We start from the raw sequence: 72,089 nt of genomic DNA, 5'->3' as shown, positions 1-72,089 counted from the left end.
GGGATTGTTAAAAATATACTGCCATTCCAGCAGCATAAAAAATGCAGACAATAAGTTCACACAATGCATACCGATAATGACTCAACAAAATAAATGGTGAAATGAAACCAGCATTGCTCACACTGTGTTTAAAATAACCTTCAGGCATTTGGGGATTTTTATTGGTAACAATTTGGTGGCAAACTACTCAGTGTAAAAGAACAGTTTAAAAGCTAATAGGAAAAATCTGGCATTAATAATGTGGTAGATTACAGTGAGAACAATAGTGAGGTTACTGCAGAGAGCAATGTATCTAGATAATTAAACTTAAACCATTTTGGTTCGACAGCAGTGCAAGATATGCCTGCTGGGAACACGAGAGGCCCCATATGCAAAGCTGACTCTGAGAGTAAGAAGTTGGCTTTCCAGTTACACAAGCAGATTGAAAGGAAGACCTGAGCAACATAGAGAAAGGAAGGCAAATCACTGGGATTCACTCACTAATGATCCTCTCCCAGCTTTATTTTTCTTTAACTCCAAAGGTTATTATTATCATTCTAATCCTGAATTATTATGGTAAACACCACATCTCCCTCTTAACTTTATTCGTTTTAGGATTATGAGCAAACAAATGTGTAAAAGACCTTAGAGAGTCATACCAAGATGAGCTATAGACAGAATTATCCCTTGTATGAAATTAAAGTCCTGGTGTAGTTACTTCTTCCAGATATCCATGAAAAGTCCAATATCATTTCTGTGTCTCAGTTTCTCAGGATGCATGATAATGAAGCAAATGCTAATCATAATCTGGTCGTGCAGAGTGATTAATTAATAAGTGATTAGATCTTATCATATCTAAATGATTTTGTTGGCAGTCCTAGATATGTATTTCTTAGAAGTCCACTGCTATCTGAGATTGATTCTGACAAGTAGTATAAAGGGAAAAAAAAGAATTACAGGGTTTTATAACATAACAGAAATGGATCTGAGCTGAGCCCATGAACAGAATATGATCATGGATGTTTAGATATCACTGTAGAAAACAGCTGAAATCCACTGCATTGCTAAGGTGCAAAAATAATGACTGTGGGATCATCCTACTTATTTTTAGTTCTTTTTTTTTTTTTAAGATTTTATTTATTTGAGAGAGAGAGTGAGCAAGGGCACAAGCAGAGATGGGGCAGAGGGAGAGGGAGAATCAGACTCACATGCTGAGCAGGAAGCCCGATGTGGATCTCCATCCTGGGACCCTGGAATCAGGACCTGAGCGAAGGCAGATGTTTAACCAACTGAGCCACCCAGTCACCCCTTATTTATTCTTTTGCAGTGATTTGTATTCCTAGCCTTTTTTGTTTTTCTTTTCTTTTCTTCTTTTTGCTTTCCATCATATTAACCTTGTCAAAATCCTAGATGAGACAAACTGTTGGGACACATTTTAAACTGTCGGACCCTAGAACTCCTTAAACAGAGAGGAATAAGTATATTTCGATTTAAGTTAGTCTAAACATGCCTTCAAAATCCTGAATCAAAATTTGTCAAAGACTCAATAATTCCTCATACCTGAAGATCAAGTGAAACCTTTCCTTACATATTATTTACATAAGTATTTCACTTAGTAATCACAATAGCTTTATAATGCTGTAGGATAAAGATGCTGAGCCCCTATGAGCTGACAAATTTCAGCCCAGGCTGCTCAGGAAACTGGTTCACATGGAAAGTCACAGTCTTGGACAATGAGATGCTGCATGGTTGAATTAAATACACAGTCAACTGTCATGATACAACGGAAATTTTGAATTTGGGTAATTAGTCTGTGTTATAGTTTCAAAAAGTAGCTACCACAATATTTCAAATAGAGAAATCTGAAAGTACCAGTAAAAAATTTGAACCCCAGATCCACTACCCCTCAACACATACACACAACAGCAAACCTGGACCATTACAGGGAGGAGGCAGAAGCTTTGATTCTACTTCACTTTGACAAATGACCCTGAATTCAGGTTGGTGGTGTTAACTTTCAATAACTGTATACATAGAGTTACCAGCAAGAGAAAAGTGTGTTTATCTCCTGGGTGCTGTTCTCAAATAAATGTATTTATATCCTAGAAGTCACCTCCAGAGGAACCAATAAATGGCAAAACAATGAAGAAGAGGAAGAGGAAGAGACAGAAGGGGGAAAAGGAGGAGGGGGGAGGAGGGGAAGGAAGATGAAGAGAGGGAGAAGGAGGGAGCAGGGAAAGGGGAGGAGGAGGGAGAATTCTTCTGAGTCCCCTCTGTGTTCCTGACCTTTTCAACCACAGACTTAGCACCAGGATGCTCTTTACATTTAATTCGATGAGATTTGGTTGTTAACAAAAAGGACCCAGAAACTGCTATACTGCCCAAAATGGCAACTACATGTAAGGATCATTTCTTGATACTCTCTTCTTTTATTCTTGTCCTTCGCCCTTCCTTTCTTAAAGCAAAAGATATCTGAAGGAGTGGGGGAGGAGGCACCTGCTAGATGGGAAGAGGAGAAGAAGAAGAAGAAAAAAAAAGTAGCCTGACTGCAGCTTAGCTTTGTGAATTCAAAGAAGTGTGTGTTTGAAAAATGAAGGTGCATAAGTTAGCGTAGCTCCAGGGCACCAGCTTCCCTAGTGTTAGCATAGCTGACACACTGACAGTTTATATGGAATTTATGTGCCTATTTCCTCTGCTTTTTATGGGAAAACATGTTGTTACCTTACAGCTGCCCACATCACATGCTGCCAATCCGCCTCTGAGCCATAGAGCACCTTTCTCAAGGAAACGTACATACATCAAGGGCTTATGTATTTTTTACAATGTTGTAAGGGGAAAATAATAAAATATGGGTTATTGTGTACACCATTCCACGGTTTAATTTTTTTTTATTTCACTGGTTTAATTGACTCTGACCATTTTTATTGCCCTTTTCCCCACCTCATCTTGCCATTTTAATTGTTTATGTGTTTCTGTACAACTGGATCGCATCTGGAAAAGGACAGGAGCTGTAACCACAACTTAAAAGCCAATTGTAGAGCTTTAAAAAGTAAATAAAGCATTTAAGCTGCCACATCAGTGGAAAGATATATACAGATGTAAACAGAAGGAAATGTACGTTTTAAAGTAAAATGCTTAAAAATCAGCTCTTCTTTTCAATCACCTGCAGGAGCCCTGGATCCTTTGTGCTCTCTGGCTGGTGGAAGGCAGTACACAAGAAAGTATGGCAAGGGTCTCATTCTGCCTCTTGCCTTGGATAATGGGGGGCTCTGCATGGGCCAGAGCAGGGCCTTCACCTGAGCAGAGTTGAGATGACCTCTTGCCCACATTCCTGGTGCCTGCCATCAGCTACCCTGATACCAGCACTGTGGCATTGTAGCATTTCTTCCAGAAAGTATCCCACTTTCACCTTCTATTCTTATCCTTTCAATGGGATGCTAGGCGAAAAATCAACAATTTATATCAACTTACATCTCCCAGAATTACGTATACCTGCAAATATAACCTTATGAATCAACCTTTAATTGGGAAGTGAAGAATGTAATGCAATCCCTGAGCGAGAAAAAATGGGGACAGATTCACAATAAAGTATAAGAGGCACCTTCTTCCTTGCAATACACAGGACTGGCTCTGGACCCTTCAAAAAGAAATAAATGGAAATATGATTCAGCATTCATCTTGTTGGGTTCCCATCAAACATGTCTGCTCAAGGTTACTGGGCTACCCCTGCTTATGGACATATAACTAGGCAAGAAAATTTTAAAAATAAGGAGACTGTGGGGCGCCTGGGTGGCACAGCGGTTAAAGCGTCTGCCTTCGGCTCAGGGCGTGATCCCGGCGTTCCGGGTTCGAGCCCCACGTCAGGCTCCTCCTCTATGAGCCTGCTTCTTCCTCTCCCACTCCCCCTGCTTGTGTTCCCTCTCTCACTGGCTGTCTCTATCTCTGTCAAATAAATAAATAAAAAATCTTTAAAAAAAAAAATAAGGAGACTGTCACTTAAAGGGGAAAGAAAATGTTTGTGAACTTAGCCTTCTAAGGGGTAGGTTGTACCCTGAATGATGTAAAGAAAACATTCCCTCCTGTCTTCACTACGGACGCCCACGTACGTGTGCGTGAGTGTGTGGGTGTGTGTGCTTATGTAGGTACATCTTGAACACCTATGCTTGATAATCTTGCCGTAGTTGGTGCCCAGAGGCTTTTAAGTTAGCTAAATCGTTAGGCAGATGGAGATTTTAGCTCCGAATATTACACTCCACCCCCAGACTACCTTTTGAAAAAAAATACTAAGTGTACAGAAAAAATTGTCACAAGCTAAAATGCTGGCACAGGAAGAAGCACCATGTAGTGACGAGAGGCACATGATCTGCACCTCCTGCAATCCGCCCACTGAAACTCCCTCTGCTCGCAGGGTGCCTAGTGAATTACAGCAAAATCATGTTGTCTTCCGTGTTAGTTCTTTTCTCTGTAATGTTCTAGCCCCAAAAATGACACCTCACCTTTTCTTTTTTTTTTTTTCAGTTCTCTGTACCAAAACTGAGACAAGGCTAAACTATTAAAGTAACACATGTATAAAGAATCTGCAATAACAAAAAGCAAATAAACACAGATATTCTCATGAATTAAGCTGTCTGTTTTATACAATATGGCTTATTCATCTTTGTATCCAGCCCACTCTGGAGCTGGTCCCCTTTGTAACTCCTAACCTGCTTCCACATGGCAGAGGTTTCTTTCACTCTGCCTGCTGGGAATCCTTAAAGTTAAGGCCGAGAAAAGTCAAGAACTCCAGATAAGTCTGCTTCAAATATACGAGTCCTATCATATGGAAGAGAAATTTGACTTGGTCTGGTGGAATTCTGGTGGGTGCAATTAAGATCAATGTAAGTGATACGGAGATACAGTTCAGCCAAAGATGAAGACGCACCCTCTGAAGAATAGCTTTGGATTTTATGGAATGAGATGCTTTAGGATACTGGGAGTCAGAAATAGAGTCTGCAAGACCAGCACGGAAGGACATAGGACACTCACATGTAAGGACTGAAGTCGTTCATAAAGTTGCCTAGGGTAATCACTCCCTCTTCATCTGCAGATCAATGACTCTATCATGTTTTCAGTCTAGTGTTAAGATTCTTAAAATAAATAAATAAATAAATAAATAAATAAATAAATAAATAAATAAATAACTCCAAAGGAAGAGGCCCCCCCACTGATGTAATTTATCCTACTGTTAGGTAGAGATGGCATCTGCCAAATTCTGGGTCTGAAAGAATGTCTTAGGTGGGTATAAATGCTAGGAGGTTTTAATTATTTGCAGGACATAAGTCTTTGTGATCTCAGAGACATAAGAGGTGGTACTTGTTCCCTCCTACAGTTATTTAGATAGTTTTGGGGATAAGTTCTCAGTTTGGTTTTATCTAGTACTGGTTTTAGGTTTCATGTATGGTTATCCTATTTATAAAGGGGTTATGCATGTCCTAACTCATGGATCTGTTAGCATTGTTTCTGAGGGACAGAAATATATTCTACATTTTTCTTGCCCTACAGATGTTCCTCCAGACCAGGAATATATATAAGAAGAAATATGACAAATGTAATCTGCTCTCACGTCAACCTGCATTTATTTAAAGTGAAAAGCCAAAGAGATCAGAAAGTCTATGTACCAAAATTTGTACAATCAGTGCCACCTGACACAGTAAGAACAGGAAACAACTTCAACTTCCTGCCTCACAAATGTGATAAACAAAGAGAACATGGTCTGTGGCATCCTTGTGTATGTGTATGTATTTATATTTTCAATGAATGAAGGTATTTGACAAGCAACTCATTTTGCTAAATTTTTCTCCTATATCCCCTACACTTAGTCTAAAGACTAAAACAATAAAAACACAGAGAGGCTAAACTGAAAGGAAACTTAGAGAGTCTTCCACAGAGCTCCTTCACTTTACTGCTGGGAAGCCTGAAGTCCATGGGGGTGAGATGTCTGGTCCCCAGTTGCACAGTTTGTTAATGACAGAACCAGAACTTGGCAGCAGTCCCCTAATCCTTCTCCCATAACAGCCCTTAGGCAAACCACTGATGGGTTTCCCAGTGGCTGGAGTATATTGGTGGTTTAATCAAAGATCCAGATTGAAGTCAATTTTATATATCTACCAATGAATTATGAGTTTCAGGATACTGAAGGCCACACCTAGAAAGTTGCTTTTCATAGGTATCCTAGTTTGCTACTGTTAGGAAGGCTAGGTTTTGATTATGGATGAGATTCAATCAAAGGATTTCTCATAAAACAAAATTGCTAATATTTGTTGAATGCTTGCTCTGCCAGTCTCAGTTCTGAGTGTTTTCCTATATTAACTTCATTTAATTCTTAATACAGAAAAATGATGTAATTAACATAATTATTCTACTTTACAGAATGAGAAAACTGAGACTCAGGGTATGTACCCAATATCACAGTTATTAAAAAAATAGGTAGAATTACAGTCTAAGCAATGTGGTTCCAGGGGCTGCTTTCTTTCTTTCTTTTTTTTTTCTAAGATTTTATTTATTTATTTCACAGAGAGAGACAGCCAGCGAGAGAGGGAACACAAGCAGGGGGAGTGGGAGAGGAAGAAGCAGGCTCCCAGCAGAGGAGCCTGATATGCGGCTTGATCCCAGGACTCTGGGATCACACCCTGAGCCGAAGGCAGACGCTTAACAACTGAGCCACCCAGGCGCCCCTCCAGGGGATGCTTTCTTAACCAAGCCATCAAGTTTCCCTGCAGAATTACTGTATCATGGATGGCTACCTATGTTGAGTGATTTGAAAAGAGTGAAAAGTCCCAGAATATCTTACATCTTTTCCTTATCTTTACTAGTTCCTGAAACTTCTAGTGAATCTAGGCAGTGTTATCAGCAGGATACTCTCTCTCTCTAAACATATATATATATGTTTAGAGAGAGAGAGATCTATACACACATACAATTTTATATATATATATATATATATATATGTATATATATTATATATGTATAGATTATATATATATAAAATAGAGAGATATACACACACATATAATTTTAAAAAATATATATATATAATTGTATGTGTGTATAGACACACACATACAATTATAAAATATATATATAATTGTATGTGTGTATAGATTATATATAGATATATAAAATATATATATAGAGAGAGATACACACACACATACAATTATAAAATAAATACAATTATTACAAATAATTGTCACTTTGGAAAACAGAGCTCTAAAAGAAAGGCACTCAGGACAGGTAAATTTTGAAATGTGTTTGGTGGTAGCACTAGAAAAATGCAGACTCTACAAGGACTTACCTGGATGATCAGAATAAGATTAAGCTATGCTAGTAAGAAGTTTCAGAATCTAGGCACAAAAGAAGACACCCAGATTCAAAAAGAGAAGGAAGCAAGCAAAATGAATGAAAAAGCAGGGAATTGGCAAATATATAATATACAAACTCATACACACACACACACACACACACACACATATATGTATATTGCATATGTAAATATATATATGCTTATATCATCTGCATGATAATGTGTGCTCCCAGATGCAGCTGTTTAACTCTTAGAACTGGAGTTATAGTACATGTCCACCTCTTCTATTCTTCATCAGCTGAAGTCCCAGTTGAAACTCAGTGTCTCTTCAGTCTGTTCTTTAAATTTCCTCTAGCTTATTTAGGTCCTTAGCCCCTCAGCTCTGGATTGATGTATTAGGCTGGGTATTGTTCTATGAATTCCTCTTTTGAACATTGCCTCTTTTTTCTCCAATCCCTCCTATTCCATTTTAACCAAGGCATTTCTAAGTCAAATATTTTTCTTAAGTTTCCCCTTTCTGAAGCATATACCTCTTTATCATAGCATTCAAGCCCATCCACAGTTGAACCTCAACCTGTCTTTTCAGTCCATGACTTTTTTTTGTTTTTAAAGATTTTATTTATTTATTCGACAGAGATAGAGACAGCCAGCAAGAGAGGGAACACAAGCAGGGGGAGTGGGAGAGGAAGAAGCAGGCTCATAGCGGAGGAGCCTGACGTGGGGCTCGATCCCAGAACCCCGGGATCACGCCCTAAGCCAAAGGCAGATGCTTAACGACTGAGCCACCCAGGCGCCCCTCAGTCCATGACTTCTTTGACAAGTCCTGTCAAGTGGATCCACTTGCCATTCTCAGAATATGCTCTGTCTTCCTGCTTTTAAGCCTTTACTGATGGCATTTCGTCCATTTACAGTCCCCTCTCTTACCTCTGACTTCAAAAATCCTACTTCTCAAGGTCTAACTCAACTGCTATCTCCTTCTAGAAGTTTTTTTATTGTCACAAGCAGAAAACTACTTTTTGGTGAATTCCCAAGGACTTTTAATGCTATGACACCAACTGCATGCTGCCTGTAGTTATTTGCATGGAAGTTAGAAATATGTAAGAGTGACTCAATCAATATCTGTTTTTGAACTGCCTTGATTGCTAAACATCTTCTTCCTAAGCCCTAATAACATGTTTTTCCACACCAACCCTTTCCCTCAAACTGTGTATGGAATTAGGAGCCAGACATGTAGAAGCTCTAAATGAAGCTTTGTTGAATGAATAGATGATAAACATTTCATATCTGTCCACTTACTAGCTTTCTGATCTCATCCTTCCTAGTCACTCCCATTTTCATGGCATTACCAGGCACACCCATGGGGTTACCACAGCCCCCTTTGCTATTCCTCAAACCTTCGAGAACAGTTTCCCGCAGGGCTTTGTTCTTGTTAGAATGTTCTTCCCACAAATATTAGTCTGGCTCACACACAGGTCTCTACTCAAATGTCACCTAATCAGAAAAAAAAATTTATATGAAATTATAGTTCCCTCCCAACATCCTCTCAATCTTCCTGACCCTGCTTTGTTTTTGTTTTTTATCTGCTTATTATCACCCAACATTTTAATCACTCATTTATTTGTTTATGGTCTGTCTCTCCCCAATTGAAAATAAAATCCATGAGAAGGAGTTTGTGTTACCTTTGGGGGGTACAAATGGCATCTAATAGGAGCTTAATAAATGTCTGTGAAATGAATAAAGGAGCAATTTATTTAGTGTTTTTTAAAATTGTTTTTAGCAGGACATGAGTTGAAGAGAACACAGAAAACATCACTATCTTCAAATCAAAGTAATTTTAAATAAAAATGTAAAATAAAGCCGTATGTTCCAGTTTAGATGTGTTTACCTTATTTGTTAGTAGATGCATATAAAGGAACTTGGCTAAAGGGACTCAAACTCAAGTCTGATCCATTCTCTGGATCCAGCTGCCAATCTGTAGGGAATTCTAAGGACAGAAGAACATGTTCAACTGCACCATGAGTGTGCACTCAGCAGCACAAAGACTGTGGGAAACTATACAGATTAAACTTGCCAGATTTTCAACAGATAATTCATAAAGGCAAGAAAGGGACAGAGGGAGAACTTGTAGACCAAAAGAGACATATTGAGTTAAAAAAATAGACAAGACTAATTAAACTAAGCTAATCTGGAGATATACACTTGGGTAATAAAACTATAAAGGAATGCATAGAAATAATTACTAAGGAAGTATGAAAGTGAGGGAGGGAGGGGCTGAACTGGGACTCAGCCCACTGAAAGGCTGCTGGGGTAGACGGCAAAGTTCCATCTCTTGATTTGGGTGGTGAGTCAGGAGTATTGTATTACAGTAAGTTAACTAAGTCATGCATTTTGTGTGTATATGGGTTGCTGTATCTGCTTTATGTTACATTGTAATAAAATGAGGAAGCAAAAGCCTTGGCTCCCAAGTAGAGGGTCTATACTTTAAAATTTCAGTGCATGTTGCTGCATCATGTGTTCAGTGTGGTCTGCCTGGTGCTTTTATCTTGGCATCCCCCATGAATACACTGAATCATATATTTGGCAAATTCTGGAACTTAATCCCATTGCCTCATCGCCTCCAACATCCTCCTCTCTCCTTCACTTTCTACTTGTCCATTGAATTCAAGAATTAGTCTATGTGCTCTGTGCCCTGTTGGTTGCTGCCTAGGGAGACTTAAGAAAATTACCTTCTAATTTCCTCATTAGGAAGTGGGGGATGAGGGCAGGAAGGAGAGAGGGAAGGAGAGAAAAGGAAAGGGAAGACAAGAAGAGAGGGAAGAAGATGGAGAGAGAGAGGGAGGAGGAGGAGAAAAGAAGAGAGATAATTCCCTATGTATATTGTGCCTTTGTCCATAGTCCTACCTTGGGTGAAAGGGAGAGTGAGTGGAGTCTTAATGAAGACTCTGTTTATTTATTTATTTTCCCAAAGCAGGAAACTTTGGCCCTCAAACAGCTTTAAGGATAACTAAAGCAATGATGAAATGTATTGATCGAGTTCAAATTTCTTCACAGGAGTGATTAATTGCATTTTGGACTTTGAGAAAGTCCAAAGGAGACTGCAAGAGAAGAGAATCTTGATCTCGGGCTGTTTCTGGCTCTTTTTTTCTCCCTTTTTACTGTTATTAAAATTACAGCTCTAGATACACCAAGACAGGAAGAATATGTCCAGTGTTTAAGAAGATTTAAAGAATGACCCCACTGTGTCCCTGCACCTCCACAGACATTTTACAATGTGCTGGAGACACCTAGTCAATAATTTAGGAGAAAAAAGAAATCAATATGTGGACACTGCATAAGCCCACAGCCAGAGTACCTCATGGAAATGTTGACAGTTTCTCTAATGTCGTGAAGTGATGTGACTGGAGGAATTTTTTTTTTTTTTTTTTGGCTGCTTCTTGATACTACAATGGCATAATTTAATTTAACATGACCAAGGTCTCAATCTTCTGCTGATAGCCCCTCAGGTGGGTCATGGAATTAGTGTTCCAAAACAAGGGTGTTCATTTAAGGGAGAAATAGAAAACCAAGTAGAATCCAGAGGAAAAGAATGGATTTCCCCTCCTATGGAACTATAGCCCTTGTGGCTCCTTAAAGGCTCTTCTTGGCCAAAAGTGAGTGTTAGACTTGTGTAACTCATTCTTAGAAAAAAGAAGATATACCAATAATAAAACTTAAAACATTGTTCACCTTTAAAAAAAAAAAAAAGTGAGGGCTGGGTCGTATTTCCAAAGTAGGCAGACTCCATGTGGCTAGGCAGCTAGGACCCTTCCCTGTATCATAAGAATAATAACTAATATTGATCAAGTGCTCTAATAATGCTAGACACTGAGCTAAGGCCTCCGATTTAATCCTCCCCACAATACTGTGCCGGAGACCCTGCTACAATGACCACAGGCAGAAGTAGACACAGAGGCTGAGGGCTTAAGAGATTGGCCTCAGCCAGAAATGCAGAAGCTAGAGTTTTTAATCCAGTGGAGGACTCCAAAGCCCATGCTCTCAAAAGCAAGCTACCTCAAACTACCACTACCACTTCTGTGGTCCTGACAGAAGTGACAATTATACTTCAGGTCACCGCGCATCACACAGGTGAAAAGGTAATGTGTTTGCCTTTGAGATGCTACTGAAGGGGGCAAGATGAAGGAGAAATTTCAGAGCATCTGGCATCAGAAACCTGGAATTCAAGCCCAGGCATGTAGATTTTCAGGTTCTGTGACCTTGAGCAACTTTCTTATTCTCTTTAGGCCTCAGTTTCTTCATCTATAAAATGGATACTTCCCTCATACAGTTGGGGTGAGAAAATGGAATAGCACATGTGAAAGCTTATTCTATACTCTGATGGGTCACGGGAATATAAGTCGTTATCTATGAGGAGGAAACTGAGGGCCAGAAATACTATGTAGCGAGCCCACAGTCACACAGCTGGTTAAATCAGTCAAAGCTTGAGTTAAGAACCCAAGTCTTTTCAGGCATATTTTTATAAAACTTCTCTCAAAAAGCATGCCAAAATCAAATTTAATTAATACCCATTAGTCTTAGGGCTTTTATAGATAAAAAGTAAGTGTTAGGTTCTTAGCATTGTGCTTGGCACACTGTAGATATTCAACAAATATGAGGTGTTAGAAATACTATTTTCAGCTTTTTTGTGAAGAAGACAATAGATGAAAAATTTTAAAAAAGTTTTTAAAACAATATATGATAATCATAATGTCAGACAAAGTTAAGAGATTATGTTCAGTATTACGGTCAAATTTAATTGCTCATAACTCATCACCAACACTGTCGAGCAGTGCTTGATACTAATGCTATCACAGAAAATAACTGGTCCCTTCTACAAAGGGACTTACCTTCCGGTACAACCCAATTTTCAATCTGAGTATGTCTCATAACCCCAATCAATGCAAATACCCAATCTTTTTTCTTATCCTCACTAGCCAACGTGGGTTTGAAAGGCTTTGAAGGAAATTATTTTCATCTGTTGTTAATAACCGTGACTGTGTTTCTTTCTACATTCTCTATTTCAAATTCTAGGGGGAAGTGATTGTCCAGTAAGCCCTTGGTTTCCACCAAAACTAAATGCTCCTTCAATGGCTCCTGGAGCCAAAGGCCATTTCTGGGAGCAAAGTGCATGAATCATTCCCTAAGGACATCCACCCACATGTCACCTGCCTCAGATGGCATCATTTTTGTACGGATAAACTGGGCCAAATACACAACGTAAGTAAATACTGGTGGAAAGTGGGCAAGAAAATGGCAATTAGCAGTGTAATAGGGATGAAGTCCGTTTCTATTATTTTACTGCTATGCTCGAAGCAGGCAGGACAGAAAAACAATGTGTTATTAGTCCTCTTTTAAGTTTTTGCTGCCTGTTCGTAAAGTTCCCTGTGGTGACTTGAGAATCCTTAACTCTGGCTCCTTGTGTGGATCCCCAAACTGCAGACCACAGTTGAATTGAGGCCTGGTGACTACCCTCTCTGGGCTGCCCATGCCGCACCTGAGCTCCAAATAGCTGCTGAACTCGTAAATCAGATACATGTGAGTCTGAGTCAATTGGCCTGACTCTTCTGTCTATAGCAGGAAATGTGTTCTCTCTTTCAGCCTGCACAAAACAAAAGCCTATATCAGGCTCGTGGCTCCTCCGTAGTCAGGAGATGGCCATGCAGCTGGGTGAGGCCAACGACAGACTCTCCCTAGAGCTGGGGGCTTTTCCCACTTGTTTTCTTTTTTAACTTGTCGACCTAAGCTGTCTCTCTACCTTTTGAAAAGGACATAAGAAGTCTGAGCCCAGGGAGTTTCCCACAGTGGTGCCTGCCAGGAACTGAAAGGGCCAATTAGCGGGGTCCCCTATCTGGGATCTCTCCTCCTCTTGCTGACTTGCTGGGGACTCATAAATTACCCATGCTGAGGCAGACGCCGAGACCCTGGGCACCTGCTCACAGCTCTTCAGACACCACAAACTGAACGTGAGCTTCCCTCTGAGAGGGCCTGCGGGACTTTCACTAAACTTGCCTCAGTTGGAAATCAGTGGTTAACTAGGTCATAGGCAGCTGATAGAAACTCTAAAAAGAGTGAGTCTGTTAGGGACTGACTTTCTTCAGAGAAAAGAAGTTTATTCTTTAGATAAGGAGGAAGAGCTGGAGAAGCTAGAAAAGGGGCCAATGACTTAAAAAAGAGAAGAAAGGGAGTAAGTGAAGAATGGAAGGAAGGAAGGAAGGAAGGAAGGAAGGAAGGAAGGAAGGAAGGAAGGAAGGAAGGAAGGAAGGAAGGGAGGGAGGAAGGAAAGAACGGAGGGAGGGAGGAAGGGAGGAAGGAAGGAATTAAGGAAGGAGGGAGGAAGGAACTAAGGAAGGAGGGAGGAAGAGAGGGCAGATTTTACACATTAGCTGCCGCCTGATCTTCAAAATAAACAATGGGATTTTGGGGACTTGATGTATTAGGATCTGATTTTCCTACTAGGGCCCGATTGTGTGAGAATCTCAATATGGACTTTTAGATGAAGCCGTGCTATGTTGTATCTTCTCTGATTATGATGGACGTGAACTCAAACACAAGACCTTCTACTACGAATTCAATTCCTTCTCCAAGCCACCAAATTGATATTGGTCTGTTTCCTCATCTCAAGTAAGAGTCTGGACTAAATTTTTTTTTCAGTGTCCTTTGTGGCTTTACTAGATAAGACCTTAGGTTTCTTTGGATATATGCCATAAATTCAAGTTACATTTAAAAACAGAATTCTCAGCGGGGCACCTGGGTGGCACAGCGGTTAAGCGTCTGCCTTCGGCTCAGGGCGTGATCCCGGTGTTATGGGATCGAGCCCCACATCAGGCTCCTCCGCTATGAGCCTGCTTCTTCCTCTCCCACTCCCCCTGCTTGTGTTCCCTCTCTCGTTGGCTGTCTATCTCTGTCGAATAAATAAATAAAATCTTTAAAAAAACCCCAAAAAACAGAATTCTCAGCTTCTTGTTTACCCCCGTTCCTCTGCTTGTGTTTGCTGTCTTGGGAATAGACTGACCTTCTGTTCCATGGCTCAGTCCTTGACCTAGGAGCATCTGGGACTCTTCTTCCCATTCTACCCTGTCATGAAACACATTCTGCCAAGTCAACGTCTATGATGTCCCCACACCTGCTGCCTCCATTCTCACTCTGAATGCCTATTTGGGGCCCTCATTTCCATGAGCTGCCACTGCTGAGACTGTCACTCATTGGTTTTCTCGCTGATTTGTGTCATTTTCTGTCCATGCTATACACATCACACTCAAAGGGCTCATTTGAAACCCTCAAAAAACTAACGCTGCATGTGGATACAGCCACAAATCATCAGTTTGATGTTCAAGTTTTAGCCCAGCTTTTCCTCTTTCTCCCTTGACTCTACCAACTGCCCATTTCAGCCACAATGGACAGACTGCATTTCTAACTTGTTTCTACTTTGTCCATGTTCTGCCTTCTGTCTTTCCTACTATCTTACCCCATTCCTGCAGGCACTGCTGAAATACTGTGTCCCTCAAGAGAATTTTTCAGCATCCCAACTTCAAAATAACCCTCTCCACCCCTTTTATTTAACTGAGTTTTAGTTGTAACCATAATATAGACCTGTTCTAATATATTAGTCACACGTTGCTACTGAGCATTTGCATTATGGCTAGTCCAAATCAAGATGTGCTACAAATGTAAAATACACACCTACAATTCAGTGTTAATACTAAGATTTAGTATTAGAAATATAAAATAGGGGTGCCTGGCTGGCTCAGTTGGTAGAGCACGTGACTCTTGATCTTGGGAGTCATGAGTTCAAACTCCACATTGGGTGTAGAGCTTACAATAAAAAAAAAAGTGTAAGATGTCTTATTAATCATTTTTATATAAATTGCAATAAAAATTATAATATTTAGAACAATTTTTTGAAAATATTGGGTTAAAGAAAATATATTAGAATTAATCTTACTTGCTTCTTTTTTACTTTTTTTTTTTAAAGCTTGATTTTTTATTTTTTATTTATTTATTTTTTAAGATTTTTATTTATTTATTCAACAGAGATAGAGACAGCCAGCGAGAGAGGGAACACAAGCAGGGGGAGTGGGAGAGGAAGAAGCAGGCTCATAGCAGAGGAGCCTGATGTGGGGCTCGATCCCAGAACGCCGGGATCACGCCCTGAGCCGAAGGCAGACGCTTTGCTTCTTTTTTACTTTTTTAATGTGACTACCAGAAAATTTAAAATGGTAAGTGGGGCTTATATCATATTTCTACTGGACAGCACTGCCATAGAGCATTTGCTATTTCATATTGTATTGTCTTAATATTATCTTACTATTAATGTGCCAGCCTCCCTAGTAGATTGCAAACCCCAGTAGGAAAGGAAGCAAGTCACCTTGTGCTTTTTTGGTTTGGTTTTGTTTTTTTAGTATTGCAATACCATCTTTATAATATATCAAATTTAGTATTATGTTTCTAGTAGACAAGAATCGATTTTACCCACTCTGGAACTACCAAGAGAACAAGGTAGAACTGTTTAGGTAGCTCTTTCTGAAAAGTAAAGCTATCAGAGGCTCAGCTTCTGTTCTCTAAAGAAGAGGATATAACAACTCTAGGACTGACCAAATGAATTTAAATTTGTACAAAGCCATATGTGACTAGTAAGGCCTTTTAACGCCTCTACCTCTTCCATCCATATGGCTAGCAACCTAAAACCTTTCACACATAATTTTAAGAATCTGTAATGGTTCCTCATTGCCCATTACCATGGTCAACTGCACTCAGAGCCACTAGGAGCTTCTTGGAGATAACTCAGAAGCAGGGAGAGAGAATGACTTTTCTTACATGAGACAAGGCAAGAAGGTATGCTTTGTGGGTGGATGAGACAGCTAACTCTTGCATGTTTACCAGAAGTTTAGCAAAAACAAACCAAAAAAAAAAAAAGTTTTAAAATGTTTAAGAATGTATATTCTTTTTTAAATGTGAAAAACATAGATAAATATGGAACATAAAAATGCAAGTTATATGTATATAATAATTTTTCTAAAACTAAAATTATTCTCTATATTTTAATGTATATGTATATCACAGATATTTTCTTTCTTTTCTTTTCTTTTCTTTTCTTTTCTTTTCTTTTCTTTTCTTTTCTTTTTTTAGAGAGGGAAGGGGGAAGGAGCAGAGAGACAGGAAAAGAGAGAGAGAAACTCAAGCAAACTCCACACCCAGCACAAAGTCCAATGTGGGGCTCCATCTCACGACCCTGAGACCATGACCTGAGCAGAAATCAAGAATTGGGTGCTTAACCAACTGACCCATCCATGCGCCCGTCACAGATATTTTCTTATGCCATAAAACAGTCCTTGCAAATAAAGTATTAAAGATTGTTCTAGTCTATGCATAATTCAATTTTTTTTGGTTGGATTTTAGTTTTGTTACTTTTCCTCATTGTTTCTGATGTTATAAATAACATTACAAGTATATGCATGTTTTTAAAAGATCTATTTATTTATTTGAGAGAGAGAGAGAGAGAGTAGAAGAGGGGCAGAGGGAGAGAATCTCCAACAGACTCCCCACTGACCACAGAGCCCCAACGTAAGGCTCAGTCTCACAACCCTGAGATCATGACTTGAGCCAAAATCAAGAGTCAGACACTTAACTGATCGAGCCACCCAGGCACATACATGTTTTAAACAAATTTTGGTTATATTTATATTGTTTCCTTAGAACAACTTCTATAACCAGTATTACTGGATTAAAAAGAATGCCCATTTTGAAAGATTTTTTTTTTAAATTTTGTCAGTTAACATACAGCGCAATATTGGTTTCTGGAGTAGAATTCAGTGATTCATCACTTACATACAACACCCTGTGCTCATTACTACAAGTGCCCTCTTTACTACCCATCACCCATCTAGTGCGTTCCCCACCCACCTCCCTCCATCAACCCTCAGTTTGTTTTCTATCATTAAAAGTCACTTATGGTTTGTTTCTCTTTCTCTATTTTCTTTTTATTTTCTTTTATCTAAAATCAATTAATTTAACATATAGTGTATTATTAGTTTCAGAGGTAGTTTAGTGATTCACCATTTGCATACAACACCCAGTGCTCATTCCATCAAGTGCCCTTCTAAATGCCCATCACCGAGTTACCCCATCCCCCTATCCAACTCCCCTCCAGCAACCCTCAGTTTGTTTCTAGAGTTAAGAGTCTCTTATGGTTTATTTCCCTCTCCATTTTTTTTCTTTTCCCCCTTTCCATATGAAAGCTTTTGATACATGAAAGCTAGGGTAAATATACAGACATGTATTTTAGTAAAAACAGAACAAAAAAAATCCACTCTTTTTATTATCTTTTATCGCTATTCCAGAAAGAGGGATTTAACATATTTTCTTTCACACTGCAGGAACAGAAGGTAATGCCATCCTTCCTTTGCTGTATGAATCACTAATGATCTGGGATCTGGGTTCTAAAAACAGTGAAATCTATGGCGAAAGAATAAAAAGAGGAAAGAAAGGGTTTAAGGAGAAGGCCAATGGAAGCAACTGCCCTTGAGGGAGGGATAGGTAAGTGCCAAATAGAAAACAAGACTTGGTAAAGGAGAGACTTTCTTCGAAAGCGTTATCACAAGGCAGGAAAAGAGACTCTCACAGTATGGAGAGAGGGATTATTGCAGTAGAGAGAATTCCCTCACCATAAGATGTGCAAGCATCTCTAGGGTGAGAACAAAAGAGTTTTTCATTTATAGGGAGGAGTAAACAAGGCTAAAACGAAGGGAGTGTGGGGCAGTGGGATGAAAGATGTGGTGTGATGAGACCGGAGATCAGAGAACATTTTGCCCTGAGGATGGACCAAGGAGGAGGATGAAGCTAAGTCTGGGCTGTGCTCTGGCTCAGGGATCTAGGGGGAAGGACTTTTAACAGAAGTTTGGCTAACAAGCATTTTATTTCAATTGGTCAGTAGGGACAAAACAGTTCAGCTAATCATTTAAAAGGCAATGAATGGGAATTTGGAATGTCTATGTCTGTCCTTGTCATAAATAAGGAGGGGGGGCATCTGGGAGTCATTATCTATGTCATGGGGAAGAGTGTTTCTTTGCAGTAACCTGCCTCCAGAATCTGAAAGGATGGGGCAATTTCTTAACCTATGCTGCTTTCCAGGAGCAAAGGGCTCAAGTGAAATTCAATGTCAGAAGGAAGGATTTTCTTAAATCAAAAGGGTCAGAAAAGGGTGGAAAGAGGGAGCTGGGGAGCAAACAGTTTCCCAGAGAGAATGGTTGATGTGGGGAAGTGCCCACGGAGCTGTAGTGATGATCTCTGGAGCAAAGAGGATACTGGATAAACTCTGGCATACGGTCTATGTGGTGTGGATGTCCTCCCGTGGGTGTTCACCTACATCCAGAAGCTTCTCCAGCAGAAGTAATCAAGAGTAAAGCCTGACTTGCCATAAGACTTTACTGATTCCATCTAAATACCTAGACCTTATGGAGCTGAACTCCTAGGGAACAGATAGATATAGAAGTAAATAAAGAAAACATATACAGAATATGATAAAAAGTAAGACAGCATGAAGGAAAGTAACAAAGATGTCTACTTCAGGTAGAGCAAGGAGGGAAAACCATCATTATGTATATTTTGGCCTTGGCTTGAAACAAATATTCTGTATCATAGGAAATATTTTATTTTTATTTCACTAAACACTGTTTGCCTAATATTAAAGTTAGGTTATTTATAATTTGCGTCTATATATAGAAGTGAATTTTATTTATAGTTTTCTTTTTTATTTTTCATTTATCTGGTTTAAGGTCAAAATTATATTATCATTTTAAAATTAAGAGGGGCGCCTGAGTGGCTCAATCCTTAAGCGTCTGCCTTAGGCTCAGGGCATGATCCCAGGGTCCTGGGATCGAGCCCTGCATTGGGGCTCCCTGCTCTGCTGGGAGCCTGCTTCTTCCTCTCCTACTCCCCCTGCTTGTGTTCCTTCTCTCTCTGGATGTCTCTCTCTCTGTCAAATAAATAAATAAAATCTTTAAAAAAATAAATAAAATAAAATTAAGAGACTTTTCACCTTCTAATAACACAGGGAAGCTATTTTTTTCAATGAAAGAAAAGATTCACTTATTGAAACATTTAGTTAGGTCAAGTGACATTTTAAAAATTATTATTTAATGGTTTTTAAATTTTTAAAATGAATTTTAGCTACTGAGATTTTCTATTTCTTCCTGAGTTTATTGTAATCACATTTTCTGGAAATTATTAATGTTCTCCATATATTCAAATATAATTACATATGATTTTCTTACTATTATTTCCATCTCACCTATACGTACATCTACTCTATTTCTTTTACTAATTTGAATATGCATGTCCTTTTTTATTGTTTATGTTAGTGAGCATTTTATCTCTCTTTGTTTTTTCTAAGAAGCTGAACAAACATATTAATTCCACTCTCTTTCTGCCTTCTTAATTATTAATCTTTTTACTTTTAGCTTCATTATTTTATTTTTACTCAAAATCTTAAGATTGCATTATCTGAAGAACAGTTCAGAGAAATATTTTATAAATTTTCATGTAGCTGCATGTTTTCTGTTTTAACATTTGCTATTTATTTTGAGTTTTCTTTTTGGGAGATCTTAGAATAAGATTCAGACAATTTCTTGCTTTTTATATTCTACCCACAAATAGAGAGCTTGGCAAATACCTATTAAATATGTTTATAATTTTGTCTCCTTAGTCTGATATCCAAGTACTAACCAGGCCCGACCCTTAGTCTGGTAAAGCTTGAGGGAGTTACATAAAAATTGCCAACTTTTTACCTTATATACTTTATTTTATAGTAGAAAGATAATTCCATAATAAATTTCACCCTTTATCTTATAAAGGTGATATTTGTCACACAAGATGTTTCTCCCAGATTCCATGAATCTCAATTTTCATAAGGATCACTGCTTCTTTTTTCTCTGTCTTCCTCCCTCTTTCTTCCTTCCTCCCTCCCTGTCTTATTCTCTCTCCTTCTTCCCTTCCTTCCTTCCCTGCTTGCTTTTCTATCTATACATTCTGAATCTCCTTGTTTAGGTAAGTATCTTAACAAAGCTTTCTTTCTTTTTCTTATTTACTTTTTACCTAATCTTAAAGTAATAATCTAATAAATCAGATAACTGTCTTCTAAGTGTATTAGCCAAATGGTTTCGTTTACATCAGATTTCTTCTTTTATGCTTTGCACTTAATACAAATCCTTGGGATGTTCTTGATTTCCTATCCTTTGCAAAATGATTATATTTTACCTCCTGTATCCTGATTCCCTTCCGTAACTTGGGAAGTGCAGATTTAATTCTAAATTCTACCTATAGCTTTTTTTTACATTTTAGAAAACAGATGTGTACTCTAACCTGTGTTTTTCTCTAATATCAATTTGTCTTACTGAAATGTTATTAAAATGTAGTTTTAAACACGGATGCAGGAGGTTTGTATATTTATACAAAAATATTTTGTATAAGAAAACTTTCATGAGGGGGCGCCTGGGTGGCGCAGTCGTTAAGCGTCTGCCTTTGGCTCCGGGCGTGATCCTGGCGTTCTGGGACCGAGCCCCACATCAGGTTCTTCCGCTGGGAGCCTGCTTCTTCCTCTCCCACTCCCCCTGCTTATGTTCCCTCTCTCGCTGGCTGTCTCTCTCTGTCAAATAAATAAATAAAATCTTTAAAAAAAAGAAAGAAAACTTTTATGAAGGAAGACTTTCCAGTCAGATGTCAAAAGATATTAAAAAGTGCAATAAACTGAAAAATATGGTTCTGTTGCAGAATACCTATCTGACCAGTGGGAAAGAGAAGTAAATTAAGAAACAGCCTCAGGAATTCAGGAAAATTCAGTGGATGAAAAAGTTAGCATTTCAAATAGGAGGAGAAATGATTGATTATTCAATAAATGATATTGAGGAAGATAATTACATATTTGAAAAAAGTGAAGTGAAGTCTAGGCCCTATTCCAGAAGCATATATTCTAACAGGAAGGGACAAACTGACAAATAACATCATTTCAGGCATTTCTAAGAAAATAAAAGAATTTAAAAGGGTAGAGAGTACTCATCAGGGTAGGAGTGGTGAGGAATTTTAATAGGGAAACGCCAAAAACTTTTTTAGGAGAAATATCTACAAATCAGCCATAAAACTTGGGAAAGCACATTTTAAGCCAAGGGCTTGACTAGAAATGGGTACAGCAGGCTTGACTATGAAACAAAGGCCAGTACCACTACAACTTGAGAAAAAGTAAAAATAAAAAAGCTAAAATCAAATTAAAATAAGAGAAATTCTTTTTAAGCCAGATTAGCAAATTTTATTTAGTAGCTACCTGGTTTCACAAGAGTATGGGAAAACCATCAGTTTTACAATCCTAGTTAGACTGTAGATTCATAAAATCTATGTGGAGATCAGCTGGTAGTATCCATCAAAATATGTAAATGCATATCTCGTTATCCATGGTCCCTCTTCCTAACACTTATCTGATAGAAAAATTCACACAAATAAGCAAAAGAATATGTGTTACAGTGTTGGTAGTAGCAAAAGATGGAGATGAACATGTCATGGCACAAACCACACAGTGAAATGTAAGGCAGCTATTAAAAGAATAAGATCTACTGATTTATTGATCTGGAAATGTTCCCACAATACACCTATTGCTGTTGTTTTGCTTTATTTAAAATTGTTTTACTCTCAACAAAGTGGTTTTAGAGTGAATATACCTCATTTATATGTGACAAACCCACAGCTAACATCATACTCAATGGTGAAAAACTGAAAGCTTTTCCTCTAAGGTCAGGAACAAGATAAGAATGTCTACTCTAGCCACTTTAATTCCATACAGTATCAGAAGTCCTAGCCTAGTTCAATCAGACAAGAAAAAGAAAGAAAAAGCATCCAAATTGGTAAGGAAGAAGTAAAACTGTCACTATTTACGGATGACATGATACTGTACATAGAAAACTCTAAAAACCCACCAAAAAATTATTAAAAGTAATAGCATCTGATTGACTCAGTCAGTAGAACATGAGACTCTTGATCTCAAGGTCATGAGTTCAAGCCCCATGTTGAGCATGGAGCTTACTTTAAAAAAATAAAATAAATAAATGAACTCAGTAAAGTTGTAGGATACAAAATTAATACAGAAATCTGTTGCATTCCTATACACTAATAACAGAGTAGCAGAAAGAGAAATTAAGAAAATAATTCCATTTACAATGGCACCAAAAGAATAAAATACCTAGGAATAAACTTAACCAAGGAGGTGAAAGACCTGTCCTCTGAAAACCATAAAACACTGATGAAAGATACTGAGATGACACAACCAAATGAAAAGATAAACCATGCTCATGGACTGAAAGAATTAATGTTAAAATGTCTATACTACCGAAAGCAATCTACAGATCAATGCAATCCCTATCAAAATACCACTAGGGGTGCCTGGGTGGCTCGGTTGGGCATCCAACTCCTCATTTTGGCTTAGGTCATGATCTCAGGGTTGTCAGATTAAGCCCCAGGTGGGGATCTGCTCTCAGTGGGGAGTTCGCTTAAGATTCTCTCCCTCTGTTCCTCCCCTGCTCACGTGTGCACACACTCTCTCTCTCAAGTAACTTATTTATTATTTATCTATTTATTTATCTCAGAGAGAGAGAGAGAGAGAGGGAGAGAGCATGAGCGGGAGAGGGAGGGAGAAACTCCACACAAGCTCCATGCTAAGCCTCCCCATGTGGGGCTCGATCTCACTACACTGAGATCAGACCTGAGCCAAAACCTAGAGTCAGAGGCTCAATTGACTGAGTCACCCAGATGCCCCATAAATAAATAAATCTTAAAAATAGAAAAAATACCAGTAGTATTTTTCACAGGACTACAAAAAATAATCCTAAAATTTGTATGGCACCACAAAGACCCCAAATATCCACAGCAATCTTAAGAAAGAAGAACAAAGCTGGAGCTAGCACAATCCTAAATTTCAAAATATACTACAAATATATAATGATCAAAACAGCATGGGGCTAGCATAAAAATAGACACATAGGTCAAAGGAACAGAATACAAAACTCAGAAATAAATTCACTACTTATATGGTCAATTAATCTATGACAAAGGAGGCAAGAATCTACAATGGAGAAAAGACAGTCTCTTCAATAAATGGTTTTGGGAAAATTGGACAGCTACATGCAAAAGAATGTAACTGCACCACTTTTAAATACCAAACACAAAAATAAACTTAAAATAGATTAAAAACCTAAATATGAGACCTGAAACCATAAAAACTCACGGTAGAAAAATGGGCAGTAATCTCTTTAACCTCAGCCCTAGCAACATTTTTCTAGATAGGCCCCCTCAGGCAAAAGAAACAAAAGCAAAAGTAAAGTACTGGGACTATACCAAAATAAGAAACTTTTGCACAGCAAAAGAAACCATCAACAAAATAAAAAAGCAACCTACTAAATTGGAAGAGATACTTGTAAATGATATATCCAACAAAAGAATAAAATCCAAAATATGTAAAGGACTTTTATGACCTGACATAAAAAAAAGAAATAAGAAATTTAAAAATTAAATTTTAATTAAAAATGATTAAAAAATGGGCAGAGAACCTGAATGGACATTTTTACAAAGAAGACACATACAGATGGCCAAGAGACCAATGAAAAGATGCTCAACATCACTCATCATCAGGGAAATGCAATCAAAACCACAATGAGATACCAATTTACACCTGTCAAGATGGCTAAAATAAAAAAGAAATAACAAGTGTTGATAAGGATGTGAAGAAAAGGGAACTCTCATGTACTGTTGGTGGGAATGTAAATTGGTACAGCCACTGTAGAAAAAGTATGGCAATTCCTCAAAAAGCTAAAAACAGGAATACCATAAAATCCAGTAATTCTACCACTGGGTATTTACCCAAAGAAAATGAAAATACTAATTTGGAAAGATAACGCACTCTCCTATGTTTATGGCAGTATTATTTACAGTAGCCAAAATATAGAAACAACTTAAGTGTCTATTGATAGATTAATGGAAAAAGAAGATGTGGTATATATACACAATGGAATACTACTCAGCCACAAAAAGAATGAGATCTTGACATTTCCAACAGTATGGATGGATCTAGAGGATATTAGACTAAGTGAAAAAAATCAGATAAAGAGAAATACCGTATGGGGCGCCTGGGTGGCACAGCGGTTAAGCATCTGCCTTCAGCTCAGGGCGTGATCCCGGCATTACGGGATCGAGCCCCACATCAGGCTCCTCCGCTATGAGCCTGCTTCTTCCTCTCCCACTCCCCCTGCTTGTGTTCCCTCTCTCGCTGGCTGTCTCTATCTATATCAAATAAATAAAAATAAAAAATCTTAAAAAAAAAAAAAAAGAGAAATACCGTATGATTTCACTTACATGTGGAATCTAAAACACAAAACAAACAAACAAAACAGAAACAAACCCGTACATATAGAGAACAAACTGGTGCTTGCCAGAGGGGAGGTGGGTAGGAGGACAGACAAAATGTTTTTCATTAAATACAAAACAAACAAAAAAATTGTTTTACACAATGTATGTTTAAGTAGGAAAAATTTCAGGAACAACATAGTGTGATCAATTGTTATTATTATTTATTTTAAAGATTTTATTTATTTATTTATTTGACAGAGATAGAGACAGCCAGCAAGAGAGGGAACACAAGCAGCAGGAGTGGGAGAGGAAGAAGCAGGCTCCCAGCGGAGAAGCCTGATGTGGGGCTCGATCCCATAACGCCGGGATCACGCCCTGAGCCGAAGGCAGACGCTTAACGACTGCGCCACCCAGGCGCCCCGATCAATTGTTATTTAAAATATAATTTATTTTAATGTTATACATAGATACATATGCAATGCTATATATTTAGACATGAATTTTGGCGGGGGGAGGCTGGGGATCTAACATCAACCTGTGGTATAAGAAATAAATAAAACTTGAAAGTTTTCTCCAATATATCTTGAGTGTTATTTCTATGGCTCTTATGTCACAGAAATTCTTCATACGTTTGCCCATATTTGAAAAAAGTAGCATCTTATGTCTATGGCTGGGTACTGACTGCTATCAAAATTCTCTTTTCAGGTTCAAAGGTCAAGGGCTGATTGATGTGTACTCTCATTATCAGTTCCTCTCCCACCAACCTCAGGTGGATGGGAAGGACACATCCACGTATGAGGAAGTCTTCATTGGGCCTTTTCTTCTCCCAGGAACCAGTTTTTCTGTAACTGGGGTTCCTTAACAGCACTCCTCAAATTATATTATTATTGTCAAATAAAATGACTTTAGGGAGAAAGTGAGTCAGCCGTATCTTACAGTTTTATGATTAGCATTCCCTACCCCCCACTCCGGACTGGATTTCTCCTTTCCCTTCTTGAGTGAATAAAATATATTTCTGAAATTCTAGAAAAGTGGTGTTTCTCTAAATCTGTGTCTAACGTGGTTGTTCTTTCATGAAGAGAAAAGGCAGAGCATTATTACATACATTTTCGATTAGCTTTGGATCCTGGAATAAGATTTCATTTACTGCTTAGGGGCAGTATACATTCAAAACTTTTTTGGGGCACCTGGGTGACTCAGTCAGTTGACTCAGTCAGTTAAGCGTCTGCCTTTGGCTCAGGTCAAAATATCAGGGTCCTGGGATCGAGCCTTGGGCACAGAATCTACTTCTCCCTCTCCCCCTCCCTCCATCTCTCCCCCTGCTCATGCTCTCTCTCTCTCTCAAATAAATAAATAAAATCTTCTTAAAAAATTTTAAGTGACTCAGCAAGAGTGAAAGATTTATGTTCAGAACCTGAACTATCAGCCTCTCAGAATGGACAGCTCTCACCTCAAAAGCAAACAAACAAACCCCACAAAAAAATCAAGATGCCATAAGTACTACCTTCATTATTCTCATCAGATAATCTTCCCTTCCAATGGCAAATGTATTTTTTTGAAGATTTTATTTATTTATATGTCTGAGAGAGAGAAAGAGAAAAAAAAGTGAGAGAGTTGCAGAAGCAGGCTCCCCGCTGAGCAAGGAGTCCGACATGGGACTTGATCCCAGGACCCTGGGATCGTGACCTGAGCCAAAGGTAGACACTTAACTGACTGAGCCCAGCCATCCCAATTCCTCATCTTTGATAAGTGGGAATCAATAGAAATAGTGTTATTTTAGCTAAACTGGAGATGTAACATGCCCCTGTGTCCTACCAGTTAAAATGTCTTATTTGCTGCAATAGTATTTTAAATAAACTGACTTCCTATTATGTATTTCCCACAGCTTCCTAGTATATCAATTTCGGTTCCTTTAAATTCATCTTCTAAGTCCTATAAGCACCCCTTTCATATAGCACCATTTCTTTGTCTGTGTTCGTGGTTTTCATTACTACCAGGTTTGCATTACTACCAGAAGGCTTACCTTTCCCTCTTCCGCTTAAATAAATCTTTCCTATTTTTCAAGGTGCTACTCAATTCTTATCTGTTTTGAAGCATTCCTCACATCTTTATTCCTATTCCTTCATCATAATTTCTATGGTACTTATAGTTTGTACCATATTATTCCGACACCTAATTATATGTTGTCATATTGTGCTATTCAACTTTCTTTGCTTTCACGGACTGTGAGTTCTACCAATGCACAGATAATACACTTCCATTAAATTACCTACAAAAAAGAGACACACGATAGGCACTTATTAATAAACAGCACAGAGATTCCCTGATTATTTAACTGATTACAGGAAATGATGGCTATAGCAATGACGACTCAGATGTAGACAGATGCACCAGCATCACCTGGGTACTTCTGAAATCATGCATAACCTCTGTACCCTCTCATTCTTCCTCTACATCTCCACTGTGTCCATCTGGTGTTCCCACTCAAGGGGACATTCCTTTCTGTGAGAATCATCATCACAGGAAGCAAAGGGCATCAATGAAAACATGCCATAATCTTCTATGTGGCAGAGTGGAAAAAAACTTTTTCACGGCTGAACTAGGGCACAGAGCATATAAGGCAGAGTAAAGACATAAACACTTGAAAGATAGGTTGTATCCTCCTCCCTAATGAGAAATGTTTATCTGTGGGTAATTTGGGGATGGAGATAGGCCAAATTATGGATGGTCTTGGAGACCATGTGGGCATTCTGGCTATATATCTTTACACCTCTTTCCATATTACTGTGTAGGAATTACATCATTTTACCACTTCACCCCCATTAGGTGATATTATTTAAAAAATGGAAAAAGCAAGTTTTGGCCAGGGTATGGAGGAGAAGTTGGAACCCTTGTGCATTGTTGGTGAAAGTGTTCGTACCACTGTGGAAAACAGTTTGGCAATTCCTCTACAAGTTAAACACAGAATTACCATATGATCCAGTAATTCTACTTCTGGGAATATATCCAAAAGAACTGAAAGCAGGAACTCAAACAGATATTTGTACATCCATGTTCATAGCAGAAATATTCATAATAGCCAAAAGGGGAACCAATCCAAGTATCTATCAGTAGATAAATGAACCAAGTGCGATATATACATGCAATGGAATATTATTTAGTTTTAAAAATGAACGGAACTCTGATACATGCTACAAAAGATTAAATACTGAAAACATGATACGTAAAATAAGCCAGGCACAAGAACAAATATTGTATGATTTCACTTTTGAGGCACCTGGAATAGGCGAATTCATAGAGAAAGAAAGCAGAATAAAGATTGCTAGGGGCTGGAGGAATGAGAGAAGAGGGACCTATTATTTAATGGGCTTCGAGTTTCTGTTTGGGACGATGAAAATGCTCTGGAAATGAATAATGGAGATGATTGCACAACATATGAATAGACTAAATGCCACTGAATTGTACACTTAAAATGGTTAAAAAGTTATTTTTTTTTAAGAGAGAGAGAACTAGAGCACGAGTGGGGTGGGGAGGGGCAGAGAGAGAGAGGGAGAGAGAGAATCTTAAGTAGGCTTCACACGCAGTGCAGAGCCCAATGTGGAGCTCAATCTCATTACCCCGAGATCATGACCTGAGCTAAAATCAAGAGTCAGACACTTAACTGACTGAGTCACCCAGGTGCCACAAAACAGTTAATTTTATATTACGTATATTTTGCCACAATAAAAAAAAGGAAATGTTTCATTTTAAAAGGCAGGTTTTTGTTATATGGATAGTGGAAGCCCAATTTTTGTATACCTATTTATTTTTTGTTTCATTTGTTCAGAATTATTTTATAGGAGACACCAACTACATTTGTATGTTTCAGGTTCCCATGTATGAAAAACCAAGTCCTTCCATCTTCCCATCTCCCTCCATTTTGTTGCCCACTTAGGTATCTCAATCACACCCTTGCCCTACTCCTCTACACTGCAGCCCCCAAAATCTACTCCCTTTCTCCTGACCACATACTCCAAATATCCAGTTTTAACAGAGGGGTCATCCCATGTACATGCAAGTCCAACAGAATTCTATCATAACTAGGAATCTGAGTATGTTGCAAATGAAATGAGACACTTTCTATACTGTTGCTACCTCATAAAATATGTTTCTACTTAATTTGATTGAGGATTCATAGGTTTATACTTCCTCATTTTAATCTTATCACACTATCTATAGCCAGCTGTGAGTTTATTTTTTTTAAGTAATTATTTTCATCCCAACAAGCCTCCTTTTCCATAATTGTCTAATTAATCCAGATTTGGGTCTTCTATGACTCAACTCATACAAGTCTACTCAGATACCATTGCCTGGCAATCTGACCAACAGCTTTGTTACCTATTCCTTTGTTTCTCAGGTAAACATCCATCATTCATTCTCAGATAGCATTCATCATTCTAGGCAGTTCCAGTATTTTCTCATTATGACCAGAAGCTAAAGTAATTATGCCTTGGGCTTAGTTACCTCTGCAATGTCTCTTCAGTGGTTTATAGTTCTATATCCTTCAAAGAATTTTCCAGAATTCTTTCAACTTCGGGGAGGGGGAGAGGGTTGGAGTCAATGCTTTCTTATCATAATCAATCTACTTATTTCATTCTCTATTAAATAGTATTCTAACTCTTATAACAGAAGCAAAATGATTACAGAGCCAAACTTGTTATATAAACAGATTTGACTTGAGCTATACTGCTATTTATCCATAATGTTAATTTTGAAGTTCCATTAACTTAATATGACTCCAAAGAGTAACTATTAAGAAAATATATGTTGATAGTAAAAACATGTAAGAGCTCATTTCAATAAATAAAAAGTTTTGTTGTGACCGAAGACCACATTATCATCAGCCACAGATACATAATGTGAGAGGGGATGTGGAGAAAGAGGAAAAGAATTCAATTAAAACACAAAAATCAGCACCTAACAAATCAAACAACAGTACAGTGAAAAATCAGTGACTTGTGTTATAGGTATATGATTCTGAATCTACCCCACAGGCACTTGAAACATAGTTGGGGAGATAAAATCATGTGAGTCAGAGGTTTGCCCTTTATAATTGTTTATGGGGTTTACAAAAGAAACCTCTGAGGTGGTCAAGGCACACAGAAGGCTATGTTAAGGTATCAGGTATTCGGGCACCATCTTGAAAAGTAGAAAGGACTGAAAAAGTGTGGAGAAGGGCTTAACGTCCAAGAAGCAAGAAGATCCACAAAATAGTGGGGCCTGTGGTAGATGTGACTGAGGTGATCAGAAGACTGCTGGAGGTAACAGGAAGAACTGAACTGATACTGAACAAAGTAGCAGTAACTCAGATGTAGTCAATTTGGTGGGTGCAGGCAGCCTGCAGGTAGGTTTGAAGACCAGACTCTCCATGGGAGCCGTGGAGGTCCTATGGTGGAAGGGACATTTTAGGAAGACAAATCTGGTGGCAACATGCAAAATATTCTGGAAGGAGAGAGATTATAGAACAAAAAAAGGGAGAGGAAGAAGAACTAACAACGGATAGAGGTTGTATCCTTATGAACCACAACTTTTCTGTGAGGTGAAGTAGGTAGAGGAAGGTACATCAGGTTCCCACTGTGTGGATGGGGAGAAGCAATGCACTGTGTCTCACTGATTCGTTTTAAATCATACTATTTACTGTGAGATTTCATAAACATTAGCATTTATTAAAGTTTACAACGGGGGATATTAAAGGTTAGGATCTACTGCTAAGATAATGCTTTGAGTCTTCATTTTTGTCAGTTTGCTTTTTAATGCATAAGCATGAAGGAAATTACAAGAGGTACACATAATCCTTTAAAATTATACATATTGAGAATTAAGTCAAAGAAAAATTATCTGAAGTAATAATAACATAATAGCTAACCTTTATTGAACATTTACTATGTACCAGGTAATATTCTAAGCTTCTTAAAAATCAGCAAAAAAATCTCCATTAGGCAGGTACTATTATCTCCATTTTACAGACAGAAAAACCAAGTACTAGAGAAAATAAATTTGTACAGGATTGCAGAGCTGGGAAGTGGCAAAATCAGGATGAGAACGCAGGCAGCCTGCCTCTGAGCCGATGCTCTGAGCCCACCAGCCAACATGGCCAAAAAAGGAATAATAAAGGAATTCTAACACCAAACCTCAGAACATAGTCACTCTGCTGTACATTAGATCTCTAGAACTATAAGTAGCAGTACTGAGTACAGTAATACTCACAATTCTCCAAGAGTGCAGATTTTAAGTGTTCTCCCCAAAAGGGAAAGGAAAAAAAGGTAACTCTGTGAGGCAATGGACATGTTAATTAACTTGAGTGTGGTGATCATTTCACAACGTATACATATATCGCAACATCAGGTTGTACACCTTAATTATCCACAATTTTTATAAAAAAGAAAATAATAAACACAGTCCCTCTATTAATAATAGTAACAGTGATAATTAGGAGGCTACAGAGTCTTCTAAGGATTGCTTTCACCACCATATTACTGCATGAGGTTCTCATCACTTGTCAGGAGAAACTAAGGCACAGAAAGAGTATTTGATAGACTATTCTAGAAGCACTGGGTTAAGCTTGAACTTTTTTCAGGGCTTCAATACTCTTCCACTTTACATAGTACATACACAATTACCACTAAAATTTAGCAAGTAACAGAGGAAAAAAAAAAGTAAAATGTCCCCAAAGAGAGGAAAGTCACCAACAATCAAAACTGAGGGGAATGTCAGAAGTAACAAATAGCACCTGCAGAAAATGAATAAATTAGGTACTTATAATGCTTTATTATTTTAAATTATGGCACCTCTAGCTGAGCTGGGAAGGCTCTTTTTTTCCACCGGTTATTGTATCTTTAAAAATATGAATTCCATCTCGACTGCCTCTTTAAATAAGATTAATTCACAGCATTTCCCATTTAATTGCTTTATCTGTTTTGGTCCATTAGATTCTATTCGAGAATATAGCTTTTATGATAAATTAAATTCTAGGGTTTTATTTTGACATCTAAGTTAATTTTTAATTCTGGAAAAAGTTCTGCCCTAAGCAATTTAGTTCTTTCAGAAGTGCCGGAGGAAAAAAAAATGGTATTCGGAGCATTCTAAGTTATCCATGAAACAGGTATTTCACAGCCAACCAGACTGGGCTTTCTTTGGGTTTTCTTAGGCTGAGCCTCTAATGAAAGGTCTCTTTGAGGGATGTTTGTGTATTAGCGTTTCCTAAGATTTCTAAAGGGGGACTTCATCAGAAGAAATTGCTTAGTTGGTGCACACCTGACTATCAGGGTGGAAATGAACCTACATGCTGTCTTCACTTGGATAACTGAAAAGGTATTTGAGTCTTCCATATGGGTAATTCACTGTAAGTTACTCAGGGCTTGGCCACGGAATCAGAGCTTCTCCAAGAATTAGAGGCATACAAACAATTAATAAAGGAATTTGGGCTTACACATGTGTGAGAAGAGCAGGGAGAAAAGAAAGTCAGGACGGGATGGCTGTAGTCACAAGGTTGGCAAAATAGTCATTGATGGCTTCAGCCTGTGGTACTGGAGTGGGTGGCTGGCAGAGAAAATGCTTTGTTTCCAAGTTTACAGGAAGGTCCTACCACTGTCCCAGTCTACTTCATCAAAGTGGGAGCTCATACATGAGTCTGAGAACCCACTCCCTTTGGCTGCCATAACTTCCCAAGAAGTTCTCTTCCTCCTATATCTAGAGCCATACAGAAAAGGGAGTTCTGCGAACTGTAGTTCCTGGCTTTTCCTCAGCAGCACAGATTAAAAACGTTAGAATTGGGAGAGCCTGGGTGGCTCGGTCGGTTAAGAGTCTGCCTTCACATTAGGTCATGATCGTGGGGTCCTGAGATGGGCCCCATAGCAGCCTCCCTGATCGGCGGGGAGCCTGCTTCTCCCCACCCCTTGCTCATGTTCCCTCTGGGTATCTCTTTCTCTCTCTCTCCCAAATAAATAAAATCTAAAAAAAAAAAAAAAAAAAAAAAAGGTTAGAATTGGCAGTGGCGATGTCCAGATGACAACAATGCTGCCTTTCTTATGAGACACAGAATAAAATGGGCCATTACATCACACAACCATGACAGTCCAATACTTTTCCATCCCTACAATGAGACTTTTATCTTTTAAGTATCATGTTATGCTGAAAATCAAACCAGTCATTGTCAGTTTGGGCATCTATTAGGTAGCTGGCATTACAGTAGGTACTATAAATAAGATGACTTTTTTTTTTTTTAAAGATTTTATTTATTTACTTGACAGAGATAAAGACAGCTAGTGAGAGAGGAAACACAAGCAGGGGGAGTGGGAGAGGAAGAAGCAGGCTCATAGCGGAGGAGCCTGATGTGGGGCTCGATCCCAGAACGCCGGGATCACGCCCTGAGCCGAAGGCAGACGCTTAATCTCTGTGCCACCCAGGAGTCCCATAAGATGACTTTTTTATTTTTCTTTTAAGGCACAAAAGTGAATTATGATCTGAAAAAATACACATTTTAGTTCTGCATAAAAATTTGACACAATTTGAATGTTGAAATGTAGCAATAATTTCTGGGGTGCTTTAATAGTTTGTTGAAATAAGGAATCTGGTTGTTCAAAATACAGACTGACTCAGAAATTTTAAGACATTTGAAACATACTTTTTCCACACATTTAAGACATAAAACTTGGGGGAACAAGAAAAGGAAAATTCCATTAGTTACTATTGAACTTACTGGTGGCCTACCTGCACTTGAACAGCTCATGGGAAGTTGAGCCTTCCAGAGATATGGCATACAATTTTGTGCCTTAAAACTGTTTTTTTAAGTGTGGAATATGTATCATTTTCACAACAGCCATTTGTCTCCTCAATGTCTTTGCTGACAAGTAATCTAGTAGACTTCGAAGTCTTGGGAGGCAGATACCATGTCTAGGGCATCTTCTGTTTGCATGGACCAACAGTCTCTACGTGGTAGAGACTCAACACAAGTGTATGGAAATAATATTTATAATAATTTAAACAATATAATCCTAGGCAATGTTGAGAATGTGTACATGTGGCCTCTAGGCAAGTGTCTCTTCCGAGGTATCTTACAGGGTGGCATTTATTTTCTTGGTAAATCTTCTCACAATGGCTTAGATGGTGGTGGCCCTTGTCCTTAGTAACCTGCTCCTGTCAACACATTGTGACTGCACCCATCTTCCTAAAACATACTCACTCTAACCAAACTTTTGAGACTGAGGAATAAACTCAGGACGTCAGTTTATTCATATACTGTCAACAATACCTTTCTATTGGAAGGATAAATTCCATTCATAGGAAATGAAATATGTGAAGTCTATATGGCCAATTATTTTCTTCTTGGGAAAAGGTGTATGTGGGAAATGAGATAATAATAAGAATTAGTGAAGATCTGATTCAGAAAAAAAAAGTAGTTAATAGAATTAGTATTAGTTTGAGATTGGAATGGTCTCATCAAATAGGGCCAGAACACATGAAATCTTATAAATCTCCTTTGTCATCCATCTCCACAGGATGGCCTTGCCAAAGGGAGCAGAACACCCTAGGCCCATTATCTAAAATCCTTTCCCCTCTGAGCAGAGTCTTGAAGGGCATTGCCAACATATGCGGTTCTTGTTTTTCAACTTTCTTCCTCCATGGTTGATCCAACTCCTTATAATTTCTATATTCTTTCAGGTCATAGGCAATGGTTGCAAGCTTAGGAAATAATGTTTCTTTCAGAAAGACCTGGTCTCTCTCTAATCTAGTCCACAATGTATGGATTTTGCCATTTTGCTTTTGGTGGGCATTCTTATTTTCCTCATATTAATATCCATAATTTATCAAGAGGTACATTTTGCATCAGATTTCATTTATGCATTTTATATCTTCTTCCCAGCAACCTTGTAAGGTGGGCATCATCACACAGCATTTGTTGATGAAGACAATGACATTCAGAGTGCTGAATTCTGAACCAAATCATTCTGCATTGTGAGTGAGCACTCCAGATTAAGGAGTGGTCTGTTGACTCTAAGGCTTGTGCTCAATAAACCCCAGTAAGCTGCACTTGTTCAAACACTGCCTTTCTTTGGACATAAACTGTAGTTTCCTCACTCTTTTCTCTGGAGCAAAATTTTATTAAATCCAGAACAAATCAGATACTACCTTAGTTATTTTAACCCCTATTACCTTCCATTCATCTCTACAACAAAAGCTGCTAAAGTTGAAATTTTCTCAACTGGACATCTTTTCAGAAGGAAATGCAAAGTAGCTTTGTCCTGGATTATGTAATTGAAAACTGATTCCAAGATTTCTACATACATCTTGCTGAGTCTGGTCTTCCAAGGTCAAATAGTGCTGCCAATGAGTATTCTCATAGGCTCAAGGGATGGTTCAGAGCAGCTATTGGGAAAGAGAAGCTGGGTGTCCATATGTGGTGTAGGGGGCATGCAAAACTCTCCAACAGCTACTCATCTCACTTAGAAAAAACCTTTACTATTACTTACTCTTTGTACTATGATTTACAAGTTCCCATATGAACCGTTCTCCCTATGATCCTCTGCCTTCAACTCCTCTGCTCTCCCCTTTGCTCCATCACTAACCACACCGGCCTCCTCACCCTTCTTAAAACTTGCCAGGCACTCTCCCACTTTCCAGGCAGAGGCATCTGAAATTCCCTCTACCTGAAAAGTTCATCCTCAAGTACCTGCATGGCATTCTCTCACTCCCTCTCCCTTTCTCTTCACCTCGAACTAGCCAATCTAAATCTTTTGCTCCCTCCAACATATTTGATTCCTAAAAAGACTGCCTAACATATAACAGAAGCTCAATAAATATTTTTTGAATAAATGAAAATTGGATTTCGGTTATTTTTTTTTCAACCACAGTGAATGGTTAGGTGGAGAATGTAGCCACTGCCCCTGATCAAGAGTCGTCTACAGTAACTGCAGAGTGTTACCAAGGAAGGAGCTTCCTGCCTATGTTCTCAATATTGATGGAACTGGTGTATACTAGAAAAGCATGCATAATAGAATGCTTTACTAGGAAGTATATGGCTAGTTTTGAAGCTTTGGAAAACAGAATTATATTCCTATCTGGTGGAAACACATCTGAAGACAACAGGCTTCAAACCTTTTCATAGTCACCTACAGTTTTTCAGAAACCCATTTTTTTTAACTCATTACACATTAAATCCTACGCTAAATTGTGGATTCTTTTAAATTTTTGCCTAATCATTTCCTGTACAACTAATTCACTTTGCACACAGGTGATTTTTTTTCCCTAAAAGAGTTACTTAAGTAATTTAAAATTAGGGATAAATATAATCATATTTCTTAGATATTAAGGTACGTCCACCCCAATTCAATATAAAAAGAGTAGTTAAGAAATACCTTTGAGTCAATTTTTGCTGTATTAATTCAATTCATTCAAACAAAAATTGATTTAATGGTGTGTATTCAGCATTGTACTCTGAGCTATGGGGTCGAGAATCTATGGATGTTCAGCATATTTGGACAAGGATAGTGATGTTGCAGGGTTACTCACTCTGGGGTCTATATCAAACACAAAGAGGAATTTGGAAATGTGTACAGTGCTTTTGATTTCACAGTGCTGGGTCACATTGGTACCATTAAACACTAGGCATCCAGGGATGTTCAATAACCTACAATAGTCCCAAAGAAACAAGAATCATGTTGTCCAAAATGCTAGTGCTACTAGCATTCTCTCCTTGTTGATAAGGACTGGTCGGGGCATTGTGGGAATTAGGTTACAGGAAATGATAACTTATACTGAAGAGATTGGACATTATCCTCTCAGCAATGGGGATCATCAAATGAATTAAGTATGGAGAGAGTTGATTTCTTTAGGCTTTAGGAAGGAAACTCTGAACTAGCACAGGAACAAAGAGGAAACAGGGAGATCACATAGTGGGAAATTCCAGCAGTACAGTTCAGGAGTTGTATCTTTTTTCTCATCTTTAGTGTAGGTCTGTCCAGGGCACTGCTAGCAATACAATCACCAAAAGTAAGAAAAATTCAGGAGAGTCTGTGACCCAGAAATTCTAGGAAAAGTAACAAGCCCACCTCTAAGCAGATTACCATGCGTAGGTAATGGGACATGTTGACTGGCTTCTTCTAATCATATCCACTTCTAGAGCTGAGAGTGGAGCCAATCTTAAACAACCACCTAGCTGAGAATAGAATGATTGTCTAAGGAAATTCAGTGTTCTTTAGAAAGTCATAAAAAGGAATAAGAGCACAGGATGGAAAAATAACACATAAAGCAACTGCAGAATAGTATACAAAAGTATATATGGAGGGGCGCCTGGGTGGTCAGTAGGTGAAGTGTCCCACTGGTGATTTCGGTTCAGGTCATGATCTCATGGGTCGTGGCATCGAGCCCTGTGTTGGGCTCCATGCTCAGCAGGGAGTCTGCTTGAGATTCTTTCTATCCCTCCCTTCTGCCCCTCCCCCACTCATGCTCCTCTCTCGCGTGCACACTCTCTTTCAAATAAATAAATCTTTTTTTAAAAAGCATATATGGAAATTTGGAAATGCATTCTTCCAAAAGCTCTTGTAGTTCTTGCAACATTTCACACAGAACCAATCATTTAGTGAAAATCAAAAAAAAAAAATAAAATGCTCGACCATATTGTGGTGTCATACATTTTAAATTTGCTTGCAAAAAAAGATCTAAAATTAATCATTTGATTGCCTTAAGTATATGGAGATATCTATGTAACCAACGGTATACTAAATAGTGTATTATCCTGTAGAACTATTATAATAGCAAAGATATTTGTATACTAGATGGAAAGATAAAAATAAAACACATGAAAAAAGAAGAAAAGTAGTGCTAAGCTGGAGATATCTGATAACAAGGGCAAAAGCAATTCCTAGAGAAGAGATTGAAGGAGACTGGTGCAATCAAGGAAGTCTTCAAGGAGGAGAGGGGGCCTAGAAGAACAGATAGAACTCAAATAAAGGGGTATAAATAATTGGCACAAACCAACATGACTAAAATAAACAAATGGGGTCAAAAAAGATGAACCATACCTAGTTCCGACTTTGGCTTTTACTAGTCTGCAACTGATTCCTCTTGGTCTCAGATTCCTGATTGGAAAATGCAACTAATAATGCTTATCTTCCAGGACTACCCAGAATATTTACTTGGTATGCAACACACCACCCAGAACTGTGCCCAGAATGGTATTCTCAACCACCCATTTGTTCATTCTTGGAAGATGTAGGTCTCTCCTATATATGAGAAATGGAGTTAGGTTATGAAAACTGAGAAAATCAAGGTACATTTATAGATTTCACTGTGACAAAAGTCAAGAGTGTGATATGTGAATTTCAAGTAGTCTTAGGATCAGTCCTGATCATCTCACCCTTCTCCACTGAGACCTCACACTGTGCTTCACCAGGAAATACATTTCATTCAGTTATGTCTATTCTTTTCATGGAAATTTGAGGGAAGGAAATTTCTCACTACTCCACAGATAATGCACTATCCTGACTCCTTGCCCAGAAATCCCTAGTTAGAAATAGATTCCCATACAGGACACCCAACCTCCCTTCACCATCAACTCTCCTTAACTAAGTTTGCTATGGGCTGAATGTTTGCATCACACCAAAATTCAAATGTTGAAGCCCTAACCTCCAAAAGTGATAGTTTTAGGAGGTGGAGCCTTTGGTAGGTGATTAAGTTTAAATGAGATTAAGAGGGCCTCAGGATGTGATAAATGTAAATGTAAAAAGAAACCAAAGAGCTCTTGGCGGTGCTCTCATAGTCTCTCCCTTCCTCCATATCCCCGTTCATTGTCCTTCCTGCTGCCAAGATACGGGATACGCAAGAAGGCCCCCAATCTTCTGCAAACCAGAAACAGGGCCTTCACCGGGAACCAAATCGACTAGCACTTAATCTTGGACTTCCAGCCTCCAGAACTGTGAAAAATAAATGTCTATTGTGAAAGCTGCGGTCTCTGGTATTTTGCTACAGCAGCCCAAGCAAAGACAAAGTTCTTGAGAAAACCACAGGAATCAATGCCAGGGGACTACAGATGATTGAAACAGAACCCAGCACTGAAACTTCTGTGTATACTGGTTATTTAACTTGATAAAATCACTGAAATGTGTGATAGTAAGGCTTGCTTTCTTCTTCCAATTAAATAATTTTTCTTCTCTACTTTGTGTCCTTTCACAAACTTTTCTTAAGAACGATTGTATTATTTTTCTAAGCATCAATTGTATGAGTTCCAGAATTAAGAGAAATGGCCTTAATTCTCTACTCTCTGCCACGTACTACTTCACATTCACTTACTTCACAGGTTTTTTTGTTTTTTTTTTTTGTTTTTTTTTCCAAAATTTCCGACCCTCCAAACCTCACCCCATAGAACCTGTTTCTTTCCATTTCTTTGCTTAATTTTTTGTGCGGATTTGAGCCTTCTCTGGTCAACTCCAGTCATCATAAGAGCGATGGCGGCAGAGTTGGGAATAGACCAAACTCTAGTGACAGGTGCTGTTCTTCAGTCAGAGCAGGTGCACATAAAGCCAGAGGGATGCTTCGTGCAGGCAAAGCCATCAGCTCACTGCACATCGAGGTAGCTGCCACTGCCTTGCTCAGAGTGCATTGCTTTAAATGGAAGTCGGCTTTTAACATTCATTCAGATCGATTTATCCAAAAGTGTTTAAGGTTGAGCTGAGTTTATTACTACAGATGTGGTTGGGCCCTTACCATTTAGCATAATGTTTCATCAGCTGCAAAGCCAAATACACCCAAATGACATGTGGTGTCTGTTTACAGGGATGTGGGGTCTTTTACGGCAAAGCAGAGACTGGGGTAGAAGGTTTGCTGGAGAACTTGTTTTCATAATACTCTGAGGGGGTTAAAGTTTATGAAGATTTTAAATCTTTTCTCTTGGCTTGAATTATCTTTTTTTTTTTTTTTCTTTTTGCCCATCCCTGTCTCCAAAGAAAGCAATAAGCCTGTCAAAGGAGGAATTAATTAAGCAAATCAATCAGTCAGTTTTATTAAGGAATTACAAAGCCCAAGTGGAGCATTAATTATTCAGATAATGGGACATCTCTGAGCCTTTCTTTTCAATTATTGATAAGTTGCTATCTATCATCCAGACTGCTTTAGTACTGATTTAGTTGTGAATGAAGCCAGGTCATTCAGCCAGAGCATATGCTAGTTATGAGCACTGCTGGGAGGCCGGGGTGAAGGAAAGGGCTGGGGCTCTGTGTTTCCCCCAGCGTGAGTGCAAACTGTCACCACCGTGAGACAAGGACCAGGGCTAGGTAGGAGGCAGGCATCTCAGTGAAAGGCCTGTCATGCTGGTGTCATCCAACTGATTAATGATGGGCACTGAGGCAATAGCACTGGGGTTTCTTTTCCTTTGCCACACCTAAACAAAGTAGCCTTTATAATAAAGCCATGTCATTGTTTAACAGCTAAGAGAAAAGAAAAAAATTGCCCTTCATTTTACATCTAGAGAAACTTTAGATCTTTTCATCTCTAGCATCAGAAAGAAAAACGTTACTTTCAACCTCAGATTATCTGTAATATCTTTGGTTTTAGTGTTCACCTGCGTACTGATATGAACAAACATATAAAGGTGCAGGAATAAAAGTTCTGTTCAACTCCTTTCTGATTCGTGTGAAGAGATCAATCACATTCTTTCTTTTGTCAAAGATTTACTGAATATCTACTACGCGCTGAATCCTAACAATGAAACACTGAGACCTCAAAATACGGTGCCATGATAAGGCATTTACTGATAAAATATATATTTTTTAATCAGACAAGCCCATCAGTCCCTCAAAAGTGAGTTCAAAATAAACAGAATGAAAGATTGCAGTGTACAGGATCACAGTAATAAGTACACTACACAGGGGTGCCTGGGTGGCTCAGTGGAGTAAGCAGCTGACTCTTGATTTCACTAAGGTCATGATCTCGGGTCAGGGTCATGAGATTGAGCCATGGGTCACACTCTGTGCTCAGTGGGGAGTCTGCTTGAGATTCTCTCTCCTTCTCCCTCTGCCCCTCCCCCTGCTTGCATGCATTCTAAAATGAATAAATAAATCTTTAAAAAAAATAAGTACACTAAATAGATAATTTGCTCCTCATACATCACTGAAGAAAATGTATAAAATCCAAAGGGCCCATCAAAACTTGAAAGAAACTCCTGTGGAATAAAAGGATACATGGCTAACAAAGAAAGGAGGTACTGGGGGAGTTTGAGAGCTTAGGAACATTCCTGGCCCTTTATATCACTAATGGTTTTGTTTAGGGCTCACTGACCACAGATAGATACATTTCTTGAACTTTATGTGCTCAAGCCAAATCCTGAAACATTAACAATATATCTCAATACTTAGAAAATTCAGGAGTCAGCAGCAGCTTATTGGAAAACTGTTAAGCAACACTGCAAAACTACCTACTTCTAAGTGATCTTTCCCTTCCCTCGACTCTTATAGAACTTTATATTACTCATATACCACTTAGCATATCCTGTGGATATTCAGGCAAAGGCTTTAAGCATGATGCCATATTAAAAGTTCCTTAAGGTAACACCAAAAGCATGAGCCATAAGACAAAACACTGATAAACCGAACTTCATTAAAATTAAAAATGTTTGCTCCTGTAAGCAAGGTCTTCTAGTTGAAGGCAATGGATTAATACTCATGCTCATCTCCTTTTGCTCCTCTCTTCTCAATATCTCTCAAAAATTAAAAAATTTTTAAGGCAGTAAAAAAAAATACGAAATGTAAAAACTAACAGCAAATATAATGGGAGCAGTATCACCCGTTTAAAAGAAACACTTGTAAATTTCAAGAAGCTAGAAAGCAAACAGAGGAGGTGTAACTCACATGGAAGGTCAGAGGATACCACTGGTTTGAATGCACACCTTAAAGAAAGGAACCTTAAAGAAAGGATTTAAGGCAAGAGAACTCTTCGTTTTGTCTCTGTAGAACAGACATAGGTTCCAGATTTAGAGAAAGTGTGAATACAAAACGGTTTGCCTCCTACTCTCTCACCTACTTTGCCCTGAACAATCTACCAGTATGATCGTCTAAGCCTCAGTGAGCAGCACGATAACCCTGGTAACAGTGTTAGACGCTCTTATCTTTCCAGCTCCAACACAAGGGGCTCCTTTTGTGACATCCTCCTGCCTCCTGCCTCTTGCCTCTGGTTTCTCCAAATGACACAATCTCTCTCCCTCCCCAACAGCATCGGCTTCAACTTAGATTGCAAAATGATCTGTTATGTTTAGGGAAGGGTAAGTAAAGAGGACAGAACATTTGGCCTTTGTTTTGAACTTGAGTTTCTTGGCAGAGTGGTGGGTCTTTTTGCATGTTCTGTTTGGTAGTTCTCTTAGGTCCCTCACTGGCTTTGGCATTTGAATACTTCTCAAAGCTCATTTTGTTTCAAAAGCTGGATCTTCAAATATTACAAACACCACCTCTTGATAAGACCAAGCTTAACTGATTGTTTACTGTTGGAAGATCACTTTGCAAAACTTTGGCAAAGTCTTGCGGGGAGAAGGTAAAATCAACATTTATGGACTTCAAGCAGGTCTTTCAAAGCTGGGGTTTGATTAGAATTGGGTAGGAATTATGAAACAATGTCTGGGATTGATGGAAACAGCAAGATGAGTATTCAGAGGCAAGGGACTCAAAGAATTTGGGGGCATACACTATTGATGTTTTCCATTGAAGAGTACAGTGTTTCAGGAAGCTCTTGTGAAGAATGATCAAAATATTCCCCTCGGAGGAGACTTCGGAAAGAATTCAGTCATGCTAATGAAGACTCAGAGACAGCAAGGACATGCTAACAAAGACAGAAGAATGGCACGGTCATGTTCGGGTAGAAGGTGGTTTCCATCTCAGTGCCCAGGCTATATGTGGAGGTTGACAGTTGCAGTTCTTATTTGTCACCTAGTATCTGTTAGTATGCAGATGATTATTAATTTTTTTTATTATTTTGCCCATTTGTTTTGGAACTTTATTAATTACCTCTAAGTCATGCTCATTCATTCGACTTAGTGACATTGAGGACACTGGCACTCGGCAGGCTCATTTCCTAGCAGTGTGACTTGGATCAAGTTACTCCATCTCTCTGAGCCCGTTTCCTCACCTATAAAACTTGGAATAAGGTTGTTTACCTTAAAGAACAGTAGTCCGAATGAAGACAGCAGGATTTCACAGTGTTAAGATCTCTTTGTGTCATTGTTATATGCGTACACTTTTACTGTTCTTTGTCCTCATTCCTTCGGTTTTTGTCTAAATCCTCATTTCAAAAGACATTCGTTTTCTTCAAAGTTTGCCTATATTCTCACTTTCTCCTCCCAAGTCTTCCCAAATTTCCAAGGCACCGGCAGTTTTTTTTATGAACATCTAATGTATTAATTGGTGCATTCTTCTGATATTTATGTAGCCTCAAGCGTAGTAGATTGGAAAGAGCACTGGGAGTTTAACTCAGAAGTTCCTGACTTAATCCTTAACTCAGCTACTAGCTCTCCCTATGACCTTGGGCTGTGATAGCCATGCTGATGTTTGGCTCAGTTAGACCTTTGGTTCTAATTCAAACCCTGCTGAGTGTCTAGGCTTTGAAGCACTTCTCCAAAGAGTCAAACGCTCATCCACACAATTTGGTCAAAAATTTCATAGAGTTTCCTGACATATCTCCATGGAATTTTTGGACTTTTCCAGGCATGATTTGAAAACCACTGCCATGAAACCATGGCACTGACTTAACCAAACTCATTTCTTCTTCTATTCATTCATTTATGCCACAAATATTTATTTTCAATGATTAAGTGCCAAGCTTGATAGGAAGTCAATACAAATGATTGTAGGGATAGAACATAATTGTTTCTTTGCCTTAGAAGTCTTAATGATTGTCAAGTCCTCAAAATAAAAAGAAAGCTTCTCCCCCTTTCCACACTAAACCCTCAACACACACACACACACACACACACACACACACACACACACAAACGTTCACACACTCACACACTCACGTCACCATCCACGGCTGCCAAGCTTCACAAGCTCTTCCATCTCTGTGCTGCATGTGTACGAAGAGCACCCCTCCACTGGCACTGAGGCCAGGCCTTGGTCGCACAGTCATTGGCAATTTGTCTCAGCCATATTATTTCTCCTACCAGCCATTTCAGAGCACATCGAAGCTCTCTGCCTTTTCTCCATCGTTCCTCCATCTCATTTATTTTTTAGTATTTTCTCAACAGTTCCTCCAGACGCTCTCATTAAGCACTGGGCTAATTAACCTCCTGTTTCTGAGCACTGGAGCTGTGGTGTGCTGCCTGGGCCTGTAGGAGGGCTCCCCCACCACGGAAGGAAATAGGCCCAGCTCCAGTCAGCTAACACACCTGCAACAGCTCACAACCGGACCTGGCACCTACTCAGCAAGGCTGTTTTTTGTATTTTTTGTTGTTGTTTTTGTTTTTTAAGCTTCTGCTCTTTTTCCCAGACAAGGATATACCACGGCCCTAGCCAGCCCCACTCACTGGCAATACCAGTGATTGAAATCTCTCAGCCCCCAGAAGCAGAAGCTCTCTATTAAGTTTGCAGACATGTTTTCCATGCTACAGACCCAGTAGGCACTTAGCCGATCCTCTCCAAGATGCTCTGGTTCATGGCTAAGAGCAGCTGATACAGCCTACACCACAGAGAGCCGTGCACTGAATTAAGAGCAAGGGATCACTGGGTTGTCTTGCAATGTGAACTGTCTGAAATGGCACCTCACCATGACATAGCTTTCCTCCCCATTTTGATATCCAAGCCAAAGTATATTTTAATCTCTTTTCCTAGACCCAGCATTGCAAACTTTTTGAGTCACAGTTGTTGGAACAAGTATTAACTTCAGAGCCCCACATTACAGGAAGGAAAGCAGTGAAATGAAGTTCTCTCCCTGACCATTACCTGTATAGCTAAGACATGAATCTAATATTCTGCCCAGCCCTGGCTGAGTCCGTCTAGGTTGAGATCACTGATGAGCTACTCTTCAATCATCTATCTTTGTACATCCTGTGGATAAACTTTTTACAATAATAACATTGTAAGCTATTAGATGCTTTCTAACTTTCCTCCCTTGCTCTAAGTAACGGTAATGCATCACTTTATATTTAGCAAAAACACTTTAAAGCCCACCTGAACTTATTTATTCTTCAATTGGACGAAAGTGTTACTACCATTTGAGATTTAGGAAAATATGTCCAAAGTCACCCAAATAACAATGAGAAAACCAAAATTAAAAGACAGACCCTCAAATTCAAAATCCTAGGTTCTTGTTCTTAAGCCAAGTTGCATTCCTCCTTCTGCCATCCTTAAAAAAGAATATGTTTTAAATGTATGACATTTCTGTTTCAGAACATCTTCACACATGATTACCACGTCCCATCCAATGCAAGAATCCCTCCCTTCCTATGCTTGAGAGACAGCTGCCTATCTTTTGGTTACTTCCAGTGTGGATACCACCACCCAGATGGGTCTAACTTATCATTGCAATATTGCACATTATTTAATGTAAGATACTAATTTTAAAATAGGAAAATTAGGCTCCTAGGTTTAGTGAATTTCTCAACTGTTACTCATGAGATGGCCACTTTTCTACCCCTACTGGTTGCTCTCAATCAACCCTTTGGTATGGAAGGGTAGCAGAAGAGGGTATAGAAGTAATCTGACCCTACTACCTCTCTGACCATGACCTCTGGCACATGGATAAATACCCCTTGCCATTTTGCTGTCCACACTGACTCTGATAGCCATTGTTAACCAAGAATGGACTGTCCCCATTTTTTTCCACAGACACTAGTGAAGTCTGCTTCCAGAAGGGTTTCAGAACTTTTATGTCCAAATACTTAAGTATCAGGTTCAAAGCCATAAGCTAAAGCAAGTAAAGGAATTATGCTCCTGCTCTAGTTTGTTTTTCTGTAACAAAAAGGAGAGTGACTGTACCTGCCTGAGTCTCTGGAGGGCCCAGTGGAGGCACCCAGGACAATGGGTTTAACCTTGGTGTTCATTTCCTCCATGCCCAGCCCCTACCTTCTTGTCTCCACACCGAAGCCCTCTGCCTTCTCTCACCACCCTCTCCTTGGGCCTTTTCCCCCTTCCCGGAACATGGCACAGAAATCTGCAAGGCCTAGGTCTATTCTACAGCTGATAATTTTCTCAGCCTGCTTTCTCTGATAAATGTCAAAGCTATTCCTCACCCAGTTTCTGACAAGAAGACAAACTTGATTCTCACTATTGTGGAGGAATTACTTGAGATGTGATATATGAGAAATTAACATTATTCCTACTTATATACTTTGTGCTTTTATTACAGATGAACCAAGGAAGCTCATATTATTGTGATACAAAAGCATCACCCTGCTCTGCCTGCATCTTCAAGCTTTCCTCGCCACACCTTTGATGAAGGGAAATAGGCTCAGATCCCATCTCTTGAAGCTCCGAGCTTCTCTCAGGACTACTGAAAGCAGAACAAGGGAAACAAGATTTCATTGCAAGAAAAGAGTGGTGCACAGATTTAAGCCAGGTTGTCCAACACAATATGCCTCCTGTGCTACTCTGTGAAAGTCACTAAACCCAGTCTGGCCTCGGTCACCTCACAGGTCAGTTGAGAGGAGGAGCAAATGCGATTTCAAAGTTTCCTCTGGCAAAAAAAAAAAAAAAAAAAAAATCCACAATTTTACCTTGCAAAAAGTAGCTTGTTCCATTGCTGAATGACTCAGGATAAAATAATTTTTTTCCATTGAGTCAAAGTTCTCCCACTCTCTACCAACTGGTACCAACTACACTGCTCTCCCTCCCCCTCCTCCACACAATAGGATGTCAAGCATCTGGGGCAGCTTCCACTTTCCCTGAAGTTACTTCTTGTCCAGGCTAACTGACTATTTTCAGCAGTGCACATGGCTTGGTCTTGATACATCATGTTAATGTCTCGAGTAGCTTTGACATACCCATTAAAATAGACTATGGCTTTTTGGGCTGGACATTCTTAATAGAAAGCATAATTATAATCTATGGACTGCTTTGCTTCTTTTGTAACATTATTCCTCCTTCCAGAGGGTTCAATTTTTTTCATGATGACATCAGAAGCACAGAAAAATGCCATCAATCTATGCTATGAAATCACCAATCTCATGGGGCCCCTGCTTCTCTCCATTTCAGATGTTTGCTTCAGACCCTTTGAGCAATACTGTATGAGAGACCAACCTCTGGGCAATACTGCCAATGTCTTGGAGAAGAAAGGTGGATAAAGATGCATTTCTGAGAACTGGGAGAAGTGGTAATGTCACCTTTGGGTGAAATAATAAACAGGTAGCCACCAGTGAAAATGGGATTAAACATCTTATCTGTCTGACTCCAAACCCCAAGCTCTAACCATTAGACTGTGAAGGGGGGTGATGAGGTCATAATGGAACATGAAAAAAATTCAAAAGTAGTATAGCAATGTTTCTGACTCTAGCTTAAACTAAGTAAATGAAAATATCCCAGGTTCTAGCTGAAAGACTAAGGACAGATTGAGCAGGTGACTCACTGTAAAGAAATGAACCAACAATATCTTTGTAATAAGGACAGAAGAGTAAGTTTCAGTATATCTCCCTTCTGTCTGCAAGCCCAAGAGCAGTTTCCAGCTGAGCAGGTAGAAACATGGATATGGCATGACCCTGTAGATCAATATCCTGGTATTCCTCCAGCCTTGCTGGTTACTCCTTCTCAAAACTTTTCCTTATCTCCTGAATTCTAAATTCCTTACTGGCATGTACTTTATACTTAAGCCTCAGCTCTCCCGTATCTAAAATCTTTCCCTAAGTATCCTGCAACCCAAGCTAAAATCAGCCTTCTGGTTGAAAATCATGGAAGCCAAAATCTGGGAATTATACAGTCTAGACTGACCATCGGTCAACCAGTCACTGATGTCTCATTCTCTCCCTCTCTCTCTCTCTCTCTCTCTCTCTCTCTCTCATTATTAAAACTGAAACTTAATTTGCTGCCTTTCATTAAAATACAACCATGTTTCAGAAAACAGCATTAACTAGGTCTTTGGTCATCAGTATGTTGGGGGTGAATTTACTTACCCAGGACCTTCCTTGAAATAAGAAAGTACGGTGATAGAAAGCTCAGCCAGTGTGTAAAGCATGATCTCAGATGTGCGGTTCTCAATGGGATGCCCTCAGAAAACCAGGGTGCAGCACAGGGGAGATTTAAGGAGAGGTGACACAGGTCATGGGGCCAGGAGGGGAACCAGTGGGTGTAAATGCTAGTGCATAACTCCCTGCAGGTACTTTGCTAAGCATCCTGCAAAGCCAAACTCTCAAAACATAACTATTCTTATACATAGGCAACATGTTATAGTGGAATGATTCTCAGAGAGGTTCATTAATATACCCCAGATTGCTCAGTCAATCCACGATGATGAAGAGATTATAGTATAAATTTTCCTCCAAAGTCCATTCTCTTTCTCACTCTAGTAAGAGCAGTGCTTAGTACCTCTGGAGTGATACATCAAATGGACTTGGTGTCTATTCGATGACAAGAGATGCTACTAGGTAAATGTGTGAAGTGTTCCACACTGTATCTGGCAGACTCATCTTTGGTAAACCGTGAAGCCAGAACAGCTTGTGGATAAGGTTTCCACCTTCTTCTTTCCCTTCTGCTACAGGTGCCCACTGCTGTCCTTCCTTCCCTTGCATAAATCCACATTTAGTCTCCTTCTTGACAGTGTGGTTTCTATTTTGTCCCCATCAACTTTTCCTAAAATTCAGATACCCTCTGCACTCAGAAGTTGTGGGAACATTTGACAATCACTGCTACAGTGAACCCACAGCTGCTGATGGGCGTGTGGCATATTTTCCAGATGTGTTGGGATTAAAAAAAAAAAAGTCAAATCACTTGTTTTGTATGAAAAGCTTCTGAAAAAGCATTTGCATTTTGACATGGATTAGAGCATAAAAATGAATGAATAAAGTTTGGAAAGCAAGTTTTCAGGAACATGGCACTGGAAAGGGTGAGGGCTTCATGCTGACATTCTCAGATCCCTGAGCATATGCCACAGATATATGAGGTTAGTTCTTGGGTTAAATTCTGATTCTTAAGTATGTTTTCTTGCATTATAGAAAATTTAAACTTATTTACCAGTCCTTTAGGCACTGTTGCCTAATGAGCAAAGATAAGTTTTAATTTCCTCCACATTGAACCCAACCCCAGGACGCTGGCCTCTTCATCCATGCTCTGGAGCAGGTGGCTATATTCAGAAGAGCAACAGCCAATGTTTAACCCCAAGTTCTTCAGCGACTTTGATTCCTTTTTTCTCAGTGCATGCACATGACCCATATCTGTAGCTGTGTTTACTATGTTTTTTTTTCCTACAATAATTTCTTTCACAGCAAGCATGATCCTGGCAGCCAGCCACATTATAATCATCTGAGATTGGCTGCATACCAAGCTCCTTGGAACTTTGGTCTGCATCTATGGAGAAGATCACTCTGGGGGGTTTCACTCCTGCTTGAGTAGTTGACTTTGGACAAGTTATTTAACCTTCCTGGGATACAGTTTCTTAATCTATAAAATAGAGGTAATAGTGGCTTGGGAAAGCCCACATCGTATCTGTTCTGGCTGACAGCATTTTCTAACTTTCCAGAGGTGGCTCAATGAATCAAAACTTTTTTGTACTAGCCCCAGCCTTCTACTTCAGATATATAAGAGGTCTTACAAAAATATTCCTACACCTTCCCACGGTATTATATAAGACTTTATTTGTAGACCAAAAAGGCTTTCCATGGCCATTTTAAATTGAATTGCAAGTACAATGTTGTGTACCATTTATACGATGGATATCATCTGTGGCAAAACCAACTTCGCTCTGTTTGGACTTGAGTCAAGAGTCTAAAAATGAGTCACATTGATGTGTATTGTTACATAATCGAACAGGAACTTCTCTTCAATTTTTTTTGCATTTAAATACAGGCATCTCAAGAAGTAAACAAAATATTTGGAGCTTATGACTTGAAAGTCTTGTTCAGAACATGAAACACTATAAGGATCCCATTCCTCTCCATTATAGTACGAAGAACACGAGAGCAAACGGTGCAGTGAGGTATGGTCTAAATGGCAACTTGGCTGACCCCAACGATGTTAGAATTCTACTGTCCCTAAAGCCTAATCTCATCCACCTCGAGACACTACCTTTCTATAATCATTTAAATTTTGTCTTGAGATATAGAGGGATACTTACTAAGAAATCATTGATATAATAAAGAATATAAGTATAAAAATAGTTCTGGATTTTATTCTTAGTAAAATTTATTTCCTTCAAGAGTAATTACACTGACTTCTTTTCTTTCACAAATAAAGATTACTATAATTTTTCCATTCTTTGAAATGGATCCAGAGAAACAAATCATTATTTTCCTCAAAAAAGAATTAGAGATAATAATAGCAACTGGCTCATAGAGGATTAAATATAATAATACAATATAAAGAGCTATTTACAGCACCTAGCACATATTCCGTACTCAATTAATGTTAGATATTAATAAAATTCACACTTCTTTACCCACCATTCTTCCTTGCCACAAGATTCCATGACTCCGAGAAAGAAAGGAAAATCCTTTCCTTCAGAATATCATAAACACTTTCAGAAGTCCCTTGTCCCAATATTTGCTTACTGTAAAAATAAATAAATAAAAATTAAAAAGTCATTATAAATTGATGGCTTGGTATTTGTTCTGCAATTTACATGCTATGAAAAAGTCTCCCTTGGGAGCTAAGGGAGCGAGCAAGACGGATTTCTCTACCAAGTTATAAGCCAAGTTGTTGGGGTTATAAATGCCAAATATCTGATTCAACTGCAAGAGTCAAGGAAACAATTTTAGGCTCTTTAAGAGCGTTTGCACCAATGAGTTAACTCACTCTGAATCAGCAACCTCATTGTTGAAGCCTAGACACCATTGTCAATCAGCTCAACTAGAACGTACGGACTACTCCAGAATGTGAATGAAGCCATCACAAAAAAACTACCTCATCCATTTATTATGTATATACTCTGGGAAAGAACTAGGCCATATCGTTTCACTTTTACCTGACCACACCAATTTTGTATGAGCTTAACCTGGAAAATTCCCTTAATGTTATCTATGTCATCTGACAGTCTGTCCCTCGGGAATCAAAGCCGCCTGATAATCTCATTACACTAAGGTGTTAAGAACATCATGCATTAATGTTACTAGAAGGAACTGCCTTTTAAAAAAGGAGTCTAGACAGAGCAGTAGCTAATCAAAGCAGTGAAGACGGACACATTTTCAGACATGAGTAGGTGCGGTACCCAAAGATACAGACAGAAATACTTGGCATTTAAAATGGCACCACTTAAATGACTCCTCTGAAACATAAAGTACTTTTGTAGGTATTTATTCATCTACACAAAAGTTCAGTGAGAATTTAGTGTTGTCAGAATGTAACACTACAGTCATAAACAAAGAAAGCAAGATGGACACTCAACAACACAGTAAAAAATTATTGTGAGTACAAAGTGTAGTAAGAGTATGGAATCAGGACCTGAAGAAGCTGAGAGAGTCAGGTATGAAGGCTTCTTACTAAGTTCTAGTAGAAATTACATATGAAAGGGAATTTGAAAAGAGAAAAAAAAAAAAGCATTCAAGCAAAAAGACTAAAACCTGTGAACCCTGAAGTGAGGGGAGCTTGCACTCTGCAGGGCACTGACAGGGGAGGTGGGTATGAACAGAACTTTAAGAGGAAGGGGCTCAACAAAAGGTTAACGAGGTAAGCAAGAGGCAGAGCCACAGGCTTTATTTCTTTATAAACTAAGGTCAATGGAATATTTATTTTTTTTAATTTTCTTTTTAAAGATTTTATTTATTTGTTTGACAGAGAGAGAGACAGCCAGCAAGAGAGCGAACACAGGCAGGGGGAGTGGGAGAGGAAGAAGCAGGCTCCCAGAGGAGGAGCCTGATGTGGGACTCGATCCCAGAACGCCGGGATCACGCCCTGAGCCAAAGGCAGACGCTTAACGACTGAGCCACCCACTGAGCCACTCAGGTGCCCCGATCAATGGAATATTTAAAGCAAGGATTATATATGTAGCTATAGAAGATCTCTCTGGCTTCACTGTGAAGAAGGGGTTGGGTGGAAAGGGAAGACTGGTGAGAGGAACAGAGCTTAGACAGGAGTGAAGGCTGCAGATGAAAAGGAGTATAAGGATGTAAGAGGCCATTACAAAGGTAAGAACAAATGAAGTTTTGTGCTCCACTGTATATGGAAGCTGAGGGCAAAGGAAATAATCAAGAATAACTCTCAGTTCTCTGATTCACTCAGCTGGATAGATGATGGTGCCGTTTGCACAGGCAGGACTTTCTGGGAATTCCAGGTGCTTCTGGTTCCAGATGGCTCTGTGAGTTTGTACTCTGATCATCCCCTCTGCTTTGCCACATAGTAATTATAGACAAAACATATAATGAGAAAACCAAAAAACATATAACTTAGGAAAAAATAAAATAAATATTTTCATGGACCAAAAATGGAATAGAAACACCAAATGAAGAGAGAGGTTAAAGCCCAAATGTACAGATAGTGGTGACCAGAAATTCTGTTCTTCTGAGGGCAAAGAAGACTAAGTGCCTTGCATTTGAGAAAGGTGACTGATCCAGACTCTTTCTTTGAAAGCACAGGAGGGAACCTACTCTCAGTATAAATAAGCTATGAGAAACAATAACAACAAACAACACAAATGAATAAAAAAAACTACTGACTATTAATACCTGGTTTCTATCAAGTGAAATGAAAAGCTATATATCCATTTATAGCAAATGTTTATAGAAGCTTTATAGGTAACTGCCCCAAAGTGGACACAATCTAAATGGGCCTCAACTAAGAAATGAATAAGCAAACTGCTTCATTCATAAAATTGAATACTATTTAGCAATAAAAAAATGGATACATGCTATAACATCTACAAAACTAAAATGCATGAGGCAAAGTGAAGAATCCAGATCCAAAAGACTACATAGTTTATGATATCATTTATATGGCATTCTGTAAAAAGCAAAACTAGAGGATGGAGAACAGATCAGTGGTCCCAAAGGTTGAGTGGGTGGAGGCTTTGACTATAAAATGACAGCAAGCATTGGTAAATAAGAGGCAAACAGATCAATGGAACAGAATAGAGTCCAGAAGTATGTGCACACAAATATAATCAACTGATCTTTCACAAAGGAGCAAAAGCAATACAATGGAGAAAAAATAGTGTTTTCAAAAAATGGTACTGGAGAAACTGGGCCTCCATAAATTAAAACAAAAAATTAAATCAAAATACAGTCCTTAGACTCTTTACAAAAATTAACTCAAAATGGACCACAGATCTAAATATTAAAGACAAAACTAGAAAACTCCAGAAGATGACATAGAAACCTAGATGATCTTGGGTTTGGTGATGACTTTTTAGATACAACACCAAGGGTATAATCTATGACAGAAAGAATTGATAAGCTACATTTCATTAAAATAAAAATTTCTGCTCTGCAAAAGAAACTGTCAAGAGAATGAAAAGACAAGCCACAGACTGGGAGAAAATATTTGCAAAAGACATATCCAAGAAAGGACTACTATCCCAAATATACAAAAAACTCTGAAAATTCAACAATAAGAAAACAAACAACTCAATTAGAAAATGGGCCAAAGACCTTAACAGAAACTTTACCAAAGAACATATACAGATGGCAAATAGGCATATGAAAAGATGCTCCATATCATATGTCATCAGGGAAATGCAAATTAATACAATGAGATACCACTACACTCTTATTAGAATGGACAAAATCCGAAACACTGATAGCACCAAATGCTGACAAGGATGTGAGGCAACAGGCACATTGCTAGTGCGAATGCAAAGTGTTACAGCCACTATGGAAGACAGTTTGGCTATTCCTTACAAAACTAAAGATATTCTTACCATATGATCCAGAGATTGTGCACCTGGTATTTACCCAAAGAAGTGGAAAGCTTATGTCCACACAAAAACTTGCACACACATTTATAGCAGCTTTATTCGTAATTGTCAAAACCTGGAAGCCACTAAAATGTCATCTAGTAGATAAATGGATAAATAAATTGTGGTACACTTAGACAGTGGAATATTATTCAATGCTACAAGAAAATGAGTTATCAAGCCATGAAAAGGCATGGAAACCTGAAATGCATATTATGAAGTGAAAGAAGCTAATCTGAAAGGCTGCATACTGTGATTCTATTTGACATTCTGGAAAATGTAAAATGAAAGAGACAGAAGAAGATCAGTGGTTCCAGGGGTTGGGGGGAGGGACAAATGAATAGACTGAGGCCAGAGGATTTCTAGAGTAGTAAAACCACTCTGAAACTATAATGCTGGATACATGTCATTATAAATTTGTTCAAAACCTACAGAATGTACAACACTAAAAGTGGACCCTAATGTAGACAATGGACTCTGGGTGATAATGATGTGTCAGTGGGGGTTCATCAACTGGAACAAATATCACTCTGCTGGGGGATGCTGATAATGGGGGAGGCTATGGCATGTCTGGAGGCAGAGGGTATTTGGGAAATTTCTGTCCCTTCTGCTCAATTTTTCTGTGAATATAAGACTGTTCTAAAATAAACTCTATTTTTTCAAAAAAGGCAGCAGGAAGATTCCATACATTTGTCAAAACCATGAACTACACACCAAAAACAGTGAATTTTGCTGTATATTAAGTTAAAAATAAACAAAAATTACACTTGAATTATAGCTTTCAAACAATGTGCAGAGACATAGGCTCTATACCAGGGACGGAGTCAGGATACCCCTGGCTCTGTGGCTGAATTTGCAAGGCCTTTAATACGACCACCAGACAGGAAATCATACCCGCACTTAGGATGGGACCTGGTCTACAAGGCTAGCTGGGATGGTAGCAAAACCACCAGATGAGAAGAGCAGCAGAAAGAAGAGAAGGAGAAAAAAAAAAAAAAAAAAAGTCCTCATAAAAAACATGCCTATAATAACTCAAAACGTAAAGCACTTTAAAAAAAAAAAATCTAATTCGAAGTAAACAAACAAATCTGCCAAAAAGGTTATTTCTCCATATGAAATTAAATTTCCAGGAAAGTCAGTTAAAAAATTTAAGATGATTATGTTTCAGATGTTTAAGGATATAACTGATGACACACCTTTCATTATTTTAAAAGAAAAAATAACCTTTTAAGTCATGAATCCAGATGCAAAAATCCTAAAAAGAAAACCTATCCAATTGAATCCACTATCACATAAAAAACAATAATATATTATGAGAAACTTGGGTTTATCCCAGAAATGCACATTTGTAGGTTAAAAGAGAATATAATTGTTTCAATAGATTCCATAAGACATAAAGTTAAAGATAAATTCACATTAAAAGTTTTCAGAGAACTAGGAGGAAAAGGAAATTCCCTAATATGAAAAACTATGTGTGTGTGTATGGGTGCGTGTGTGTGTGTGTGTGTACACACATGTATATAGCAAGCATCATTATAAGCAGGAAATGTCAGAATGAGGAATGAGATGATACACCCACTTTCATCAGTTCAACTCCTCGATCTTGTATTAGAGATCCTAGATTGTGCATTGAAAGAAAAAACGCTTAAAGTTTGGGAAGGAATAATAAAAATCTTATTACCATAAATGATATGAGACTTCATATAAAAGAATTTAAAGAAACTATGAATAAATTTTAGAATCATGGCAGAGTTGAACAAGATGGCTGAATAATAAGATAACCAAACAAGAGTCAGGTGCATCTCCATATGCCAGAAAATATAACTAAAAAGAAGACAGTATCATAAAATAATACCAAGAAACTAGGAATAAATCTAACAAAAGATAAGCAAAACCTGTACCAAGAAAACTATAACATTTTATCTGTTTAGAGTTATTTAAAAAGTGGAAAGATACTGTGTTCAAAGAAGAAAATATTAATTTACAATTAATATTGTCAAGTGAATTATTTCTTTGAATGTTTGATAAACTGAAGTTTTAAAAATATATATGGAAAGAAAAGGAGGCAAGAATAGTCAGGACTCTTAAGAAGAGGAGTGAGGACAGGGAACTGATCCTACCCAACATCAAGTCTTGTTACAAACCAAAGGAATTAAATCCATAAGCTGCTGACATAAGGAATAAAATAAAACTGGCAAAAGGAACAAAAGAGCCTCCAAATAAACTCATTTTATATGTGACAAAGGTGGCCTGGCATACCAGTGGACGTTCATGACATTATTTATTAAATGGGGTTTTAAAACACTCACTATAACTGTCGGAGAAGATGCTTTTGGATGTCCCACCTTACATGATATACAATAAATCAACTCCAGATGCTTCTGCATGTGTGTGGTTGTGTACGTATTTAAAAATGCATTTCAAAATAACTTACATGTGAAAGAGAAAATTGCTGCAATGGAAATTATAAAATATTTATAAATGAATGATAATTAAAGTATGTTGTAGCCAAATTTGGGAGCTAAAACTAACATAGTATGTATAGCACTAGAAGCAATAATTTAGGAAAAGAAAAAGAATAGGAAGAAAATAAGAGAGATAAGAGGAGCAAATTAAAGAAAATGAGAGAAAAAATAATGAAGTTAAAAAGCAATTTGTAGCCAAATATTCAGGAAGACATGAAAAAAAAAGGAGAGTATAACTTTAAAAAAAGAGAGAAAAGGCATATATTGATAACATTAGGATTAAAAACGGGAATAAATTATAGACATAAAGATTTTAAAAATCAACAGTAACAGGAAAATTTATGTTAATTCATAATTAAGATAAAATAATTTTCTAAAATAATATCTAAAAACATCAATAGCTATTCAAAAATATAAATTCATAATTAATGCAATCCCTGTCAAAATACCAGAAGCATTTTTCACAGAACTAGAGCAAACACAATCCTAAAATTTGCACAGAAACACAAAAGATCCCACATAGCCAAAGTAATGCTGAAAAAGAATTCCAGATTTCAGGCTGTATTACAAAGCTGTGCTGATAAAGACAGTATGGTACTGGCACAAAAATAGACACATAAATCAATGGAACAGAACAGAAAATCAAAAAAAAAAAAAAGAGGAAGAAATTAAAATATAAATTATAATAAAACTCTTTCAAAAATAAATCATTTCCAAATAAATGTACAGCCAGATTTTACCAAACTAAAAAATCTGATCTTGAGAATTTCTCAAAGACTAGAACATGTAACTAAGTTTAAGTGTGACTAAGTCATCCTCAAGGCTAATTTAATCTCAATACTAAAACTAGACAGGGTAAATATAAGAAAAGATAAATATAGACCAATTGTGTTGATGAATATATTGACAAATTCCTAAATAAAGTATTAGCAAACCAATTTCAGTATCATGTTCATGTATTATTTTTTAATGGATTATATATAGAGCAAGGAAATATTAATGACATGAAAAAAGTATAGCAGAGGCAGGCCGTATTTCCATTATTTTGAAATAAGTACAAAATACATATTTTTGTTTATTTAGAACGAAAAATCCAAAAAACTAAACTGTCAGCTTCGGCACCAAAGTAATTCCCCCCTAAATGCAACATCATGTCCAACAAATTACTATTCCTGAAGATTGCACCCAAGGTGAACATCATGATGAAACTGCAGGTATACAGCTCACTGAAAAACTTTCTTTAAAACTCAACAAATTTCTCTTCCTGAAGCAACACAGATTTTTCCACCAGATACAGGGGTTGTTGTTATAGGATGGGGAACACTTTCTTATAATGGTTAAGTCCGGTGAAAACTTGGCAGAGTGTGTAAGGTACAAAAGCAACAGGAAATGGTGCTCTAGTTTCAGAGTCAAAGGCATCATTTACCTCTGGATGTCCAGTACTCCCAGGTGATATCTCAGGAAATGGTGCATGGGGAGTTAGGACTTTGCAAATTGCTTTGGTTTGAAACATTCGAAGGAGACCAATTGATTATAAAAGCTCCCTAATTTGGAAAACCTAATTGAGAAAGTTCTGTTCCAAAGACATAAGAAAAGAGATAAGGACGTAGAAAGGTAGCATTTAAAAGATTTTCAAATTATTCTTTGAAGATTTCTTCTTTTTTTTTTAACTGAAGTATAATTAACATACAGTGGTATATGTCAGGTGTATAACATAATGATTCAACAATTCTATACATTACTCAGTGCTCACCAAGGTAAGTGTACTTTTGATCCCCTTTATCTATTTCACCCATCCTCCCACCCACTTCCCCTCTGGCAACCACCAGTTTGTTTATATATTTATTTATATATTGTTTATCTTAGGAATGCAGTCACCATTTAAATCAGAAACATTTATTAATATAATCCCAAAGTAATCCAGCATATTAACAATTAAAAGAAGAAATGAAAAATAGGATCTTTTCATCATACTTATTTCTCAGGAGAGCCAGAAAAACAGTTGATTAAATTTTATATTTGTTTGTGATAAAACTTTATCCAACCAACAAATACAGCAGGAGCCTTCCTCAAAGTCATAAAGAGCACTATATTAGTTTTCTAGTGCTGCTGTAACAAATTTTGACAAATTTAATGGCTTAAAATCATACATCTTCATTATCTTACAGTTTAGTAGGTTAGGAATTTGACACAGGTCTCACTGGGCTAAAATCAAGATGTTAGCCGGGTTGCATTCCTTCTGGAGGCTCTAAGGGAGAAGCTACTTCCCCGCCTTTCCCAAGTTTGAGAAGCTGCCCACATTCCTTGATTTATGGCCAATTAAAGGCTTTAAAGCTAGTAATGGCTAGCTCAGTCCTTCTCACACCTTTACATTCCATTACTCTGACCTTCTTTCTTTTACCTTTCTTTTACCTCTTCAACTTTTAAGGACCCTCATAGTTATGTTGTAGGATTTCTTTTCCTTCAGTGCCCACGGTTCTTGGTCACTCCATTTCAAAGAATGAGGAGACAGACCATATGAAGTGTGGTGGGCAGCAAAGCAAAGTTTATTGAGCGATAGTACAAAGCTCCCCAGGAGGACGGAGGGGACCCGATTGGGCTGCTGCCAGAGTTTCTAAGTCTATGGATTTTTATGAGAATGCTGGCAGGCCGTTTTAATCTAATTAAGCCTCCATGTGCCTGTCACCCAATCAGATTTCTGTCCACATGCTCATTTACCTATCAGGTAGTTGTTCACATGGGAAAGGGTGGAGGGCTCTTTCCAGGATGGTGTAAAATCCTTTTAACAGTAGTTAAATGGGAGGGGGGGGGGTTGTCCCTGCCTGCCTTTCTTCCAACTATTCTTCATTATTTACATTGGGCCCATATGATCAATCTAGGATAATCTCCCTATTTTAAAATGGGTTTAAAGTTAGTAATCTTAATTCCATTTACAATTTAATTTTCCTTTGCCATGTGTTGTAACATATTCACAGACTATGAGGATTGGATATGGATATCTTTGGGATGCCATTATTCTGTCTACCACAAGCACATATAAATTAGGTTTGTTTTTAGCTGAGATTAACTAAAATTCTATCAGAAAGGGTTTAAATAAAGTTTTCATTTGTTTCATGCTATAAGAAAACTAAGAAATAGCAATCCAGGACAGTATGGTAATATAAGAATGACATCAGGGTCTCTAGATTTTTTTACATTTCTTCCATGTAAACTTGGATGGCAAAAAGTCTATAAATCTTATGGGCATCAGATCTGCAATCTAGGCAGGAAGAAGGAAGTAAAAGGGGGAAGCAGCACTGCCTAGGTCAAGACTGCTAAAAGCTTTCCTGGAAACCCTCAGTTTACATGTCATTATCCAGAACTGTGTTTTTAACTGCAATAAAGTTTGAAAATGAAAAAAAAATTGTTTCATTTTGGACATATTGTTGCCCTTTTTAAAAGGGATTACCTATTTGTAAGATAGAAGAGGGAAATGAATATTGCATTAGTAACTAGCAGTGTCAGCTACTGGATTACTATCATCATATTTAATACTGATATATTAGAAGAAGCATAGCAATTAAAGTCAGGGATAGGTTAGAAATGTCCACTATCACTGCTTCTACTCATTCTATTGGAGTTCCCCGCCAATGTAATAACAAGAAAAATAGTCTGTATAGGAAAATAAAGAGAAAACCATAGAAGATGAGCATACTGGCAATAGGACATCATAGATTCAGTTTTACCCAAGATTCTGAGGCATCTATACAACTGGAAATGTCACTTAGACAGTTGAACATATGGGTAAAGTTCAAAGAAAAACCTAAGGTAGGGATTCAAATTTAAGTCACGAATGAACGTATGAGAAGGCTCTATGATTAAATCTAATTGCCTGGGGAAAGAGTAGAGAATAGGTTAATAAAAGGGAGAGTATTCAAGAATTGTGATATTTAAAGGCAAAACTCAGAAGGAATTTCCAGAGAAGTAGGAGTACACACAAAAAAGTATGGTGTTGATGTCAATAACAAAAAGAGAATTTACAGAGGAGGAAGCAAGAAATGTTTGATTTTACCAAGGAGTCAAGAAAAAAAAAGGAAACAAAAAATGTTAAATTGATTTTAGGACATGGTGGACTTTGGTGACCAGGGCGTTTGGTGGAGTAGTAGGGATTCTGATTCAAGCCTGATCAAAATGTGCTCGAGAGTCCACGGGAAATACAGAAATTGAAACACTAAAATCTCTTGAACATTTTAGTTTTAAGGTAAGGTATAGGGTAGTACTGGAGGCTGAGAGTAGAGCTGAAAGTATAATTTTATTTATGACAGACCGAAGCTTAACAGCTAGTTGAGATAATCCTGTAAAAGGAACTGGTGGAAGTTTCAACAGAGGGAATGTATGGGCAAGAATATACTATTCCTAAATATACAGAAAAGAACTGACATAAGGACGATGAATACCCCCCCCCTTTTTTTAACAAGTTCTAGAGAGAAAAGAATGAGTATAGATAGACATGGAGATGAAAAGGCAAAGGAGCTCCCATCTTACGGTTTCATTTTCCCCTCTTACGTGAGAAGTAAGATCATCTGCTGAGAATGGGCAGGGGCAGGTGGGGAAAGCCTGAAGATTAATGAAAATGAAAGAGATTTGAAATAGCCATTGTAAAAGTTGGAGAGAAAATTGACCAGATAAACATAACAGAATTATTGTATAGTAATACTATTGAGACTCAGTTGAGATTGACAATCATGAATTCACAGTGGAATTACATTATTCTTTTATGTGATTTTTTTCCCAACAAAACATGATATTTCCTGGCAATAGTTTTATCCAAGAGTTGACTCTGTCCCAGATGAGAGCAATAAAGGACAGAGGGGAAATATAATTTACCATTTGTATAAGGTTTAATTTTAATGGCAGGTCAAACAATCAAATCTGGATAAAAGAAGAGTGAAAGCAGGTTAAAAGCTTATGGATAACAAAATAAATTAAACAGGGGTCAAATAAACAGAAGTCCGAACCTTTATGGTAGGGCTATTTGAATGAGTAAGATGGAAAGATGGGAAATTGAGGCTAAAGAGCAGTAATTTTGACCTAGTGATTTCAGAAGTGAAAATGTTTCATGATTAACCTAAGGAGCTGAAAGAATTTGAGACTAAGGCAAGGAGCCGAAAGAATCTGAAACATGCTGATCATAAAAACAGACATTCCAAAGAGAAGAAGAATGAGTTTGGGTTAGAGTAAAGGCAAGGCAGTACAGAGTACTTGGTCAAGATGGTATAGTTTCCAGAGTGGGGACAGAGCAAGATGGCCTTATCCCTTATCCTACCAGTGGCTGGACTGAGCACTGAGGGATGACATGACATGAGGGCCCCTGCTGGCCACAGTTGTGAACTGCAGCATTATGTGGGTTGCTCTCCTGCATTCATGGAATACTTCACAAATCACCAATTAATGTTTCCTCGGGAATGAATCAGCCCATCCGAATGAAAAGTCGTATCTTCTATTCCTCAATTTCCTGAGGAGTGTATACACAGAAAACTGAAGAGCACAAATGATGCTAAGTGATAGCATGATGTGTGATTTCTAAATCTGGCTCTGAGACAGTCTTTGAGACCCCAGGGGTTTGGGTGCCATCGAATTCTCAGACAACCACCCAGCATACATACACACCTTTGGCTTGGCTATCCTGACTCTAAGCTTTTCAGACCTCCCTGTTGCCTCCCAGAGGCCTGAAACACACTCCAGTGCTTTGGGAGGTACCCTCTCTTGTGTTTAACCACACCAAATGGCGATTCGATTTGATTTAGATTCGTGTTCTCTTTGGTTCCTGCTGGTGACTGATAGGCTAATGGTCAAAACAATTTATGCAGAGGCACAAATGGCTGAAGGTGGCATTGGGCGCCATATGTCCTTGCAACCAATTCTTAACTCAGGTTATCAGAGTTTTACTCTAAAATAATGATTAATGGTGTAAGTTTCAAGCACTTTGTGAGAGACAGTTGGAGAGTCTTTTCCATAAAGGGAAGGTTTTTTAATTTCCTGAATTCATTCTTTTGTTTATGCAGAATCTGAGAGATAGCTGTATCTCAGACATTACTCAAAGTACTAGACACAGAACCATCAGGCCTCAAACAATGTATAGTCTGGAAAGAAGCCAGCCGTGTAAACAAAATATTTAGGGTAATAGATACTACAATAGAAATCTATAAGTACACAAAAGAGACATAAAGGTGAAAGTGGCTAATCATCATTCTCTGATTTCCTCCAAGAAATTGCTCCATTAATGACCCATTCTCTTCTGTTTCCTTTGTGTTTTTTCTCTACCAGTCCTTTCTACTCATCCTATAACTCAAATCTCTTTCACTGAAAAACAAAAGACAACACCACCATACTGTTAACTCTGGATATTCTTCCATTTCTCTATATCTCTTCTAGCTTTCTTATCCAAAATGTTCTTAACTTTAGTTGCATATTGAAATCAGCTGGGGAGCTTTAAAAAATACTAATGTCTGGTCCCAGAGATTCTGATTTTATTGATCCGGGAAGCAGGCATCAGATTTTTAAAAGTCTCCCCAGGTGTATTTTAAACACATGCAAGGGTAAGAGTCAATGTTCTAAAGGATGGTGAAGACTGAGCAATCTGACATATGCACAGCTTAATACATATGAAGCACTCAATAAATGACAACAATTACCGTCACATTAATCAGTAAACATTAGTGTGCTTTCTGTGCATAGATGTCACAATCTAGTTAACAGAAAACTGGCAGACAGAGTTGCCTGACTGAGTTTGAAATGACTTATGTTTCAAATTTGTTTCATCTTCAAAGTGTTGACAGCCAAAAGGCAAGAAGACACTTGGCACACAGTTTCTCCATCTATAAAATGGGAAAATCACGGTCTGAAATCGTTGAGTTGGTGAAAGTATTAATTAGTTTGTCTGTGTAAAATGCTCTGTGTGTGTGTGGGGGGGGGGAAACATCTACAAGAGCTAAGGATTATGGTCTCCCAGAAGCATCTATAATTTGCAGAGACATTTATAGCGGGTCTGGTCAGTGAAGCCTGCAGTTTGGAGCCTCACCCTTGCTTCTCAGCCTTAGAGCACAGATTGTAGCTAAACTCATCAGCCTCCATTGAGCCCCTGGCAAAACGGCTATGAACTAGTTGCTGTTGAAAATGTCCGTGACCTTTGCTCTGTACGCTCTGGGGTGGATGTTCAATCCTACATGCTCCTAAAATGCCAATGTTTACTGCTCCTCTTGGGAAAATGAGTGGTGTTAGCGGGGAAGAAGGGTAAATAGGAGTCCCTTCCCCTAAACGTATTAATTGGATGGTGTTTCTTGACAACTAAACTGGACCTTTACCTATTTTCCTGGGGGAATTACTAGTAGCTGTTTCCATATCCCATTTCAGTAATACTTAAAATCTCCTCACTTCCCATTGTGCTCAAAGGTCTTCATAAGGACAGTGAAATAAAAAGGATGGTTCCTGACATCTGCACAGAGTGATGCAAGAGAAAATTACAAATGAAAAAATAGAGCAGGGGTCTGCTGCCTTTCTTTTGGCAAAAAACCTGCTATAGAAACTAATGTAGATGAGGGGGCACTGAGCCATATATAAGTGAGTAATTATCTACTGTTACAGGCCTTATTATCTCTCCAAATGTTTGCTAAAATTCTGTTGGGCAACCATCTGGACCCAGAGATTTACCCGTGGATAGAGAGCGGATTGTTGTTTTAACTTGAGATGGGAAAATTTCTTTCTCTAATTCTTTTCTGTCATCTTCTGTTAAATAATTTAACTGAATGTCTCTTAGATAGCTTTCTGTGAGTCCTCAGAGTAAGTGGATTCTGTATGATATAATCATATAAAATATTCTTTGAAAGTCTGGGTTTTTGTTTGTTTTTTTTTTTCCCTTTTCCCCCACCAGAGGATCCAAGGACAGTTTGCCATCTGTTGTAAGAATTTCATTAATGCACCTATTTTCTCTTTCTTTTTGCAAGAGCGGTCAGTCCAAATAATTTGTAGCCCTCTCCTGTTTCAGGCAGGATTCCTGTTACGGGAGGCCCAGAAGCCTTACCCCATCATAGTTAAGTCCCTGCTCTCTCATTATGGCTTTCTCTCAGGTGGCTTTGTTAGCTCAGAACAACAAAGCCTGTGTCCCAAAGCCTGGCTGGGTATCAATAATTTAACAACATGTCATAGACAACAGTGAACCATGCTGCTAGGGTTGAAATATTCCTAGGGCTCACCATCTATTATGCTCTGCTTTCTCAGTGTGCTGTGAATGGAGTACAGGTGGGCCCAGCATTTTCCCAACTCAGAAACTTACAAGATAATATAATGGCACAGGGGAGGGGTTATTTGCATTACAAAAGGATTTCATGCTTTACCAGAGGGTTCACTTTAGATTTTCTTTAAATTAAGAGCTCCTCTTCAGCATTTAAAAGTTTATGAACTTAATTAGTTTGGGGCTTTCTGGAAAACACTCCCAAAGAAGAAAAGACCTTATTCAGATGTTACGGTTCTCCTTCAGACTTGACTGGTCGAAAGTCTGAGAACAAAACATCCCAAAACCAGAATTTTTTGCTTTCGATATTCTTCTCGTCCAGATTTCATCAGTCTGCTAGCTTTGAGCCTGTCAACTGATCTGAACAGACTCGCTGTCCTAACTTAGCCACAAGACCCAGCTCCTCTCCACAAGGTCCAGAAGAAGTGCCCAGACTCTGAAAGCATCAGACAGCAGTGCAGAATGTTTTTTTTTTTTTTTTTTTTTTTTTTTTTTTTTTTTTTAAAGATTTTATTTATTTATGTGACAGAGAGACAGCCAGCGAGAGAGGGAACACAGCAGGGGGAGTAGGAGAGGAAGAAGCAGGCTCACAGCAGAGGAGCCCGATGTGGGACTCGATCCCGGTACGCCGGGATCACGCCCTGAGCCGAAGGCAGACGCCTTTAACGACTGCGCCACCCAGGTGCCCCGCAGTGCAGAATGTTTTATGTTCTAGTGACTACCTTTGGGAGATGGAGAAAGGGTTTATGGCGCATACCCCCACAGCACATAACTACATAGATACCCAGAACACAGGTTGATGTTCTCTAAAGTCCCCCTCCAAGTCCTCTCCTGCCTACCCTTCCTAACACAGTGCCCAAGCTCGGGTCTCTGGTCTCCATCCTCCTGGAGTCAGTCCTCATTGTCCACACCTGAATTGTGCAGAGAACTCAGCTCCGACCAGCCCACTTATACCCCCCACTATCATCCATCACTGTGCTCAGCTAAGAAAGAGTTCTCAGGCCATCAGAATCCCTCATCCTCCTACCTTTGTTCTTTTATAGAATAAGTGGATTTTTTAGTCTCAATTAAACTGCCCTACCTTCAATAGAGAAGTCTTGAGAATGGCATGGTCTGAAATATCAAGTAGGACAGGCCCAAGTTGAGAACACAACAATAGGTCATTCAACATAAATGTTCAGAGCAGTTTAGACAGGGGACAATTACCGTATATCCATGAAAGTCTGTGAATCATTTCAGAAGAGTTATTTCTTACATTGTTCGAGGTGTTTATGCCACTTGTCTTAGATTAAGTGAAAGTGATTAGAGGCTTTGACTCCCCTTTTCAGGATGGACTGGAGTTGCCTCCCTGATCATAGGGTTTCCATCAAGAAAGGATTGTGATGAGATGCTGGAGTTTTTCCGGGAAGGGTTTGAGAGCTAAGTGAGGAATGTCAGGGGTCAGCCATCAGGGGTCAGTTCAAAGAGAAGAAAGTGTGCTTTCCCTCCTGGGCCCTGGTTTTGTTCCTAGGACATATCTTGAATTCTCCTGTCCCTACCCTTCTTATCTGAATCGAGGGTGTTACCAGTAACAGCAGCTACCTTGCTTTCCTTCCTGCCTTCCACTCTCTCTAAGCCTCTTGGATGCCATGACCACAGAACTCTTCCTAAAACACTGCTTCCATCCCATCATTCCTCCTGCTCAAAAAACTATACTGCTTTTTATTGCCCTGCATTGGTTATGGGAGATATGACTGTATAAATTATTGGCCAGACTGGACATATTTGAGAGTGGAAAAAGGCACTTTCAATATTTATGTCAGGACCATAGGTGTAAATGGAGATGACCTCAGGTAAAGAGGGGTGGGTATATGCCGCCTTACATATAAGCTCCCTACCTTGTATTTGAGATTGTATGCATGTAACCATAACCCATGCCACTTAAGATCAATCTAATCTTACTATAAAGGTCAGAACACTACCGCTACTACTAAAAATTATAACAGCAATGGCAATCGTTAATACTAGCAACCACTCCTGGATTCCCTCCATAGCAAGCAGTATGTCTCACATTCATTTTTTCATTCTCCACAAAATTCCTCTGAGAAAGGCACATTACTACTGCTATTTTAGAAATGAGTAAACTGATACAGACAGATTTAAATGCTTTGGCCAAGATAACTCAGCTAATAAGTGGCAGAGCTGAAATTAAGCCCAGGATTATCTGATTCCAGTCTTACCACTGCTTTAGCCAAAACAATCTCCTTGTATTTTTTTTTTTTTTTAAGTATTTTGTAAAGCACACAGAGAACATTTAGAACTATGACCAATGGAATATTCTTCCGGTCTCAAAGTTGTCTCGGCCATATTGCTTAATGGCAGCATGAATGTCATTATTCACATTGCTGTCCTCCTTCCCAGCCCTGCATCTCTGCTTATTCTGTTACCTCTAAATTTATAGCCCTCTTATGTTCTCCTTGTCAATCTATAGTATATCCATATGGCAAAGCCCAGTTTAATTTCACACCCTCTGTGAAACCATAGCTGGCTACTCAATTGACATTAATCCCTCCCACCTGTATCCTCCCAGCCCAATTATCCGCAGTACGACACAAATTGGCACTAGATTATAATTTCCCCCTTCGGTTTTCTAATTGTTTTGTGTGTTACTGTTCCCTCCCCAACCTGTAAGCAAAACCATCAAAGACAAGGGACTTCCTGGAACCTTATTTTACTTGAAATTTGCCCAGATTAATACGGCTTGAGCATTATTATTTTTTTTAAGGTGAACAAACTCACAAGAGATTAAATAACTTATCCACAATTCCATATCTAAAATGATAACCCCTAAAAGCACTGTTAAAAATTTAATATTATTTTCTGCTCAAAAAAGGAAATATTCTTAGTAGCATTATTAAGAGAACCTGAAATAAGATTTTTATTTTAAATGAATGGAAACATACTGAAACAATGAACTTAAAATGAAATACTATCGGTTTCTTAATAAATATTTCAAACTGGCTTGAGTCGTCTCATCCTGTGGAGGGAAAAAAATAACCTCCAGCATTTTCTACACACCTGGAATGGGAAGAAAACATCCTACTGCCTGAACCAGAGCAACCAGGGAGAATAACAGGGACATTCTGTAGTCTCAAGTTCATTAGAAACTTATCTGGGGACATCAAGAAGGGAGCTGACCTCAAATAGCTGCTTCAGCCACACTGCCCCAAAATACTGAAATTCCCAAGGAAACCAAATAATGCCGTATCATCAGCTTTACTCTGGCTTCATGCCTTCTGCTAACAAATTGGTGGGACTTCTCCTGGCAGAGTTGGGGTCATCTGCTTTGCCTATGACTGATGATTTTATACGGGGAAATCACTCAACAAGTATCACTCAGATGGTCAGCAACCTGCTGCGACCTCTGTCCCCAGGCCCAGGGCAGCATGTGGGCCTTGGCTGCATGGGGGTGATGGCTTTAGGCATGGGTGCTGGACATACCACCTTCCAAAGATCCTCAGAGAGCAATGAAAAGAAGGGACAAAAGAGATAAGAGGCATTCTAGAATACCACAGTGCAGGATATTATAATTACTAATTTGCAAAACATTATATTGGTAGGAAATCCTGTGGACCTTTCACAAAACACTTCTCTGAGTTACTCAGCAGGGCAACTCCAATGAAAAACTACAAGTTAGCTAAGATGTTATCTCTCTCTCTTTCTCTCTCTCTCTCTCTTTCCCCCTCATTTTTGTGCACCAGCATCCTTGAGACATTCCTGATGCCTAAGCCCTTATGCCCCTCACTATTCTTTCTCTAGCTTTCTACCGCTTCTCATAATAAAAATAACAATGACAAACATTTATAGGTTGCTTATTATGTACCAGGAACTACACTAACTACATAGGTTGGCCCTTTGATACTCACAGCTACAACTTGAAATTGTTTTGTTTTGTTTTGTCTTGACTTCAGAGAGTCAAGGAAAAAGCCTGTCTCAATGCAATTTACTACAGAGTTAAAAGAATTTGCCCAAGGGGCGCCTGGGTGGCACAGCGGTTAAGCGTCTGCCTTCGGCTCAGGGCGTGATCCTGGCGTTATGGGATCGAGTCCCACATCAGGCTCCTCTGCTGGAAGCCTGCTTCTTCCTCTCCCACTCCCCTGCTTGTGTTCCCTCTCTCGCTGGCTGTCTCTATCTCTGTCAAATAAATAAATAAAATCTTTAAAAAAAAAAAAAGAATTTGCCCAGAGACACAGAGGTAAGTAAGTGGCAGAGCTGAGATCTAAAGGCAGGCAGGTCCGACTGAGTCCAGGGCTTCTGCAGCCACAGACCACATGTGCCTCACTCATGCAGCTCATTCATGCAGCTATTTTCTGCCAAGAAGGAAAGTGGTTTTAGAAACTAGTTTACTCTGAGATTAAAGACATAATTGATCCTCCTTCCAAAGTTATTTGCATTAAAAGAAAAAGTTCAGGGAGAAAACACTACATAAACAACAGTTAATGGAATATCATCCCCATGGTATGTTAGACTTTTCCTATTTCTAAGACAATTCTTCTTAATCTGTTTGTGAATTATTCTAGAACAATTTTCACCTCTATTGATCCTAGATTAGAGGGTGAACACTGTGATATATTGTTAACCCTCTTTTCTCAAATCCCCAAATTCAAATCCCTCCTCATACCCACCAACAATTCCTTTAATTTATAAAATTATAAAAATTCCTCTAGTTCAAGACTGACATTTTTCTTCATATACCAATTCCAATCCAATCATAGATTCTTTTTTTACCATACATATATAGCCCATAGCCTATATCTGAGTCTTATACTTGATTAATCTGTTATGCTTTTCTCTAGTTAATTTATGTCTCATTTTCTATCAAAACTATAAATTCTGAAGTGAATGGAAGAGAAGCAGATTGAAACCATATTTCTGTTTATATCCAGGACAAATTAAATATGAAGGAAATTCTTAAATGAGATAATGGATGAAAACTGCCTGTGAGTGGCTGGTACATAGAATGTGTTAAAAAAAAAAAATTACTTCTCCCTTCTGTTTCTTTACCAAGTGCTTTTGAGTAAACAAACAAAAACCTAGCTTTTTGATAGATAAATTTAAGTATATACCTTATTGCAATTAAAAATTGTGTTTGCCTTACAATTCTGTTTATCACCAGGAACGGAACAGATGGCTAAGGGTCTGGTTTCAGGAACATCTCCCATTCCTTGAAATAAGATGCCCCTTCATATAAGAAGAGAAGCTCCTGGGGGTCTAATTTTATGAGTAGGCTAGTCTAATTGTGCAAATTCACGAAGTTTTCAGAATGTAGACTGTCCTCACTTGGGCCTCCATCACCTTTGAGATCACTGAAGCCTGTCTCAATGCAATTTACTACAGTAAGTCTGCTTAGAAGGCACCTGGCAGGACAGACTAATTAAGTATTTACCCCGGCGGCCAAACTAGCTCTTTCAGGCTCATTATGGTTTCCTAAACAACTAAAATCAATTTAAGTAAATAGAAAAATGATATATTAAAAAAAACCTTATTTGAGTAGTTTGATTTATTAATTAAATCAGCTCATTTTTTTTTTAACTTAATGAATATTGTTTTATCTTATTTGTATGGCAAGGTGCTCACGACTGGTCTGGGGTAAAAAAGTCATCAGGAGCCTCTGGCAAATAAGACATTCCAGATCTGGGTGACTTTACTTGTCCTCAGCTTATAATTCATGAGCACAAGTCTGATACAATCTAGAGTTCTTCCCATTGCCACATCAGCCGGTAAAGGAGAGAAAAGTGTAGTTTACGACTGGGGTCTTATGACATAAAGACCCAGGTTTTAAAAATGGGAATAGATAAAAGAAAGGAAGATACTTGGTTCTGTATGAAATTCTTTCTTGAGTAAGAATTGCTCAATAATATAGCTAAATATGTCAACATTTAAAATACACAAACTGAGGGCTTCAGAGGGGAGGGCGGTGGGGGAATGGGATAGGCTGGTGATGGGTAGTAAGGAGGGCACGTATTGCATGGTGCACTGGGTGTTATACGCAATGAATGAATCATCGAACTTTACATCAAAAAAATAAAAAATTAAGAAATTAATAATTAAAAAAAATAAAAAATAAAAAACAATAAAAAACATTTTAAAGAAATAATTAGCTATAAAATGTGACATCTTTCTTGCTAATTCCTGATGCATTTTCAATCACTGTTGATTTATACACACTTTTCTTTTACATTCAGGAAGTACTTGCCTGTATTTTCCTAAATGCCACATATTTATTTTTATTTATGACTTTGCAGTGGCCACAGGACTTCAAAAATAAAATAGCATTACTAGAAACTAACACGGATTCACTTACAACAACAGATAGCAAAGGAGATGCTTTCTAAGTTTTACAAATTGTATTAGATTGGGAAATCACAGCAGAAAACAGAACAATTCTTTAGAATATATTTCATGGAGCTTGTATTTCTTCCTGATGTCAGATGCTTTTATTTGTTTTCATAAGAGATTGAGAACAGAATGACGATTATTTTTATGTCACTGTTATTACCCTGGTATCAAGGTCACATTTAATTGTCCCCATTCTTAATTCCTCTTCAAATGAACACTTAGGCTTAATCAATTTGTTCCCATTTTTATTCACATCTGCCTTTTCAAATAATACCCATTCTCAAACTACACATGATTATATTGACCATATGAGTTTCCCAACTCACTGAAGCCTCTTGCTCTCATATCTCACCCTAGAATTTGTCCTATCAGTCACTTCATTCCCTCCAACATTTCAGCTGTATGCCCATTTCATGAATCCCCAATACTTCTATACCACCAGCCCTAAGCCAACAATTCATCAATAATGTTTCCAATCTGTAGCCTGTTAACTTTTTCATTGTCCAAGACCCATCTTGTGTCTTCTCTTCCTCCCTTCCCTGGCTTAGACTCCAGGGTCAATCACTTACTCATTCCCTTACATACACCCTCACCTCCTTTGCCTTCCCCACTCTTCTTGGTGAAACTTATTTCTTCACCTCTCCCACTTGTGCACTAAAACTATGGAATGTAGGTTGGGAAAAAAGCAAAACAAAATGTGATAATACTGATTAGTTTGACTTTAAGTTTATTTCTTTCTTTTCCTTTTTTTTTTTTTTTTTTAGAGATATCATTCATTTATTTGAGACACAAAGAGAGCACAAACGGGGAGCAGGATCAGAGGGAGAGGGAGAAGCAGACTCCCTGCTGAGCACAGGAGCCTGATGCAGGGCTCAATCTTAGGACCCTGGGATCATGACCTGAGTCAACTGAGCCACCCAGGCGCCCCTCACTTTAAGTTTCTAACCATGCATTTCCTGCGAGTTTTCACTGTAGTCTTACTAGATTTCCTTAGTTCCTACACTCCACAGATTTCTTCTAGAACACAGTCACCACTTTTTCTCTTTAAACTTTTAACACTCATGTTCCTGACCCTGCTGATGACCTCACCTTTTATTTTAGTTAAAAAACAAAGAAATAAGAGAACAGCATCCTTATCTTCCATCGCCTAAGTCAACCAGTATACCTGTACTCTCATTTTACAATGTTTTTTTTCTGGTGATTC

This window comes from Ursus americanus, chromosome 19 (genome assembly GCF_024610735.1).
Source record: "Ursus americanus isolate L20-20 chromosome 19, mUrsAme1.1.p, whole genome shotgun sequence".
Lineage (NCBI taxonomy): Eukaryota > Metazoa > Chordata > Mammalia > Carnivora > Ursidae > Ursus > Ursus americanus.
This window is presented reverse-complemented; position numbering follows the sequence as displayed.